Source organism: Solanum pennellii, chromosome 2, assembly GCF_001406875.1.
Source record: "Solanum pennellii chromosome 2, SPENNV200".
Lineage (NCBI taxonomy): Eukaryota > Viridiplantae > Streptophyta > Magnoliopsida > Solanales > Solanaceae > Solanum > Solanum pennellii.
The window spans coordinates 51,886,742-51,958,286 of NC_028638.1; the positions used below are offsets into that span (position 1 = coordinate 51,886,742).

At 30.4% G+C, this 71,545-nt stretch overlaps 9 protein-coding genes and 1 non-coding gene across 11 annotated transcripts; 3 read left to right on the forward strand and 7 right to left on the reverse strand.

The window, feature by feature from the left end:
* Nucleotides 1-497: 497 nt before the first annotated feature.
* On the reverse strand, nt 498-569 carry TRNAH-GUG. The gene has a single exon. It is a non-coding gene; the product is annotated as a tRNA-His (tRNA).
* Nucleotides 570-2,928: 2,359 nt separating this feature from the next.
* On the forward strand, nt 2,929-5,886 carry LOC107009583 (transcription factor bHLH110-like). The gene is made up of 7 exons (XM_015208925.2): nt 2,929-3,317; nt 3,614-4,145; nt 4,252-4,389; nt 4,551-4,616; nt 4,753-4,818; nt 4,910-4,969; nt 5,484-5,886. Exons 1-7 carry the CDS (start codon nt 3,208-3,210, stop codon nt 5,577-5,579), a joined length of 1,068 nt encoding a protein of 355 aa, XP_015064411.1. The 5' UTR covers nt 2,929-3,207; the 3' UTR covers nt 5,580-5,886.
* Nucleotides 5,887-6,023: 137 nt separating this feature from the next.
* On the reverse strand, nt 6,024-9,861 carry LOC107008972 (disease resistance RPP13-like protein 4). The gene is made up of 2 exons (XM_015208202.2): nt 9,674-9,861; nt 6,024-8,880 (listed from the first exon to the last, which is right to left on the reverse strand). The coding sequence occupies exon 2, from the start codon at nt 8,830-8,832 to the stop codon at nt 6,280-6,282; it is 2,553 nt and encodes an 850-aa protein (XP_015063688.1). The 5' UTR covers nt 8,833-8,880; nt 9,674-9,861; the 3' UTR covers nt 6,024-6,279.
* Nucleotides 9,862-11,641: 1,780 nt separating this feature from the next.
* On the reverse strand, nt 11,642-13,781 carry LOC107009406 (AAA-ATPase At2g18193-like). The gene is made up of 2 exons (XM_015208740.2): nt 12,535-13,781; nt 11,642-12,434 (listed from the first exon to the last, which is right to left on the reverse strand). The coding sequence occupies exons 1-2, from the start codon at nt 13,522-13,524 to the stop codon at nt 11,880-11,882; spliced, it is 1,545 nt and encodes a 514-aa protein (XP_015064226.1). The 5' UTR covers nt 13,525-13,781; the 3' UTR covers nt 11,642-11,879.
* Nucleotides 13,782-25,380: 11,599 nt separating this feature from the next.
* LOC107010140 (AAA-ATPase At5g17760-like) lies at nt 25,381-27,158 on the reverse strand. Its single transcript, XM_015209391.2, has 2 exons — nt 26,033-27,158; nt 25,381-25,953 (listed from the first exon to the last, which is right to left on the reverse strand). Exons 1-2 carry the CDS (start codon nt 27,020-27,022, stop codon nt 25,483-25,485), a joined length of 1,461 nt encoding a protein of 486 aa, XP_015064877.1. The 5' UTR covers nt 27,023-27,158; the 3' UTR covers nt 25,381-25,482.
* A 3,206-nt stretch (nt 27,159-30,364) lies between these two features.
* LOC107011679 (proteasome subunit beta type-1) lies at nt 30,365-36,847 on the reverse strand. 2 transcript variants are annotated; one of them, XM_015211263.2, is made up of 7 exons: nt 36,692-36,847; nt 36,493-36,600; nt 33,310-33,391; nt 31,706-31,835; nt 31,475-31,617; nt 31,270-31,356; nt 30,365-30,723 (listed from the first exon to the last, which is right to left on the reverse strand). In XM_015211263.2, exons 1-7 carry the CDS (start codon nt 36,736-36,738, stop codon nt 30,649-30,651), a joined length of 672 nt encoding a protein of 223 aa, XP_015066749.1. In that variant the 5' UTR covers nt 36,739-36,847; the 3' UTR covers nt 30,365-30,648. The 2 variants fall into 2 exon arrangements, with proteins under 2 accessions (XP_015066749.1, XP_027770550.1); XM_027914749.1 differs by having other exon boundaries at nt 30,387-30,723; nt 31,436-31,617.
* Nucleotides 36,848-40,866: 4,019 nt separating this feature from the next.
* Nucleotides 40,867-44,078, forward strand: LOC107009612 (abscisic acid 8'-hydroxylase 3-like). The gene is made up of 9 exons (XM_015208960.2): nt 40,867-41,250; nt 41,558-41,882; nt 42,132-42,281; nt 42,479-42,730; nt 43,020-43,106; nt 43,229-43,307; nt 43,433-43,539; nt 43,631-43,749; nt 43,822-44,078. Exons 1-9 carry the CDS (start codon nt 41,012-41,014, stop codon nt 43,922-43,924), a joined length of 1,461 nt encoding a protein of 486 aa, XP_015064446.1. The 5' UTR covers nt 40,867-41,011; the 3' UTR covers nt 43,925-44,078.
* Nucleotides 44,079-44,201: 123 nt separating this feature from the next.
* On the reverse strand, nt 44,202-46,228 carry LOC107010849 (heavy metal-associated isoprenylated plant protein 43-like). Its single transcript, XM_015210116.2, has 2 exons — nt 45,926-46,228; nt 44,202-44,585 (listed from the first exon to the last, which is right to left on the reverse strand). The coding sequence occupies exons 1-2, from the start codon at nt 46,008-46,010 to the stop codon at nt 44,263-44,265; spliced, it is 408 nt and encodes a 135-aa protein (XP_015065602.1). The 5' UTR covers nt 46,011-46,228; the 3' UTR covers nt 44,202-44,262.
* A 3,889-nt stretch (nt 46,229-50,117) lies between these two features.
* LOC107009204 (salicylate carboxymethyltransferase) lies at nt 50,118-52,664 on the forward strand. The gene is made up of 4 exons (XM_015208496.2): nt 50,118-50,303; nt 50,476-50,907; nt 51,251-51,523; nt 52,224-52,664. The coding sequence occupies exons 1-4, from the start codon at nt 50,229-50,231 to the stop codon at nt 52,554-52,556; spliced, it is 1,113 nt and encodes a 370-aa protein (XP_015063982.1). The 5' UTR covers nt 50,118-50,228; the 3' UTR covers nt 52,557-52,664.
* Nucleotides 52,665-57,812: 5,148 nt separating this feature from the next.
* On the reverse strand, nt 57,813-59,109 carry LOC107010416. The gene has a single exon (XM_015209699.2). The coding sequence runs from the start codon at nt 58,937-58,939 to the stop codon at nt 58,190-58,192; it is 750 nt and encodes a 249-aa protein (XP_015065185.1). The 5' UTR covers nt 58,940-59,109; the 3' UTR covers nt 57,813-58,189.
* Between the last annotated feature and the right edge of the window lie 12,436 nt (nt 59,110-71,545).

Below are 71,545 nucleotides of genomic sequence, written 5' to 3' on the forward strand. Positions count from 1 at the left end.
TTACTATCATATAAAGGAGGAATTAAGTAGGTCTACATTTATTTTTTCTTTGTAGGTCTACTGAAAAGTATGTCTAACGTAACTCTACTCAATTGTGTATTTATACCTTACAATTAGATGTAGAAAAGTGGGACAATTAATTCTTCATTCAATTTTGGTAAAATGCTTTATATGACTTTCCCACGGAAAATGTAGTTCAACTGACACTAAGTTAATTTCTTATCAATTAGATGCCGACCTTTTACTCTTTATTATTGAGATTGAGATTGCATAGAGACCAGCCAACCACTGCTTAATGGATATCTACACTAATCTGATATAGAAATAAACTTCCAGCCTAACTCAATCCAAAAATTAGTTTAGAGGAAGGATTTACTCTGTCAAGTAATTCATACTCATAATGGTCTGATCAAGAAATCCTTTTAAAAAAGTAAAAATGGTAATATTGTTACCATGAAACTTGACTTACAAAAATAATTTTTTTTTAAAAAAGTTTGTGTGGCTGCTGGGATTCGAGCCCAGGTCTCCACGGCCACAACGTGGAATTCTTACCACTAAACTACAGCCACTTGGTGATCCAGAGTCTGAATTTATTCCAATTATAATATAATACTCACTAAAAAATGTATGACCTAATAAATAATGAATGTCGTTATAAACCATTTATAAAGTAAGAAAATATTAGTTAAATAAAAGATTTAAGACAAGTTTAAAGTAAGTTAGAATTTGTGGACATTATTATATTATATTATGTTTGATGAGAAGAAAGTGAAATGAAAAATTAAAAAGATGTAGCTATAGCTCTGAAACATTTGGTAGTACTAGACGTGGGTGACAAAAGTGAATGGATAATGATTGTAATAGCTACAGTATTTGCATTATTCAAGCACTCCAATGATTGTTGAATATATTAACTCCTTTTTGTATTTAAATATAATCATAGTGCGTCCAACTAGGATTCCATTTCTTCTCTACAACCCCCAGCAAATTTAATATACAACACACTTTATTACTGGGATTTCATTCGTTTTCTTATTTAGCAAAGCATAAACTTTTCAGATTCTTGGTCATTTCCAATGCCTCATATGATTGGATGCTTAACCGTATATAGTATATAATATTTTCTTTGGATTCAATAATTTATATAGGAATTAATTAGGAGCATGTACATTATTATGTATTTCCGCTAGAAAGTTGTGGAGCTAATAATATATTATGAACTTCATCATATAACTCATGAACATGTTTCTTGATTCTATTTATTTTAATCTACGCTAGAATTTTTCAGCACAATATTCGGGATATTTGAATCAATAATTTTATCCACTTTATTGTGTTTGATTTAATTTGTACTTTTTTCTTCATTTGAATATACACCGATTATTATCTCCTAAAATACTTTTAAAAAGTAGAGGGGGTTGTTCAACAATGAGGCCAATTAAGAAGAAGCCAAAATATAGAGGACAAAAAATGGGCCATAATTTCATATTTAGTAAATTGATTATTCGTTATACCTTTTTATCTGACGTTGGGTACTTGATTTTGGACTCTGGCCCTTTATGTTAACACGCCTTCAATAATACCCTACTTTTTCCCCCTAAAATAATCCTATCATTTTCCTTGCTATGCATATACATATATATTATTTATGGAATTCTGAAATCAATTCTTATTTCAAAAATATATTCTATCTAAAATACAATAGGGACATCCATTTATTCTTAATGTTTGTTTCATGTATTAAAGGAAAAAAATGGGAAATTGCCAAATCAATTAAATAGTTATGATATTGCCTTCTTTCTCAGCTTAGCTTGGGCGATATGCACCTTTTGTTGGTCTCAGTCATTTCCGACTTTAATGAATGGACCTTATATGTCATTATAAATGGTCCATCAAACTATTGAAGAGTTTGTTTCAGTTCACTAACGTGTTATCAATAAAACATGTATTTACACAAGTAATCATTCCATCAAATGTTTGGTACATATGTTCGTGTAACATGAAACAAACTTTTAGTTTAGCAGAATATTTCACCGATAAATTTTTCTTTCATTAAGTTAAAACATGTGTTACCTTCTTCACATTTAGAATTACAATTTACAAGCCCTACATGCGAAAAACAAGCTCGAATAAAACAGTAATAATGATATCAGTTGAATCACGAGGAATTTTACATACAGTCTTCAAAAATTCTTCTTGCATTTTTACTGAACTTCATCAAACCTATCAGTTATTGAGTAAAAAATATGTCAGGCAATTAAGATTATAGAGATTGGATAGGAAAAAGGATACATCTACTTCGAATAAAGACATTTGCCATCTGTATGAAATGTTGACAATACGACTTGATCCAGTACTGGTATAACTAGGCACACGATGATAAACAAAGTATATACTACGTATTTTGTAAACAATTACAACAAAAGAAAAAAAACTAAGCAATTAGTATAAACTAGTACTGCTAATTAATATTGGTAGCTGTAATAATTTTTCTAGTGGAATAATTATAATTAGGACGACTACATATTAATACATGCCTCGTTCGAACATAATTCATTAAATGGAGTACTTAGTTTAGGAAGTAGGTTTCATCTACTTAATTATATTGGACAATCATCACTTTATTTGAATTGAGATAGACCCATAAATTTATTTGCTTAACATTGTATCCGATCCTCATGAGCTTTATAAATTTTGAAAAAGTAAAAAGAAAAGAGGAACATATGTTTAGTTAATCAAAGACATTATATTTTTGTTCAATTCCGTATAATTTAAGGACATTTTAAACCTCTTTTTGTTATATTTTTGGACAAGGTATATGCAAATTATAGAGTCTAACATCGATATAAATGGACATCATATTTACATCACTTTCCACCATATATATAAAGGTTAGTTTGCTTAGCTTCTAAACTTAAAATTGCACATGTTTTCTGAGATCGCCATCATTGAATAGCCTGCTAGCAAAATGAATAGGGACACACTTATCTCAGTGCACATTAATTTTCTTCTATTCCTTTGTCTCTCTTGTCTAATTCCCCTCAATCTCTCTCTTCCTTACTAAACCGACCATGCGTGCAAATATACGTTCTACAAAGTATAACTACCCTTGAGAAAGAATTAAATTTAACCTAGCTAGCCATTCAACAACTTCCTCTTCTTTTTTTTCTTCTTTTGATATAATTGAATCATATTCTAGATTTGTCCATGGATTCTACGAATCTTTATAATCATCATCAACTTCAACAGCTTTCTGGATATCCCTTTTTCAGTACTGGAGTTTCAACTCTACATGATTGGAACTCAGGCATCACCTCGTAAGTTGTTAAATTAATTAATATATGTCTTTCCATCTCCATATATTTCTTCATTCATCTTATTTATATCCATCTAAGTTTTACTTGAACTTCTTTAATGGTAGTCTTCACTCTTTTTGTTGCCTTACACGGGGAAGAAGTGGACCTACTAAGTTAAATTAGACACGAACTGTATTATTGATCAATTGCTTTTTAGATCGTTCTAATTATTAGTTTTCGTTATGTCATAATAAATACTCGTATGAATTTTAGGGTTTATTGGTCTCATCTATATATCAATATGTAATACACTACAGGGAAGAAGAATATTACTACAAGCTGGGACACATGAAAAGGATCTCATCAGAAGAGCTCATGTGGAAAAGAGGCATCGACACATTTCCATTAATGAACACCTCAATGTTCCACGATGGACATCATGAATCATCCAACGATCAGCTGGATGACAAAAATAACAAGGCCGGCTACATAATATCCAATGATTATTTCCTCAAAATGAAAGATATGAATAGTTTGAGTAACAACATGTTCAAAGAAAGTTACTTTGAAAACGAACAACAACATGCTTTTGATCTGAATGAGAATCTTCTGTCCGAAGATTCTTACATGAACAATGCTAATAATTCGAGTTATGTCCCAAGTCATGATATGGAATATTCAGATTTCCAGGGGTTGAAGTTAGCATTTAATGGAGTAACTTTCAAGAACAGCCATGATAGTAATAGTAATAGTAATAGTAATTGCTTTGGCCATTTCACTACAGAAAGGATGTCTTCGGGTTTTGCTGATGGACTACAAGAATTAACCCATAGTCCATCATCCAAAAAAGTAAGGACCTTCTTGCTTAATTCTTTTTTTGTTACTTGTTCTTTCAATTTCTGTCTGCTAATTATTTACCTTCACTGATGCGTCTTAATTAAATTGCTTTCACCAGATCACATCAAATGTTAGGAAGAACATTGGAGTTTCTTCAAAAGCAAAAAGATCTGCTGAAGATGAAGCTAATCCATGTCAAGAAGCATCAAAGAAGTCTCGAGTTACATCGCAATCTCCAAGCACATTAATGCTTAAGGTGAAAAAGGAATTAAGAGAAAAGAAATTGAAGTTTGTATATAATTAAAATTCCCACATAACAATCAAAAAAGATATGTAACTGTCTCATTTAAAAAACTTAAAGTTATTAGATAGAACACATTTTAGTTACGTGATCTCGAGATAAATTTTTTGAAGCAGGTTAGAAAGGAAAAACTAGGAGACAGGATTTCAGCTCTACACAGATTAGTGGCACCTTTTGGCAAGGTAGATATACTCTACTCCATTAAATAGTACATATCATCAGAATCCACTAAAACGCAAAAACTGGCTGAAGGAGAGTAACAGTTGTAATATTTTAATTTTTATACCATGCTGATTTTTCTTTCTTTTCTCCCACAAGACTGATACTGCATCAGTATTAACAGAAGCCATTGGCTATATTCAGTTCCTTCAGGACCAAATACTGGTAATAACATACTCATTCTGCTTTATTAATTTCCTCTTGAATTCATCTTGATGTTCATTTATAAAAAAAAAAATCCCTTATAATTATGCAGACATTGAGTATGCCTTATACGAAATCAACTGAAAGGAAGCTCCATCACATAAATCTAAAGGTAAGTGAGAAATTAATACTGTTAAAATATACTGGGATAATTTTAGAGACCGGAACTCACGTTTTTGAGCTTTATATATTTGCATACTTCCCTTGCATTAAATATATTAGGTATAGTTACCAATATATACTATTCCGGACATCTAGTTTACTAAACATGACTGAAGTATACTTGGTTATATATGGTGCGTATAAGTATATATGTTGATTATATGTGTGTATATATATATTTATTATTATGTCCATGTATGAATAAATATATGTATATTAGTACGAAGTATACACTATGAATATATATTTTGTAAACTAAGTGATCCAAAGCTGTAATTTTCTCTGGACCTTCTTTTCATTACTAACAAAACTGTGTAATTATAACTTTAAGTAGCCTTTATATGACGAAACCTGACATGTATTTTGGGATAGAGGGAGTAGCGTTATAACTGAGTGACTTAATTGTATAAATAATTTTACAATTGAATAATATTCTGAAAGCAAATTTTCATTTGGTGTAACAGGATTCGAGCATAGAGGCAGTGCTAGATCTAGAGAGTAGAGGATTATGTTTGGTGCCAACATCATTTTCTTCTTACATCTCTCAGTCCTGTGATTGAGAAATCGTTGGACAACTATTACTTTCGTGGAAGCATATGGCGGGTAGGATAAATTGTACAGTTACTGTGACTCTTCATGCCCAAAATCATGCACATAATGTTTATCGTGACATACTATATGTTTAATTTGCTATTTATAATCACTTAAAAAGATTAGTACCGTTTGTCCTAAACTGGGCGTTGTCCATAGTGCTCTTTATGTAAATTAAGATTTGGAGGAGGTACTAACCACTCTACTCTCTGTTTCAATTTATGTAACGCTCTCTGTTTAAGTCTTTCCAAATAATAACGTCTATCATTTTATAAATAGAAGTAATTTAACTTTAAAATTTCATTTCTATTCCTAATAAAATGATTTATAGTCACACGAATAGCCAAGGTGACCCAGCATCACAGAAATTGGGACAAGAGGGAATAACTGAAATGTAGAAAAATTTGGATACGGAGAAATAAACAGTGTTGTATTATTGTACTTTCCAAAACTTATGGACGGGAAAAATGTTATTACTTGTATGAGATTATACAATAATGATCTGTCATTGCATTGACAGGAAAAAATCCAAGAAACTTATGTTTCAATCTCTGGATATATAATTAAACTTTTACAGCTGGAGGGAAAAAAAATCATGAACTCAACTTATTTATACAAAGTATTGGGATTCACAAAAGAAAAGTAAGATATAAAAGAGGATGTCTCTTGTCAGCACCTATGGCTATGTTCTTCCTTCTTCCATAAGCCCCCTCTGAATCCTGCATCTTCAATTGGAAATGCCTCCACCTCGGGGCACCAGCTAGCCTTGAGTATTCTTAAGGAAGGCATCACTCGATTTATTGCTGACCACTCCAATCTCAAATCAGTTAAAGCTTCCAACATTAACCCCTCAATTTTCCAAAAAGTACTGTGATCACCCCAGAAGTTGTCGTGCATTTCCTTCATATCACCTGAAACGATTGACATATATCGCAACATGGGGAGAGATGTGGGGTTAAGCCATTCAGGACTTATTTTACCTGGATAGAATTTGAGAATCAGCTCGTGGAGTTGTCGAGGAGGATAAAGTTTACCAAGTTTTGTGACTAGTCCATCATCTTGACTGTCAAAGCAACTTATTGTCAAGAATTGAAGTTCTTGGAGACCTATCAGTGCATTCCCCTCATCATCGCCAATCTCCTCATCCTGAGTTAGTCTTAAACTGAGCCTTCTCAGTCTAGTAAGGCTTCTGAGTTCAGAAATACGACAACCTCCACGCTGGCTTAATTTTGCAGGCTTGAATCCAAGCAGTACTTGAAGATTGGAAAGCTTACTCAATCCTTTTGGCAGGTACTCAAGTGACCCACAGTGGTTCAAATCTAAAATTGCTAGTTCCACAAATGTTAAAACACAAGAGGGGAGCATTTTCATATTCTGGCAATAGCTGAAGTCCAAAATCTGTAATTTTTCAAGATTGGATATGGAATCTGGAACACCAATCAACGGGTGTGTATTGCTTAAACTGAGATAAGCAAGCTGTCTGGCAGATCCAATGCCTTCCAGCAAACTTGAAAGAGGCACATCGAAAATTGATTTGGACAGATCCAGTACCTGGAGGTGTCGACTATTGCAGAACTTCTTAGCAATATCAGAAGGGATTTTGTTTACTTCACCACTCTTGGTGGTTGTCAGCAGTGCTCGTAATTTTCGATTGCTCAGTAGTTGCTTCCCATTCATCGCACTATTAATACCCAAATGCCGACAATTTGCATCAGATGGGGTGGAAAATGAATCATCATCTGCAATTTTGATCACCAAATCACGAACCATATCATGCATTTTGCAAGTATGGATCACACCATTGTAAGCCTTATCAACAACTTCAATCAAACATCGATTGGATAGTTGAGAGAAACAATCTTCTCCAACTTCAGTTGATAACCTACCACTTCTCAGAGGGATGAAACTTTCTCCGATCCACCAACGGATCAGCTGGTCTTTAAGTATGACACAATCCTCAGGAAAGAGTGAAAAACAAAGGAAGCAGGATTTTAAGTATGGAGGTAGTTCATCATAGCTCAACTGTAATGAAGCCATCACTGAGTTATCATTTTCTTTCAATTCATCGCGGAAATGATCTGCAATACGCCTCCATTCATGATAGTAAGGTGGTTTACAAAGCATCACTCCTCCTACTGCTTTGATTGCTAATGGAAGACCCTTACATTTTTCCACAATCTCCTTTCCCACATCCTCCAATTCAGGAAAATCGCATTCACCTGCAGTTGCTGCAAATGCAATCTTCCGGAACAGTAACCAACTGTAGTGCTCATTCAGGAATTTTGGCCAGTGTGTCCTTGCTTCTGTGACTCCCATCTTGCGAGCAACTAACTCATTTCTTGTAGTTACAATAACACTGCTCCCATTACCTTTGGGTAGTCCAGAATAGATTTTCTGCCACCAAGCATTGTCCAAGCTCCAAACGTCATCCATAACAATCAAAAACCTCTTTCCTAAAAGGTACTGGTTAATTTTTCTTAACAATTCCCCCTGGTCGTCACCAATGCATGCATCTCCCAAAGTCTTCAATATGCTTCTCATGACTTGTTCCTCAGTAAATGTTTGAGAAACAGATACCCAAATTCTCCTCTCAAAGTGATTCTCCATGCTTCTCTCATTGAAGACTTTCTGAGCAAGAGTGGTTTTACCGAGCCCTCCCATACCCACAAATGCAACGGCAAGTAAACCATCACTTGCTTCAAATAGCCAATCCTTTATCTTCTCTGTGTCACCTTCCAAACCAACTACCTGAGTGTGGTCGTAAAGGGAAGAAGTCCATCTTGTCATTAGATTATCGTGTGCCTCCATACTTCCTTCTTTCATAAGTGGCACTCCAAGGTATGTCGAAATGTTTTGCTTTATTTCCGTGATCTTGTCATTGATTTCAGAAAGTCGCTTGCCAGTTTGATGGCGATGAGATAACCTTTTGGGATGTAAGCGCGTAGAGAATCTAGTAGACCCATCACTATCTGCTGACTGATTCTGGCAGTCCTCCAGTATCTCTTCAGCTTCAAAGATTAAGTCTCTCAAACAAGCCATGACCGTTTTAAGAGTGGTGTGTTTCCTCTTGAGCCTCTCTGCATCCTTGAGAAAGCTTTGCATGAATAACAATTCATTCTTTAATTTTTCAAACTGTTGTCTGTGTTGACTTAGAAATCTGCTTTCCTCAGTGAGAACATTTAGAAGTTTCTCTAAGAATACAGTTACCACTGCATCCACCATTTCTTCTGCTTCTGATTTCTGAAATGCGGCCCAAGGAAATTGGCTCGCCTGATAAAACCAAAGAATCAAATTATTGCTACAGACTCAAGGATATACAGTTGACTTCGCATTGCCATTTTCATAAACAGCAAACAGCCTCTCTACCCCACAAATGTGGTGATAACATCCGCCTACATCCTAACCTCCCCAAACACCACTTGTGGGATTACATTGGATATGTTGTATTTGTTGTAAACATGAAAATTGTTTTGCAATTAAGAGGTACCTCCAACAAAAACTAAAATGATAGTATCTTCTTCACACACTTAAGCCAGTTTGGCTTACCTGGTAAGAATAATATAATGCAAGATCAAACTAGTAATACAATGTACGGTTCAATTTATTTTCCATATTAACAATATATAACGCGGATCTAGTCTAGTTTTAAATCGGATACACTACAAAGAAAAGATACATGTACTACTAGCAATACCTGAATAAGACCCTAAATTGGTGCTAAAAATTAGCCCTTTAAAGTAAGCTCCTTGTTTGTTTGTTTTAGTAATGAAATAGTAATGAAGGAGACACAAATTTAATACAACTAATTCTTAGGCTTGGAAAATCTAATCCCCAAACTTTTAAGTGGTAATTATGAGTCATCACATAACAAGTAACAACCATATGGAGTATTATAATTCTGCATAACCAGTTCATTTTTTATGGTTCCTGTTCTATACTAAAACCCCAACTGAGTAATTTAGAGTCAAATTTTCCGTGATAGTTAACAAAATAGAAGACCAGATTAATTGTTCATAAAAGAAAGGATGGCTAACAAAATTGAATAGATATATGTAACACTTACTTGTGAAAGAAAAAGATGCTGCCACAGTTATCACCAAATGGATTTGGGGAAATCAAGTTATCAAAAGTTGCAGTGATAAAGAAGAGGAAAAACAAAGAAAAAAAGAAGAAGTGGAAATTAACAGAGAATGAGTAAAGGAAGAAGATGAGAAATTGAGTGAAACGGGGCCAACATGGTTGAAGAATTATTCCAAGTCAACGATAAGTATAATAAGATATTGAATTTTCTTGATATTTTTAAAATAATATATCATTATTTTGTCAAATTATTTCAGTATTAATATATTTAAGTTCGTTAATTTGCAGCGGTGAATGAGTAGTCATAATTTATCGGATACCATACTGATATATAATTTCAATTTTCCAAAAAAACATCTCAATTAAGTCATATATTAAGACACTTGTGCCAATTATAGAGTAGTCAATATTCTATTATTTAAACATGGACAATTAAGTTGTAATACCACTTTATATATTATTAGTACTATAATGATTATACATATGAATCATATATGTAATAATAATAGAAATTGATCTTAGTGGCTAAACACCTACATTAACTTATGGTAAGCACTTCGATTTATTTATGTACTTACTATAAAATACTAAAAATTCTCATGGGTTCAAAATCAAATATTTCCATCTTATAAGCTCTTTTAGTTTGACAAGATCTTTTATTAGTATTTTGTTTCTCGTATCTATTTTAATTTTCTAATTACTCATTCATCACCATATTTAGACAAGTACATAATTTTTAAAAAGGTAAAATTATCATTTGTCTCTTATAAGTTTATAATTACAGAAATCTGTTAAACTGATACAATAATATAAGTGCTGATACATTAATATGATGTTAAAGGGAGAAGAGAGGCGGCGATACTGGGAGAGACAGGAGAGAAGCGAGACTGGGAGAGAGAGAAGAGAGGCGAGCGAGAGAGGGCAAAAAGTGGGAGAGAAGTGAATTGTATATGTTTATCGGTTAGATAATTATATATTATACATATGCATTTGTATATATGGCAAGTGAGATAGGGAGATGGAGGAGAGAGGTGAGCGAGAGAGTGGGAGAGAGGTGAATTGTATATGTATATCACTTAGATAATTGAATATTATACATATGTATTTGTATATTCTAGCAAATTATACGTATACAAACGTGACTAATTATATAAACTCGAAGTCAACCCACGTAATTAATGTATAATGTTAGTCGTAGTGGTAGTTATAATAAACTATAGCTATGATGAATAATGAAATAGTATAAATTTACTTAACCGAGTAATTTTTTCATTATTTGTGGTATTTCAACAATAGAATTTCAAGAATTAACTATAATAAAATTAAATATAATTAATAAAAAATGATAAATATAAAATATAAATGAAGCCCAAAAATTATTTTCATGACTCCATCTTCTGAAGGATCTTAAGAAGGTAAGTTTACAATTGAAATCTTAGATTAATTTTCACATTTTATTCATTGGATGAAGAAGACAATTTTTTTTTTCCATTTTCATTGGATGAAGAAGAGGCCGCATGTAACGACGTGCTGACGGTCTGCTATTCCTTTATTAGATAGTAATTTTAATAAAGAGCATATAGCAGTTAACTAAATGATGAAGAAGGGAATAAGCACGCAGCACAAGCAGACGTGTTTGACGGTCTGATGCATGCTATTTCCTTTTATTAGATATAGTAAGTATAAATATAAATGTATATATATATATATTTATTCCTTAGTCCAATACTCCAATGTGAAAAGAGAAAGAAAGCAGCTGAATTTTGGTAGTTGGAGGACTGAAATGTAGTCTTGGTTGAGAGTTACTGGATTACTACATTTCTCAACAGTAGTAAATTGAACGTGTTTCGCATGGATCCGATTTATGAAACGAGTGAAATAACGTTAAAAATAGTGGTGTCACTTTCACCTTTCGTCTGAGACTCGTTACTGCAATGGCTACTACAATTGATTCAAAAAATGCTAGTAATACTGTACTAAGATAACATAAGAAGCATGAAAAGTTGCTGAGAACTTGTTACAATAACATCTGCATTGCAATTGCCCTGATCTCGAAAGTTAAGAAATTTCTTTACTCATTACCATGCACTTCTATATTTGATCAAAAAACAAGTGAAAAGTGCATAAGTTTACACATTAAGCATCGAGAAATTGCACTAGTATAATACCTACTACATCTTCCGTTTCCCTTACCAACGCCCCCCTCGTCCTCTATTCGGTCTTCCTATTCTCATTCTTCCTCTCCTTTGGTTTCTCAAAGTATGAACCAACACTTCAGTTCTCAGTCTTTTAGCTTCTTGAATCTCACCTCCATCAACCTTTTTGTCCTCAATCTCTTCCTTCTCATCGTCTTCTGGGGTGCTAGGACTCTTCTCCTCCTTGATTTCATTGGCTTCATCAGCTTTTCGCTTGAGCAAATTAAGCACTCCCTCAAGGACAACCTCAGCATCCTCACTTCTCATCAGTTCCTCTGCAACTTCTGCAGGGGTCACCTCTACATTCTTGATTAGGCCTTCAATCTCCCCGAATAGTCTATGATCAGATACACCCAAGTAGTTAAAAGCCAGAATCTTGAAACTCTGATTAGTACAATAGGACATATGAATGTGCATATCCATTCGACCAGGTCTCAACAAAGCAGGATCCAACTTCTCCTTATGGTTAGTTGTAAATACAATAATTCTTTCATCCCCGCAGTTGGACCACAATCCATCAATGAAGTTCAACAAACCCGATAACGTTATCTGCACAAGAAACACAATAATAACAATCAGATTTTGACTCAATACTAAAGCACTATACATTAAAAAAGAAAATACTAACAGAAGAGGAAATAAGTCAAACCTTAGTGTCACTGGGTTGATGTCCAAGATTTCGATCATGCATTTCCACACTACAATCAATATCTTCAATCACAATAATGGATCGATTTGAAGTGGAGATCAAAATCCTTCTCAATTCCGAATTAGAATACAAACTGGTGAGTTCCAAATCATAAATATCGAACTTTAAGTAATTGGCCATGGCAGCTATCAAGCTAGATTTCCCTGTTCCTGGAGGTCCATACAAAAGATATCCTCTTTTCCATGCCTTACCAACTTTCTTGTAAAAATCCCTCCTTTTCACAAATCTATCAAGATCCTCAATTATCATCTTCTTCATTTCAGGTTCCATAGCCAAAGTATCAAAAGTTGCAGGATGATCCAAATTTATGGAACCCCAAACCCCACCACCCCCACCTCCATACCCATACCCATCATCATCACTACCACAAGGACAATCCCTTGTATACAATTTCACAGCCCTATCGTTATCTTGAATTTCTTTAGCCTTTGTCAACACAAAGGGTAAATACTCATTCAAAACACTTTCTTTAAACTTTTTATTAAAACTCAGCTCAAAGAATCTTTTCTCTGGGGTATACCCATGTCTATCCTGAGGCTCGACAGAGACCAATCTCCATTTCATCTGTACGACGCCGTATACATCAGTGATCTCTTCATCCTTCTCTATGCTCACGTTGATGTTTTTCTGTTTAGGGGTTTTGTGGGCCCGGACTTTGTCGGCGTTTGGACCGATCTTTGTACGGAGGTAAATTTCGGCGGCCTCGTAAACTTGATTCCGGGTCATTCCACACTGTTCATCGACGATGATGGTGAGTTGGGTAGAAAGTGGAGTGAAGAGATAACTGATAGCTGATTGGATATATGTGAGGAGTGATTTTGGGATGAGATCGTTAGCCATGGTGCGAACAAGCATCATCGACGCCGCAAGAGAAGCATACGCCGAGAATAAAGTCGACGCCGTGTTCTGCACTTTTGAGATGTCGTACATTTTCGATAATTGGGTTGCCGGGACACAGTGAATCCGGCTGGCGATGGTTTAGGGACACGATGATTTTGAGAGACAGGGATAGATTGAGACTATTTATACGCGGAGGCTTGAGGATTTCAACAACTAAATTGGGCTATAAACGAGCAAACTTGGTCGCCACGAATATATGGGTACATAGATCTTAGCTGGAATACTACTTATTAAATTTCATCTTTTGGGTTTTCACGTATCCACTAATCTTTTGAGTATTTGGTATCCATATTCGGAGAATTGTTGCATAGGAATCATTTAGAACAGCGTTTTTTACAAAATATAAAATGACGATTCGAAATTAAAATTATTGATTAAGGAAAAAAAATTAAATTAAAACATCACATTCTTTAGTGATAGCTGGGATAAGTGATTATCTTTTACTAAATCAAGTACTTTGAATCTTAAAACCTTATGACATTGTTTAATATTTGAAAAAATCTAACTTTGAATGTTTATTTGATTGTTTTCGACGTAAAAATGTTATGAAGTTTTCAAACTACAAGTGCTGCTAAGAGCGTATGATATTGTGTTTAATCTATTTTCTTTCTTTTTTATTATTTGTGACTAATTAAATTTTGATATTTAAAACAAAAAGAAAGTTATATTTATATTTAAAAATAGAGAATATACAATTTTTCTTTTTTGATTTATTTTTAATTAATGTATTTTTGCTTGAACTATTTTTATACCTTTAAAAAAGTTCTAAAATAAAGCATAATTTTGTAGGAAAAGAAAATTCTCTATAAAGAGCTTGTTCCACAAAGCCTTAATAAGTTGCGTTGGTCAAATTGGTGCAGATGTTGTGTACTTCTCATAAGTTGTGCTAACTTATGACGTGTCATATTATGAGTGGTTGGAATGAAGAGTTGTAGGATAAGAAAGGTGCACATCTATATTGGAATGTAGCTCTACTTGGGCATCACAACGAGGGAATCCTTCACGTGGTGTATTTTGATTAATTATTCCATTAAGACATTAATTTCAATAGTTCCATTACTTCGATTATGAGTATTGAATAGTATTTAGTCCGACTCAATTTTTATACGAGTTAAGTTGATTTGATACGAAATTTATTTTATTTTTGTAAAAAAATTGACCTAAATAAAACAATAAATAATTATGTATGTATATGTTATTTTTAATGAAATTGATATTTTAAAATTATATTATTATTTAATATAAAAATATATCTTTTTTGAAAAATTAATTTTTAAAAAAATAAGTCATATAAATTGCATACGGATGGATATACTCCACGTGTTGTTCGATACACTTTATTTTATCATATTTTAAAATATTATCAAAATATTAGTAATTAAAATATAATTTAAAACAAAATAGGTTTAGTTTCAAATTAGTGCTATTTTACTTTTCACCACATTTATTGAACAAGAATTAAAAAGTAAAAATAATCGATTGTATGAATTTTTTAAAATGATAATTATTTATTTTATTTTACTTGATCCAAGTCAACTTAACATAATTCTTAAGCAAGTTCTTATCATGGGTGTATCATACAAAACGATCTATTTAATGATGTTTTATAACTCTAAGTTAAATTTTATTATTATCATCATTTCATGCATCAATTTAATTTTAAAATAGTATGATAAAAAATAATGAATTTCTCTAAATTTTCTAAATAAGCAAATGGAAAATATTATTTTTAGTGTAAAAAGTAAATAATGTGAAACGGGGAAAATATTTTGGAACCACAACCAAAATATCTAGACCACAAGAAATCAACTTTCCTTGTATGGGAATATATGTTAAAATTCTCGTCATAAGAAAATTTAAACAAAAATAAAAATTCCATATCCTCCATTTATTAAGAATCTCTCTTTATATTAATCTACAAAATACTTGTGACTATTGTAGTCTTAAATTTTCATTAGAAAACATCCAACATGAACATTTTGATATGTATTCAAATGATAAGCTAGAACAAATCATAATTAAAGTGAGTTAATAAAATATAATAGAGATTGTCGAAGTATTAAAAAATATATTAGTTAATGTATACAAACTTATTCAAAGGGCTGTACGGGGGTACTTAATATTCAGAGGTTTGTCAATTTGGTTCAAAATTTCAGAACTCACAAGTTCTGGTTAACTTACTGACATTGCATGTTTTCAGTGATTGAAGTTTCGAGTGTTGTACGATGAGAAAGTGGCAATGTACGTACCTCTAATTTGGGCACCACGCAGAGGGAATCCTTCACGTGGTGTATTTTGGTTTTGTTTTTTTTCCGGGCGGAGGGAGGTTATAACATAGCTCAAATTGAAATTTTAATTAAATTTGAATGGTAATTTATTTTGAATGGATTTTCTAATAAAATTTTATTTGTATTTATGTTTAAATTTGAGATATCTAGTTAAATGTAATGTGAGTAATTTAATTACTGCACAACAACGTATTTGTGTTTGTTGATTCTCAACTACCTCCTTATTTTTATTTCAACTACCTTCTTATTTTTTATTTTTTATTTTTTTTTGGTTGACTGGTTATTATTAGTTGATTATGACCTTTTTATTTCATGTATATCTAATCTGCCATTTGTTTCTCTCTGATCTACCGGTTCGGTTCGGTTATCGTTTCAGTTTGTTCTGATTTGATAGTATTCGGGACGAAAGGTGTTACACTGAATTGATATTTGAAACATGACGATATCATGATTTGGTATCAGTATATAAATACTGGTTTATTCCGATTTTGATCTAATCCAGTCTGGTCTTATTCGGTCTGTGAAACTAGATTGACTTTTTAAATTTTTGTTATTGTTTTATATTTTGATTAGCATTTTTTGAGTAACTTTCACATATAGTAAATATAAAAATTATATTTTGTATGATATAACTATAGTTTGCATAACTATGCTCAAATATGTATATTTCGCTATATATAGACAAAAAAAGAACAGTTGTATAATCTGTTTATGTTTCAATATACATATATAAATGATCAATTGTATGTGTTTGTATAAAGCGATAAAAAAGAAAGATAAAAGAAAATTGTGCAGTGAAAGATCATATTTGTATAATACCCAGTGTATAGGACAAAAACGTATGCATTGATATTTATATATACAATTAGCTCTCGCTTTATACAAACACAAACGCATTGTGTATATGTGTGTTTGTATAAAGTAAGAGAGGCATGTGAGAGTGGTGAGCGAAATCCGTAAGGTGGCGAGCGAGATCTAGGAGAGGGGAGAGAGGGCAACGAAAATATATGCATATATACAATTGTCTCTCACTTTATACAAACACAAACACATTTTATATATTTGTGTTTTTATAAAAGTGAGAGAGGCGAAGGAGAATATCAGCGAAAACGAGAATGACGAGCGAAATTCACTAGGAGAGAGGCGAAATAACATTAATTTTTTATGGGGTACAATTAAATCAAACTATGTTTATAACATTTAATTTAAATTGATAGTTCGTCACTATTATATGCAATTTTTCTTTTTTTAATCTAACTTTTTCAAATTACAAACCTAATTCATCAACTTCAAATAATATAAACCAAAAAAAACTTTAAAATTTATAAATTTAACAAATTACAAGTTATAAGTAGCTTTGAAAAATTTTAATGTGCTTATTCCAAACTTATGAGAAAACGAATTTCCTGCTATTTTACACGTTAGTTATTACTATGGATTGGAAAACAAAGCACATGAGCAGACGAAATAAAATAAGAACACATGTGAACTTTTCTGCAAAGCACAGATCACAATCTCCAAGTCTCCAAACACTTCTAGTACCTCTGTTTTAGAAAAACAGATTTTTTTTTAGTTTGCTTAGAAAATAATTTTCTTTTTAGTAATATTTTATTTTTAATTTTTTATATGGAATGTTTAACACCATAAAATTAAAGGATAATTTTATATATTTTAGATAATTTTATTTTAAGTTCATAAAATTTAATTAATTTTGTATCAAATCAAACTATGTTACTTATTTTAAAATGAAAGAGTAATAATTATTGTTCAATAGAGTATCTAATAAAGTTAAGAATTTTTTTTTTCACGAGACAAATATATGAAAATACGGTGATAACAGAGTTAAAATAACTATTTTTTTCCTCCAAAATGTGACAGGTTAGTCATGTTTAAGAAAATCAAAAGGAAAACCTAACCACAAAACGTTTCTTGATTTTAATTTTAACTGTCGTTAACTAAAATAAAATTTAGACAATCTCGCTGCCCGCCCCGCTGCATGTTGTCATATTTAAAACTTTTATAGAAAACTAATTTTCAAATGTTGTTTTTGGAAAAGTCCTGACAAAATATAACATGAATGAGAAAAAATATTTTATTACGTAAGAGATACAAGTATTATCTGTTGTATGAAGGTCTCGTTGGCTTTGTGGGCCCCATAATTTATCTATTTTTACTTTTTCTCCTTCAAGTTTAATCTTTCCTTTTACTTTTCTTTCTCACTTGTATTTTTTTCCTCCTTATAAACTTAGCGTAATATGTTTTTTTAAAAATCATAAACAAACTTTGGAAATTTCCCCAATATCTAATATGTTTAATTTATCTCTATTATCATTTATTTAAGGGAAAATTAAAGTAATGTGTTTGAAAATTTCAAATACTAAACTTTTTGAATTAATTTGAAGATAGTGAAATTTTAATTTTAATCACGCAATTTTTAATTGTCAAATATATTTTATTTGTTTTGTAATCACTTAATGTATCTGAATTATAAATATTTATAATAATATATATTAATGATACTAAGAACTCAATTATCTTTTTTTCAATAATCGTTAAATTCTCTACATGCTTGACATCCATCAAATAATTATTGCTAATATTAATTTTATGTTTTTGGTTCGACTTTTTTTAAAATTTTTTGTGTATGTTTAATGTTGAAATGAAACTTTATAGCACCATTTTTTTTGGAGGAGATATTAAAATTAATAAAAAAAATGAGTCAACTAAATAAATTTGTGAAAGCAAAAGATAATAATAGTATCAATATATTTTTTGCACGAAAAGATCGTAAGACTAAAAGTAAAAAAGCTATAGAAACATTAGTAAAAAAAATGGTGAGATATAATTAAAAAAAAAGTTTTGCATAGAAAAAGTGTAAAAGAAGAAATGATTAAAATTTGAGGAAAAAAAAGTGTGACAATTAGGAAAGAAACCCACAAATACACTTATCTAAAGATAATAATGTCCTTGTACCATTATTATTGTTTGTGAATCAATCACCATAAATTATTTTAATGCTCATCTCTTTAGAAAAAAAAGCACATGTGAAGTTTTCTGGAAAAAAAAAAAACAAACAAACAAACAGAGAAGTCACAATACTCGTACTTGTATCTATAGCACGGGTGCTGACACTGCTTTTAAGTAAAATTAAATTATATTAATTTAATATTTTAAATAAAATAATTAAATATTTAAAAGTATTATGAAAAATATTATAAATTGTAATATTTTGTATGTTAATATAATAAAAAAAATATTTCATAGAATATTAATCAAAATTCTTATAATTTAATTTTTTTTAAAAAAATTATAACAGTTAAAAATAGATGGAGAAATATTAACTAACAATTTTGTACCAAAAAAGTTACCGTATCAAAATAAAATAAAATAAAATACTGACATCAAATTTTGTAGCAAACAATAGAATTCGTCCATAATTCTATTATGCAATTGATTGCCAATGAACAATCTAGAATATGTTCAGTTACAAACAGTTTAACGACGAAATTATAGTTAATTTCAAGTTCTTTTTTAGGGGTCCATATCGCTATTTTTTTGAGTAACTTTCGCATATAAGAAACATAAAAATCATATTTGTAAGTTATAGCTATAGTTTATATAATTGCGCTCCATCAAATATAAATGTGTACATTTCGTTATACATATTCAAAAGAAAATCATTATATAATGTAATTTGATATATATATATATATATATATATATATATATAAAAGATCAATTGCATAATTTGTGTTTATATAAAGTGAGAAAAAGAGAAAGAAAAAAGAAAACTAAACACTGGAAGATTGTATTTATATAATCATAAGTGTATAAGACAAAAATATATGCGTTTATATTTATATATACTACTTTCTCTCACTTTATACAAATACAAACATAATGTATGCATTTGTATTTGTATAAAGTGAGAGAGACAAGTGGGTGAGCGAGATCTGGGAGAATGGCGAGCGGAATCTGGCAGAGGGGAGAGAGGGGAACGAAAATATATGTATATATACATTTTTCTTTTGCTTTATACAAACACAAACACATTTTATATATTTACATTTTTGTATAAAGTGAGAGAAGCGAGCGAGCAAGATATGGGAGAGGAGAGAGAGGGGAACAAAAATATATCCATATATACAATTTTCTCTCGCTTTACACAAACACACACACATTTTATACATTTACGTTTATATAAAAGCGAGAGGCGAGAGAGAGAACGAGAGTGGCGAGCGAGATTCACCAAAAGAGAGACGAAATAACAATAATTTACTATGAGGAACAATTAAATCAAACTATAATTATAACATTTAATTTGAATTAATAATTTGCTATTGTATTGTTTAATGGTTCATTTAGTAATCAATATTCTCCTTTTATTTTTGTGACTATTCTCTTATAATAAATATAATTTATTTATATTATATTTATTTTAACAATATTTCCTTATAAATATAAGGTACCTACAAACCTCAAATTTATTGGAAATTTGAAGTTACATTCTTTAGCCGTGAATGTGTGCGTTCGATGTTTAGCATGTATCATCAATAATACGGTATTTTATTATTAGAATAAAGTGTTTGTTTGAAAATTTTCGAAAACCCTTCAATGCAAATACTGGGATATTTATTTTTCATAAATTTTCCAATAATTTGTATATGTTCAATCAATTTTTGTACTTTTTAAAAACCATGCACTATAGTGAGGATCACCATTCGTGATTTATGGGGAATTCTTTCATCAACCTATAACAACCCGTCTATAAAGTTTAGTAATCTATCAAAGTGTAATCTGCACAAAACAGGGTAAAATATATTGACATAAAATTTCAAAAAGGCATATTGAAAAACTTTTTAATCAAAATGAAAAATCGCTCTTGATGTAGTGATTTATTTGGCCGGCATTAAGAAATATTGCTGCTCTAATAGAGATCTGTAAAATTCATTTTTTAAAAATTTTTTGTTATTTTTTTTTTAAATTCTTTTTAACAAATCACTGTCAAGGCAGCGATTTTTTTATGATTTTTTTTTTTTGAAAATTGTAAATCGTTACCTGTGCAGCGATTTTACTTTAAAAAATTTTAAATCTTCATTGTGCTTTATATTAAAACATTATAAATTATATATTTCAAACTTCACCGAATAAGAACTTCTTTTGCATGATTTTCTCAAATAAAAGATAAAAGAAATTACACAAAAATTATATATGAACGAATATCTATGTTAATTAAAGGATGGTTCAATAAAATTAATATCATTTAGCTAAATTTCAATAAAACCGTTTTAAACTACTCAAAAAAATTAATGTAGTCATCCTTGTTTTCCATACTCTTTTGTAATGTAGTATTGTAACAAAGTATAAAAGCTTTAACTTCCTATAATAGTAATATTATGATTTATAATGACAAAGGTTCAATTTAACCTAATAAAGTGTAAGTCATGTGGTCGCGATACATCATCCTCAATTTTATTATAAATAACTTTATTTTTTAGTTTGAGTTTTTGATTTTTTCAAATATTTGAATGGTTAAGATATGGATAATTTTTGCCTTGTTTATCTTTTTGAAAAGATTCTGTACTTCAATATATATATATATATATATATATATATATATAAAAGATAATTTGTTTGTTACAAATTTGTTAGAAAAAAATTCTCCTGCTATTTTAAAGGACAATTTATTTGGAAATCAGAAAACATGAAAGCACTATTTCTTATATTAATTATATATAGGAAAATGGTCTGATATACCCCTCAGCGATTCATTTATGATTTTTTTAAAAAATTATAAATCGTTGCTGTGCAGCGATTTTACTTAAACTTTTTTTTATTTTTTGAAGCAAATCGCTGCCTTAACAACGATTTTACTTTACTTTTTTAAAAAAAAAATTGTGTTGTAAATCGCTTTCAAAGCAATGAACTTAATTTTTTTTTAACTTTAATTTTTTTTAATTGTGTAGTAATACACTGCTTACTTTAATTTATTTTTTTAAATAGTAGTAAATCACTGCGATTTTGCCAATTTACTTATTTTTTTGTTTTACACCACAATTAAAAAAAATTAAAGTAAAATCGTTGTCAAGGTAGCGATTTACTTCAAAAAATAAAATAAAAGTTTTCAAGTAAAATCTCTGTACAGGCAACTATTCACAATTTGAAAAAAAAAAATCGCTGCCTTGGCAGCGATTTTGTTAAAGAAAAACTTTTTTAAAAAAACTAAAAAAACACTAACGAGATAGCGATTTCAAATTAAAAAAATAAATTGTACAAATCGCTGCTAGAGCAGCCATTTTCTTAACTATGGCCAAATAAATCGCTATATCAGTTGCAATTTTACCGTTTTGGTTAAAAAGTTTTTTGATATACCCTTTTTAAATTTTTAATCAATATTTTTTACCCTTTAGGCTCCGGACTCCAAAAACATAAGTAAGAGATTATATTAATCGAAGTAAATTGAGTATATAAATTTTATAATTTGGAGTTTAAAATTATATCAAGGTGCATTTATTTTTCAAAATTTATTTTTAGTAACTCTTTATATATAAATATAAATTTTGATTCTACGTGCTATAGTATCGTGTCAATTCATAAGTTATATATAAGAAAAAAAAAGAAGAAAAAATGCATAAGTATCTCTAACCTTTGCTCGAAATTTCAGAGACACTCTTATACTATACTAAGATCCTATTACCCTCTAAACTTATTTTATAAACAATTTTCTATCCTTTTCGACTTACGTGACATTATCTTGTGGATCCAACGTGCATTGACATTTTTTAAGCTAGTGCCATATAGGTCGAAAAGGTATAAAATTATTTGTAAAATAATTTCAAAAGATAATAAAATTTTAGTATAGTATATATATTTCTAAAATTTTAGACATAGATTAAGGATAGTTATGCGTTTTCTCCGAGATAAAAAATAAAAAGTAAAGATATTGGGGAAGAGGAGGGCACATCCTTGAATAACTATTTGCAGAATGATTGGTTGATTTTCATTTTTTTCAGGAATTGTCATCTTGCAATTAATGTATTATATTTGATCTATTCTCGGTGCTTACAAATGACCTCTTTAAACCCTCGTTGCACATTCTTAAATCTTCATTGGGCTTTATATTAAAACATTATAAATTATATATATGTCAAACTTCACCTAATAAGAACTTCTTTTCATGATTTTCTCAAATAAAAGATAACAAAAATTACACAAAAATTATATATGAATGAATATCTATGTTAATAAAAGGGCGGTTCAATAAAATTAATATCATTTAGCCGAATTTCAATAAAAGCTTTTTAAACTACTCAAAAAAATTAATGTAGTCATCCTTGTTTTCCATTCTCTTTTGTAATGTAGTATTGTAACAAAGTGTAAAATCTTTAACTTCCTATAATAGTAATATTATGATCTATAATGACAAAAGTTTAATTTTAACCTAAGAAAGTGTAAGTCATATGGTCGCGATACATCATCCTCAATTTATTATAAATAACTTTATTTACTAGTTTGAGTTTTTGATTTTTTCAAATATTTGAATGTCTAAGTTAAGTATAAGTACATATAGTATATTTATAAAATTAATAACATTTAATAAAAAGTTTGCGTGTATACCTTTCTTCTCTTCTGTCGATGAATAGTCTTTATCACTACCGTAGTAGTTCTCCCTTTAGGCCATGAACAGTGTTTCACCCTAACGACCTCAGTCTTTGGCTACTCTGGTACTGTTCCTCCCTGAGGCTGAAGATCGCAACCTTCACTTACGACTATTAATGGAGTTTTAAGAAGAAGGATATAATGGAAAAGTAAATGACTGGTTTTCAGGATTAACTGAAGATGCAGAAAATATAATCAAAAATGATACCTTAGAAGGATTAAAAAATTCTGTACAAGAAGGTATAACAAATCTAAAGCAATACATTGCAAACGAATTCTTTGGAGGACAAGGAAATATAAAAGAAAGTAAAGAAATGATAAGAACAATTGCTAAAGAGAAATTAGAAAAATTACAAATTTGTAAAATGAGTTATATTCAAGAATACACTTGTGAATTCGAAGAATATTATTATAAAATATTTGATAGCGATAAGAAAATGATGCCTTATCTAGAAAAATACTATCAAAAATTACCAGGTTTCTGGGCTAAATACTTTAGAGAAGAATACGAAAAAGAATATATATATATATATATATATATATATATATATATATAAAAGATAATTTGTTTGTTCCAAATTTGTTAGAAAAAAATTCTCCTGCTATTTTAAAGTACAATTTATTTGGAAACCAGAAAACATGAAAGCACTATTTCTTATATTAATTATATATAGGAAAATGGTTTGATATACCCTTCAACTTTGTCATTTAGAGCTGATATACCCCTTGTTATGAAAGTGGCTCATATATATTCCTACTTGTAAGCAAATAACTCACATATACCTTTTTCCTCTAACGGAAATGAAAAAAAAAATTAATCTAAGTTTTTATTATTTTTTTAAAAAAATATAATCCCATATTAGTAAATTTAATCCTCGTCAAACACATTTTTTTTTTGATTTTTTTTTTGTTTCAATGACTAATTTATAATTAGTATTTTGATAATCAAATTTATTTATGTTTCACTAATATTCTTGTAAAACTTATTGTAAATGACCAAATTTTTTCTTCGAATACGAAATTAAATTACAATACACACAAAAAAATAGTTTAAATTGTTTTCTTTAAACTAAGGGATGAAAGAAGTAACAAAATAAGAATAAGGAATTCAAATAATTATAATAAAAGAAGTTAAAAAATAATTTATGTATGAAAAAAATTAAAATATATACCTTGAACTTTGATAGAAGAATCATATATACCCCTAAATATTTTTTTTTTACAAAATTAGAAGTAATAATTATAAATTTAAAACTAATTTTTTAACTTCCGTTAAATGAAGGGTATATGTGAGCCATTTTGTAACGGCAGGGTATATGTGAGCCGTTTGTATAATGGTAAGGACATATATAAGCTACTTTTATAACGAGGGGTATATCAGCTCCAAATGACAAAATTAAGAGATATATCAGACCCTTTTCCCATTATATATTAAAAAACATATGTAAAGTAATCTTAAAAAAAAAAAAAGCACATACACTGAAAAACCATATAAAGACAAATGTTTAATAGAGTCCAACTATTGTTGCATAAATTTTAATTGTTCATTCAAAGATTAATCGAGTGCACTTTTCTACCGAAAATTGTCCCTTGAGCTTTTGCCACTCAATTAATGGTCCGGACGTTACTTCAGTACTTTTAAGGAAATAATTTGAAGTTCATAACTATAATATTTTTAACTCAATTCATGTTTAAGTTAAAATTTGAAAATTTAAATTTTTAAATTTTGATAGATTTGAAAATTACATAAAAATATTAAATGATTAACTTAAAATATTTAAAAAGACATGTATGAACGAATTTTAATTTTTTAAAAAAATTTAATAAATGCTCAAAATTTCAATTATGTCACATAAATGGAGACGGCAATCAATCCCACTCTTGACACCCAAAATATTTTGAAGAAGGATTAATGCATCATAAAAAATAAAGCCAAAAATTTCAAAACAAACAACATGAAAATTGTTGAAGAATAATAATGAAACTAAAGTTGTCAGGAAGGAAAAAATAAGTTAAATTAATGTACAGATCTTTTCAACTTTTAGGACTGAAGTGAATTATCAGTAGTCAAAGTTTTGATCCTTTGAAGTTGTTTGTCATTATCAGTAGTATTTGCCTCCTCCTCCTCCTGCTGCTTCTTCTTCTCCATCTGCTCATTAATTTTTTTTTGCTTTAGAAATTTGACAAGACTTTGAAGGCAAACATGAGGATCTTCACTCTTCATAAATTGCTCAGCAACTTCTGCGGGAGTAACTTGTGCCCCTTCAATCAATTGTTTTGCTTCTTTAAAACTGTTGTAAAGAGGATCACTTATTTCCAGATAATTATTTGCCAACACTGTAAAGCTTTCACTAGTTAAGTAAGACATATGAATATGCATGTCCATTCTTCCAGGTCGCAATAGAGCTGGATCAATCTTCTCTTTGTGATTTGTCGTAAATATAACTATCCTTTCATCACCACAACTCGACCATAGCCCGTCTATGAAGTTTAATAACCCACCAAGTGTAATCTAAAAAAGTGAGAGATTGATATTAACAAAAACAAACTATAATTTAGGCATAGAAATTAAATACACAAGTTATACGTACCTCCTGATCCCGATCCCGGCGAATATTGTGATTTGTGCGAGCTACATTTCTTTCGGGCATGGTAACGCTGCAGTCAATATCTTCGATAACAAGTATCGATCTATTCTTTGTGCTGAGAAGGAGCCTTCTCAAATCAGCATCCCGCTTTATATTTGAAAATTCTAGATCATATATGTCAAACTTCAAATAATTAGCAATTGCAGCAACTAAGCTTGATTTCCCAGTCCCGGGTGGTCCGTACAATAAGTATCCCCGTTTCCATGCTTTTCCAACTCTCCTGTAAAACTCCTTCCTCTTTAAAAACCTATCAAGGTCCTGTATTATGGTTTTTTTAAGTGCTGGTTCTAAAGCTAATGTCTCAAAAGTTGAAGGGTGCTCAAGGTTCACAGAATCCCAATTTATAGAACTATAACAATTACCAGATAGAGAATGCAATTGAATAATTTTTTTCTCATTCCGCATCGTTTTGGCTGTGTTAAGCACAAAAGGAATGTAAGCATTCAGAATCCTTTCCTTGTGTTGTTTGCTAAAGCTCAGCTCAAAAGAACGTTTCTCAGAAAAATCACCTTCATCATCATCTTGAAATCTCGAAATCGACTTTTTTGCTTCATTAACAAACTTCCATACCAATTCAATCTCTTCAAAGGAATCAGTAATTTTCCCACAATTCCCAAATTTAACATTGACCCCTGTGTCTTTGGGTCGTTTGGTAATTTTGAAACGTTGAAATTCTGGGCTGATTCGTGCAGACAAATAGATTTCGGCAGAAGTGAAGACATCGTTGATGCCCATGCCATCTCTTTCTTCGATAACCAAAGTTACATCTGATGAATTTGGGCGAAAATATCTACGAATTTTGGTTTCAATATAGCACTGAACTTGCTGAGGGACTAACTGGTGGATCATTGTTTTAAACATTGTAATGGCAGTAGATATTGAGGCATACGCCTGGAACATTGTAGCCGCTGAAGGCATACTTGAGAGACTCATCAAATCTTTTAATTCAACAAACAATATATTAAGCAGATAACTTCTGCTATTAATATACTACTTCTTTTAATTCCGATTCCTACAGAAATAAGGAATCAAAATTCCTTTACCTACTTGGTGTGGCTTTTGACAAGAAAAAAAAATATATCATAAAATTTGAAAAACAAGACAAAAGACTAGTTTTAAATTAGAATTTAAATAATGCGAAAGCGAAGTTGTATAGGAAAAGGACAGTGAAACTTACATGAAAAAAACGAACTTTACATAAGCAATCTCAAAGGGTAAAAAAAAAAAAATTGAAAAAGATACCCCTTCATACCTTTTTATATTTCATCCTTTTTTATAAATATGGATTACCACGATATTTATTATTTTATAAAATTTATAAATAAATTACTCATCTGTTTTACAAAAATTGACCTAGTTTAATTTAAAACAGAATTTAAGAAAAGAAAAAAGCTTTTTGAATTTTGTGGTTTTAATTTAAAGTTATGTCAAATAAAATATCCTTTAATCTTATGATATTAAATATGTCACGTATAAAGTTAAAGTTAAAGTGTTGCAAAAAAAAGAAAAAGAATCATTCATTTTGAAACAGATTAAAAAGGAAATAGGGTTATTCTTTTTAAAACGAAAGGAGTATCATATTTTACCTATTATATTCTTCCTACGATGATTAATTAATTTTGAAAATATTTTCATAATTTATTATAAAATAGACTGACAGGCTGAAACTTGTCCTAGTGATCTCACCGTTGAATATATTTAATTGAAGTACTTTAAAGTGCACTAGGTCGACACTTGTCCTATTAAGTCTGTAGTACCATTCAAAAAGTTTTTTTATTTTAATAGTGGTGAATTAGTTAGATGATTAAAACTACTATAATTAATTGGATCTGTAGTTTTAAGCTACTTTACTATTGTCATTTATTCTATTTTTCTTTATTATCCAAAAATACTTGAATTATGTATAATAAATAATAATCTATAGTAGTGGAACTATAATTTACTTTAAAAGGACGTGAACTTCTAAAAAAAGAAGTTTATATCTTTATATAGATAAGTTGATTTGTATATAAAATTTAAATATAATTTTTCTGTTTATTATGCATATATTTACGTATTTTACCAACTTTCAAGAGTTATACTTATTTTTTAAAAAGAAAAATTCGATATTATTACCACGAAAATAATAAGTGAAGGGAATAAAACATACTTGTTAAAAAGAGAAAATTCAAAAAAACAGCTGAATTTTCAAGTTCCAATTCATCTTTTGACAAACTTAATTTTATTTTTTGTATACTTGTGACTTTAATTGAGAACATATAAAATTAACTAGTAAAACTTATTGTAAAATAACGTATTTACTTATTGTTACCGATATATTTATAACTTTTAACCGCAAACAACTAAACAACAACAACATGCTTACACTATCTTCTATCTACATATAGTAATAGTAATACAAGATAGAGGAATGAGAAAACATATTATCATAAAAACATAGAGAAAAACAATTAACATCAAATACTCTATAGTACCTGCTAAAATAATTCAAGAAACTTTATGAACATTAGAAGAAAACAAAGAACAGAGTAACATAAATTTAAAAAATCATATCAATTCATCAAAAATAATACATTAATAACTTACCAAACAAACTAGGGAAATTTACATCCACTTATAATTCCATTAGTCACCTATTTTCGATTTGCAAAAACTCACCAACATATATCACAAGTAACAATATAATATTACATAAATATTTCAAAAATAAAAGAAAATAAAAGTAAGGATTAAGAAGGGTTAATTACCTGACATCATAAGAAATGAAAAAAAAACATAATTGATAGTAAAGTAAAAAGTAAAAGAAAAAATTGGAGAGACGCTCTAAGTTTATACTGTTCTGATAGTTTGTAATGAATGTCTTAAAGTAAGTATTGATCATAGGTAATCAAAGCTAAAAATTGAAACTTTTATAAGAGCATGGTGAGAATCAAAATGAAGATCCACTTAATTGAATTAATCAATTAATCATTGAGAACAAAAAGGAAATGTCAAATTTATAAAAGTTTAACTCTTTAAGGGGAAAAGATATACTTTGTAAATTTCATTATTTATAAGCTTTTTTTTTTAGTAAATCCATTTACAACTTGAAATGTTAGGTGATCATAAAGGGATGAAAATGTGTGTTTAATTCATTTATTTGTTGCATGCAGTTCCGGAAAATAGAGGAAAGATTTAAAATAAATAAAAATGGAAAACAATTAAGGGAAAAATTTAAAATTCCAGAAAATAAAAACGTCGATCAGTAGCGTTACAAAAAGTCGCGTCACGTCATTATTATTTTATATTTATTTATAGATACAATATTTTAAGTAAATGACATCTAGGAGCAGTAGAATAGTATGAGGAAAAAGACGATGCCTGTTTATTCAAATACGCCACTTCTAATCCATTCATCAACTGAAAGGTTGATCAAGATGAGGTCAAACAACTACAACTTTTTCCCACCAACTATGTAGAATTACACTGCTTGATGCTTTAACGAATAATGAGGATAGGCATTGGCCTTACATAGTGCCTATTTTGTATGTGAGTCGCAATCAAAGCCTAATTCCATGTCACCTATCTTTTCTACTAGTGTAATTTTAACATCACCAAGATGCAATATGCCAAAACTATGCCATCAGTAGAAAGGTTACTTTTACAAGAAAACCTCCATTCTATGGATAACATCTGACTCAAATTGGAAAAAAAAAGTAGTATTAAAGTTAGAATAGTAGTAAATTATTCAAAAAAGTTAAAATATTCAATGGTGGTTGCATGACAAGTCTACACTTACTAACATCAAAGCGTATGAAATAGGGGAGAGAGAATGAAAAAACAACTTTAGTATAATAAGATTGACTATTTTTAAAACAGACTAAAAGGAAAAGAATATTATATAAAATAGAAAGCATTTTAAAGGAAACTCGGCTAAACCGATACTTGCAAATACTGAAATACTAGTATTATTCATGGCCAAACTATAGTTTTTCTCAGTGCTGCTGAGGCAACAAGTTCAGTGAATCTAAAGAAAGGTCATTAATTTAAAAGAAAAAAGGTGGTATGGAGTAGTAACTTTTTCTTCCAGCCAAGACGAGTGGACAGCGAAAGATTGTCCCACCCAATCAGCCCCTAAAAACATGTGATTTACATGTGCAAGCAACCAGTTCCGAACAAAAAGAGACGAATAAAAAAAAACTTCTACTCGTTTCAACACAGTACCATCATTTTGAAAGAGACATTGGCCAAATGTCAGAAGCTACTGGTTTGATTCAGAACATTACATACTAATTGAAAGAAAGGAAGAAAAGCACCGTTTTGATTCCAAAGCTGTCCACTAAAAGCACCAATTTGAGCCAAAAGGTTTCCTTTTTGATGAAAACTTAACAAATAGTACATAAAATCCACGCCCTACAGAAAGATTCTCAAGTACACTCACTCCAGTCTGGAGCTAACGATGAAACCCAATAACCCATCAAACTTACTTACCTTCTTTTTCAAACCAAATTAGTTCAAGTTTAAACTGTCAATCTTAATCTCATTACATTCATTCATAATCGGATAAGAAACACAAGAAATCAGTCTTTCCTCAGATCCATTTCTTCTCTACGAATGCCATCAGCATTTAATACAACTATCTCCAGTTTGTCACCCTGCAATAAGAAAGCAAAAAATTCAGAAATACGGGTTGATAGGGAAAGTGTTTATTTCTGTATGATGCCCAGACTCGGCTGTGGATCTAAAGGTCCAATTCTTCATCACATAAATTTTAGGATTCAGAGTTATGAATCCAACTACAAATACAGGTGGTCGATACAACCAATAAATGTATATTGCAACATATAAAGTATATATATTCAGATCTGTTGAAATTACTGAACTAACCTCGTCAAATTTTAATTGTTTATAAACACCAATATTTTATTCTTAACTCGTGTAAAATAGACATACAAGTGACAAACCCAAAAATGAAAAACAAATACCAATCAATCTATACTTCTCTATCATACAATGAGATCAAAGTAACCAATTAATTTGATCAAATCTGTTGAGGATCCCGCACCCATGTCGTGTCAACACGGGTGCAGCAGGGATTAAGAAGAGTCCGTACAAAAGTATATCATGAGAGAAAAGGGAAAGGAAATTGGAAATTTTCTGGCGCTTGATAAACTGAATATCATATCATACAAATGACTTACAGTGTATATATCCCTTTCTGTTGCTGAAGCAAAGCAAGTCTTGACTAAATCAATGGCTTCTGATTCAGAAAGTGGAGTAACAGCATCCTGCAGAGGTCATGGGAACTCCGTTAGCAAATGGCTATATTTTTCTCCTCATTTTTAGGTCAATTTCAAATGCTTCGACCATGTGAGAAAATTTGAACAGATAATATATGGAGCAAACCACAGCAGGAAGCAAAAGAGGGCTAGGAGACTTCAGTTGGTTGTCCAAGAAAGGCATGATCAGAGTTGAACCAGAACCTTGAGAGCTGTAGCCAACCCTCTCATATGATCCCACAGCATCATAGGTGAAGACACACCCCTTCCCTACAAATTTTATGGACTAAATTGTATAAGCTACTTTACCAGAAAAGACTACAAACAAATAACCTTTAGACCATAGCTAACCCATTACCTTCATTGTCAAGGCCACCTAGAACATTGAACGAATAGTAGGGGAAGAAACGTTTGTAGTATAGTGTGTTCGAAAGGAGCTGGCCCATAGCTGGACAGCTCATCTGCTTATTGTGCTGGTGCTGGTAGATCTATTGCAAAATAATAAACATCAAAAGATCATTATCCAGTATCACAGAAAAATGTAAATGCTAAACTCTAGACAGCACATGATACATGATAAAAGAACTACAGATTACCATTTCAGATATCGTCCTATATTTTAGTCCCATTAGGATTACTATAAACATACCATTTCATAAGTAGATAACATGTAAGGTGAAAATCAATATTTAGTTTCATAAGAAATGAAAATACAACTGAACTAGAAGAATGAAAATTAGATTTGGAAGCAACAGTTGTACCTTAATAGTTAATGCCTTATCCCAAGAATGTCAGGAGAAGTTCCTCTATTTGCAATTTTTATTGCAAGAAATGTTTCAAATAAATATGATGTACATTTAAGTGAAACAAGCTAATGATACATGCTTTACACTTTTCCCTGCGTTTAAAATTGTCAACATCTATTGAGCCCTAAAATATAGTATAGATGGGTGAGACCATTTCCACTGAGTTTTGAAACCAAAAAAACAACAGATTTCTCGATTATTGAAAAAAGAACCCAAGATTTCAAGTGTTAATGACAGTGTATCTATGTTGATTAACGTGACTAAGTGATACAAATGAGTGATCATGCTTTCTCGGGGGTGAAGAGGAGAAGCTGTTATGTTGTAGTAATATTCAACAATATGTGAATGACTCGGGAAGACATTTTTGTACCTTTTAGAGGAACAATTTCGTCCTTGATATTCAGTTTAGTTTGAATATCACTGATTTTTACTATTTTCAGGGGCTTGAATTGTTTTTCTTTAATTTTATTCACAACTCAAATACATTTTTTACTAGTATTTATGTGACTTTTTAGAAAACTTGTACTCATCAATAAGGGACACACACAATGCGCGTACCCAGAAACAAGGTTCTGATCATGTCATTGATAATTGGAAGAAAAGAAGAGGGCAGTCGGGGCCCAGTGCACTAAAGCTCCGTTATGCGTAGGATCTGGCGAAGAGCCTGACCACAAGGGCCTATTGTAGACAGCCTTACCTTGCATTTCTGCCGGAGGATGTTTCCAAGGCTCGAACCCGTGACTCCTGGTCACATTGCAGTAACTTTACCAGTTACTCCAAGCCACCCCTTCAATTGGAAGAAAAGAAAACGAGCCTAATTTATGTATTAATTATAACACCTAGAAACCCCCATCCCCACCCCACCCCACCCCAATCCTGCCCATAATCATATCCTCTGGCTAAATATTGTAAAGCTCATGGATAAGATCATGGTCACTGTTCTGTCTCTCTATCACATAATGCAAACTCACTTTTGTCCATAAAGTCACGCACATCATGCAAACTAACAATCAAAATTTTGGTTCACAATGAGTTAATAAGTTCATATTGCACAAACAGGTGAAGCACACTGAACGAAGATACAAAACATCCTACATGCTCCATACCAAACTGACTGAAGAGATAAAGGATTAACAAAAACTTCTAGCATTTTTACCAGATGCCTTGATGCCAAAACCTTTTGCAAAGCTCTCACGTCAGCCTGAAATCCTGACGATGCCATCACACATTTATCCGCTCTACATAATCAGACAGTTAACATGCAAAACTGATGTATTAGGAAAAGGTTTGGGTAAAGATAAAAGCAGAGAAACCAACTAGTATCATGACGGAAGGTGAAGATTACATGTATGCATACCCATCAAATTCATTCTCTCATGCTATGATGTATAGGAGGACTGGAGGAGATAATTATACATGAGTTTATTGTTAATCCTGAAAGTGCAAACCTTGCTATACTCTCATCCCCCAAGCAGAGGCAGTTAAAGGCAAGTTGGTTTTAAAACCGCTTCACAAAAAGAATTTCTATATTCATGGGAAAGTTATACTCCCTCTGTCCCTATTTACTTGTCCATATTTCCTTTTATATATGTCCCTATTTACTTGTCCATTTTAACAAATCAAGAAAGGACAACAATTTTTTTCCTAATATGCCCTTATTTAATTCTAGAAAATTTCTAGTACTACTAAGTTGTAATGCATGCTTTTTGAAACCAGAAAATACATTTATTATACTTGGTGAGTTGCATAATCTTTTAAGTTAAGGGTAAAATTGTAACTAACCTATGAGAATACTTGGTGCCTTAACATGTATGATGAAGATAGATCTACGGAAGGCATATCATATGGTAAGTTGGGACTTTATAGAGGAATCTTTAAAGGGTTATAATTTTCCACGAACCTTTGTGCAGTTGGTAATGACATGTGTGACCACTACGAGGTTCACAGTTAAAGTGAATGGAGAAGGCTATGGATATTATGAGGGCAAGAGGGGGCTTCGACAAGGGGACCTATTTCTCCTCTGTTATTTGTGTTAGTTATGGAGTATCTTACGAGAATTCTTAGGAGGATGAGTGATCTGGCTGATTTCAAATACCACCCAATGTGCAAAGCAGCGAAACTTACACACTTTAATATTTGCAGATGATTTAATGGTGTTCTGCAAAGGAGACACAAAATCTATTAGAAGGGTGATGGAGGCTTTGAAACATTTTAGTGTTGTGACTGGCGTGGAAGCAAATTTGCAGAAATCTAACATATTTCTTGCTGGAATGACTGAGGAAGCAAAGTTGAGAATATTGAGTAGTACAGGGTTCTCAATGGGTGTACTACCTATGCGGTATCTGGGATTGCCACTATCCTCAAAAAAATGGAACAAGGTGGATTGTTACCAATTGGTGGAGAAGATTACAAAGAGAATCACAATAGGTTATTCAAGGCAGTTGTCATATGCAGGGAGGCTACAGATAGTTAATGCTGTTTTGTTCTCGATATATAATTTTTGGGGGACAGTGTTTATCCTCCCACAAAGTGTGTTGCAGGAAGTAGATAAAAAATGCAGAGAATTCTTGTGGGGAAACTCAGAAGGGCACAAGAAAATAGCCTTGGTGGCATGGGATAAGGTATGTGTACCAAAAAAGTATGGAGGATTAAATATCAAGAGCTGCAAATTATGGAATATAGCTGCTGTCGGAAAGCTTTTATGGCAGTTGTCAAACAAGAAAGATGTATTATGAGTACATGGGATCTATATGAAGGATACCCATAACATTTGGGAACACATACCACCCCAAGATTGTAGTTGGTATTGGAAAAAACTGAATGTTTTGAAGACGGAAATGCTCCAATGGTATCAAGGGGGACATTATGTTTTGACATCAAATGGTGTCTACTCCATGACCAGTAGCTACCAAGCCATGCTAGGTGTGCTACATAAATGCCCAGAAGCAGACTTACTTTGGAGCTCTATTATGCAGCCTAGACAGAAATTTATCTTATGGCTTGCATACCAAGGAAGACTGATCACTAAAGATAGACTATAACATATGCATATACAAGTTGAAGATGTCGCATGTGGTTTGTGTCAGCAAGAGAGTGATGAAACACATCAACATTTGTTTACTGATTGTCATTGGGGGAATGCAGTGAGGAAGGATTTGGCTAACTGGATGGGTGTGGCAATGCTAAGAGGCACAATACAACAAATAAAGGCGTGGATTAAAAGAAGACGTTGGAAACAATTCAAGAAGGAAGCAGTAGCTGCGATGTATGGAGCAACAATTTATTATGCCTGGCAAGTGAGGAATTGGAGGCACTTTAGGCAGGAACATGTAAATACAAATTTTATCATCACACAAATAAAGAAGGAGTTATTAGTTAGATTAGAAAGAGTACAGGAGTCCAGAAAAGCAAGAAAGTGTCAAGATTCAATACATAGGATGTGTGGTAGATAGTTAATAGCTAGATGTTATTGTTGTGTTCACTTTCTGAAATTGTAATACTTTGTTTTTTTTTTGTATGGTAATATTCACAGTTTATTGCCAAAAAAATATGTGTGACACTTCTAAAGTGGACAACTTAATAGGGACAGAGGGAGTACTTAGCAAATACAGAGTCTATTTAGTAAAGGTCAAACACATTTATACAATTATGAGCCATGGAACTTGATTTTGCCTCTTGGCTAAATTTTCTTTTTAATTACTGACTGCGCCTCGTCAAGCAAACAACGAAAACAGCACTTAAATTAGTTCCATTCGAGATTCATCCAAACAGAGAAATGCAACCCAGGTTTGCATTCTGATCTTTGACTGCTCCCTCTTTTTCCTCTTCCAAACTTGCTACCCACTCCCAACCAGCACCCTCTCTTCACCCATAGGCCAAGCCTCTCTCTTTGATTTCCTGGCAGCAACTCAATGAGATTTAGTTCACTTCTTCTCCTTTTAATATGTTGAGTCAATAACTAATCTTGAACTGTGATAATTCTGTGGTAGTCTGTTTCTTTAAAATTAAAAGTACTAATAGTTCAGTTCATCCATTTGATATAAAAACAATAATTGAATAACAATATTCTTTTATGACCGAGAAATCCCGCAAGGCTAGTGGCGGTTTGAATAATTTTCTCCAATTCCATAGTACGAATCATTATGCATGGGATAAATTTTACGTTGATCAGTATAGAAGAGCAACTTTTACTTTCTACCAAAAAAGTGATTGCAAAGCATGGAGCTTTGTCTATCAAATATATAGATCTATGTACAAGATGTAATTAGCCTACTTCATATTATTAACCAGCTAAATGGCACAAAAAACATGTTATTTGAAATAAATAAAAGGAACATACAGTTTAATGATCTTGGAGTAATCGCGAGTAAGAATGTTGTAGCCAGTGGACATGCGAGTATCTGCTGCAATTACACAGTAATCTGCTCCAGCTACTGCCACGCAGGTTCTGCAAAGTCGAAACGGAAGGGGCATAAGCACCGATACAGAAAATGAAAGAAAGAAAGCAAAAACAAAAGTAAATATCTACGAAACATTACCCGCCATTGTTGTCATAAGGAGACCAGTTAGCTTGCTGCTTCGTCATGGTGATTCGATGCGTAGAGAGAAAGGGAGATTGATCTAGGGTTGCAGAAGAAGATTCAATTTGAAGGACTGATGATTCGTCTTCAGCAAGTCATCTGACTATGAGCGCTAGATGGGCTTAGTATTAAAAAGGCCCCCGGTTGCTTCCTCATTAGGCCCAATATTCTGTCCACTTAAAAAATGGGTTTTTTGGTCCTTGCCCAAGAACATAAAAAATGAACTAATGTAGAAAGAGATTTTTTTTGGGAATAATTGTATAGAATGACAAACTAATAATATAAAATAAATATAATAGCTACCATTTGATTAATTTGTGTTCCATAACAAATTGTTTGTCAGTCCCTCTCCCTCATATTCTCGTTCGCCACTCTTGCTTGCCACTCTCGCTCATTTCCTGTGCTTGCCTCTCTCGCTTTATACAATAGAATTGTATAAATTGTATATACACATGCAAAATACATATATTTTCGTCTTATACACTTATAATTATAGAATAAAAGTACTCCCCTGCCCAAGTCTCTTTTGTCTTTCTCTCTTTCTCGTTTTATACAAATTCAAATTGTATATAATTTCTCTTTTTCTCGTTTTATACAATTCGATTAAATTGTATATTTCCTGCCCAAGTCTCTTTTGCCTTTCTCTCTTTCTCATTTTATACAAATTCAAATTGTATATAATTTCTCTGTTTCTTGTTTTATACAATTCAATTCTGTTTTTCTCTCTTTCTCGTTTTATACAATTCAAATTGTATATAATTTCTCTCTTTCTCGTTTTATACAATTTGCTTCAATTGTATATGTATAGCGAATTATACATATATAAGTTTGCTATGGAGTGAAATTATACAAACTTTGTTATAGCATACAAATATGAATTTTATGTTTGCTATATGTGAAAGTTGTCTTTTTTTTTTTTTGTGTCTGTGAGTGTTTTGTTGTCATATTTCACTTGAAAAAGAAAAATTAAAATATTATTAGAAAATAATCATAATTTCAAATTAAATACTCCTTAAATAAGCTTTTTAACTTCAAATTCTCTATTTGGACTTGAGTTTTAGTTAAAATATTAATATATCTTACAAAGTAGAATAGGCAGGCCTTATGCCCTTACTACTATCTTTATGAGATGAAAATGTTTAATTTCAAAAAACCTCAATTGTCGTAACAAACTCTAAAAATATTATGTTGAAGTTGAGAAATTCTAAAAATATTTGGATAGTTGAAAATCCAGTTTAGACAAAACAAAAGAGAGTATGCCGATAACTGGATAGAATTTAGATCACAGCCGAAATGAGTGCACCATCTCATTTGTCACATGTCAAGAATTTGCCCTCCTTTTGGGCATGCCAAAGGATATCAATTGGAAAATGGAGAGGTCCAATTTTATCTACTAACTAGTGAACTTAGCCGCGCTTTGCGCGATAAAAAATTACTTGTTAAATTTACTAAATAATTAATTTTTTTGAATAGTTGATTACTAAATATATTTCTAAAGATTCTTTATAGTCTTTTATCTAAATATATCAAATTTTAAGTCTTAATTAAGTTTATTATTAGTACTTAAATTTTATATCTTTTGTAATTTGAAATCGCTTAAGATTTTCGAAATTATAAAAAAAAAATCCTAAATTTATTCTCTTTATTTTAATAAGAAAAGTAAATTTAATGTAATAAGTTGAACTCTTTATGAAATTTAAATTTAATTTAATAATATAATAAGCTTAATGTAAATATAGTTTTTTTCTAATATCTATTCTTTTCCTTCAAAAGTATTATACTTTCCTTTAGTAATGAATTTTTTTTTTCATCTTTCACTTATCTTAGATTATGAAATGTTTGTAAATCATTTTCTATCTTGACTAATTTTACTACAATTATCATATACTGCCTATTATTTATATAAAAATGAATAGATTGAAAGATAAATAGTCTCAATTACGCAAATAATATAAAGTATTCAAATAAATTAAACCCAAATTATATATATGTATTAACTAAAATACAACTTTAAACTTACCTATATTTTAGTTACAATTTCTAAATTATTCTAAAAGGTAAACATAAATAAAAATTGTGAAATTGCCTAATCCTCAAAATTGATTTCATTATTCAAAATAAAATATATACAATGTTGAAACCATTAAAAGAACCTTAAAAGATAATAAACAAAACGATTCAAGTCTTCAAAGTTAAAATTAATATACCTGAAATTTCAATAATATTATTTAGTGTAGGTATAAATTATAATTAGATAAATTAATCAAAGAATCCTTGTTGGAGTACCAAAGAAAATTAAAATAAATTAAAATTAAACAAATAAACAAAATAATCTTTGTAGGAATACCAAAGAAAATTATCCTAGCCTCTAATTATTCAATTTGTACACACTCTCAATGTTCACTACACCATTTGAAGATTAATGGACATAAACATTAATGTAGGGTTCCTTTTCCTTGTGAGTTTATGAAAGTTAAACTTAAATATTGTCATATGTTCATCTTGTCTTCCATTATAAATAATAAAGATTATTTTAAAAAAAATGTGCAAAATAATAAGTACACTAAAATCATCAATAATGAGGAAAAAAGAAAAAAAAAAAAGAACAAAAAAAATATTGTAAATAAAAGACATCAAACAAACTGAAATAAAAAGAGTAACATGATTGAAATATTGTACTCATCAAAATTGAATTTCCAAAATTGTCATATACTCGTCTACTCGTCCACACTGTTAAGTATTAACAATAGAAGTTAGTCACAAAGAATCTATATATATATATATATATATATAAAATTAGACATAATCAAAGTGATGTACCTTGGTAACTCAAATTAAATATTGTTCTCATTGAATTTGAATTCCCAAAATTGTCAAATGCTCATCTTATCTTCCACATTGTAAAAGTTAGTAACAAATAAACTATATATTATAAAATTAGAAATAACCAAATTGATGTACTTTATTTAGTATAAATATGATGAAGAAAGGAAAAATAAAATAAAAAATTCTTGCATTGGTGAAGATGACATGGTTTTAGTATTTATAGTAATCCATAAATTCTTAACTATTGAATAAATAAATTAAAAGAGTAATGGAGTAATCAATACCTACAATTGTAACTTATATTGGTCATTAGTGTCTTAATTATAATTTAGTAATACTTTCAAGAAGGAATAGGGAAAGGTTTAAATATTTAAAGGGATAAATTGTAACTTATATATACCTAAAATAATAAAGGTATTAATGGAGGAATTTAAAGAGAAATAATCAATAGAGGATATTTATTTAATTTAACTAACATATCAAGATAAAAAAAAGAGAAAAAAATCTTTAAAAAAAGATAAAATATATAAATTCTAATGCTGGCCTATGAGGGCTGCCACATCAGCACTTTCATATCCAGATTTATATATATATATAGATTTGTACCTACCAATTCATTTTTCCTATATCCCATCTAAGTTCTTTGAATAAAATGTCACAATCATACAAACATACCTAATCACTCTGGATACGAGGTGTTTTGACCATAAATTTTTTATATTATATTCAGAGCTAATAAATATCAATTTTCAAAAACTATTTTTAATACTTTTTTTATTTATAATAAAACATGGCCAAATGAGCAAAACTCATTTGAACACATAAAAAGCATCCAAGGCCAAGAGGTTTGCTTATGTTTTTAATTTCTTTCTTGAAGATTGTACTCACTAGTCACTACCTCGTATATGTTTGATTATTGTTCACAAATTTTCATGACTAGCTGTCAATATCATCTTTTAAGTGGTCACTCATTCATAATAATAGACCATGCCGGCTTACCAAGGTACTCACCACATTCGCTAAAAAAATCAATAAATACAACGTGTAGCTTACTAAACTATACTTATTTAATAATTAAATACGAGAGTATTAAGAAGACGAGAGTATAAGGATATAATTAAAAATTTTAAATGACACTTAATTTAAAACGGACTGAGGTGGGAGTATATAAGATTTGAATGAGCACAAAGAAAGTAATTGAAAGCAACTTACATATATTTGTCATCCTTATATTTTATTTTAAGTAGTATCTTAAAAGATAGATCCGTATCCATTGTGGAAAGCAAGTGAAGACAAAAGATCCAGGCTTATGGCATCTTGTCCTATACTTACATTTGAATTTTCTAATCTCTACCTAATGCATTTTTAATTATGTCTTAGAAAGTGAGTGCATTACTATATATTACTTATTAGTGATAGTTTGTCCTTTCAGGTTGACATTAAAATCACAATATGCTTACTATGTCAATGGAAGACATTCTTCTCCTACTTAGCAAATACTATGATATTCTTCTAGCTTCAATACTTGTCATAAGTATTACTGCACTTTACTTGTCAAAGGGAGCTAAAAATGCAAAAAATTGCATACCTGGGAGTTTGGGAATACCTTTCGTGGGTGAAACCTTTGCACTTCTATCAGCAACCAACAGTGTCAAAGGTTGTTATGAATTTGTTAGACTTCGACGCGAGCGGTAAGAAACTCTATCCATGAAGTTCTAATGCAATATCAAATCCAGCAATTTGCTTTTTTCCATATTGAGATCAAACATATATACTAGCTTTAATTTTATATTGAGATGACGGATACTAGGTCAACTGTTCCAATGATTAATAAAAAAAACAGAGAAAGTTCATAGGATTTTTATTCAATATTTTTCCCAAATGTTTATAAATAAGTTCCTATGTTATGATAAAAATCCTACCAAAGTTCCTCCAGCTTATCAGCTATAGCTTATATTGCAAATTCTGCTAGATTGATTATTGTTTTGTTTAATACAGGCATGGGAAATGGTTCAAAACCAGAATTTTCGGGAAAATACATGTGTTTGTTCCAAGTGTTGAGGGTGCGAAAGCAATTTTTACTAATGATTTTGCTCTATTCAACAAGGGCTACGTCAAATCGATGGCAGATGCTGTGGGAAAGAAAAGTTTGTTATGTGTTCCTCAAGAGAGTCACAAAAGGATTAGGCGCCTCCTATCTGATCCTTTCTCTATGAATTCACTGTCAAAATTTGTACAGAGATTTGATGAAATGCTATATGAAAGATTGAAGAAAGTACAAAAGGAAAGGAAGAGTTTCACTGTGCTCGACTTCAACATGAAGGTAACTTGTCTATAATCTATTACTCCACTAGTTTTAATTAAAAAAATTTAGTCCCTTTTTATTTGTTTGAAACAAGATTTAGTTTTGATACAACAATTTCAAGATAAACCAGGCAGAAAAAGATCGATGTGTAGATTCTAAGCATACTGTAGGGAGATAGCTATATGTTGAAGTATACAATTACCAAAAGAAATACTAGTGTTGTGTGCTGCAGTGAGTGTTCGCTGACCATGTGAAATTTGGCTGCAGATAACATTTGATGCGATGTGCGATATGCTGATGAGCATCAAAGATTCTTCTGTGCTAGCACAAATTGAAAAAGACTGCACTGCAATTTCTGATGCCATGCTGTCCTTTCCAGTCATGATTCCGGGCACCAGATATTTTAAAGGCATCAAGGTAGGGGTGACCGTTAATGCAGTGCACTTGATGGCTTGCAACATCTCTGGAAAAAATTACTCACCATGTGAACAAAATTGGACTTGAGGAAACAGATCATTAACTATTAAAAGGGACAAGATAAATAAGATTTTTCGTTTAATATAAGAGAAATTAATATGTACTATTAGATTATGCTCATCTCATTTTTCGTACAGGCACGTAGGAGGCTAATGGAGACCTTTAAGGGAATGATAGCAGCTCGGCGCAAAGGGAAGGAATATTATGAAGACTTCCTGCAGTCCATGTTGGAGAAGGATTCGTGTCCAGCCAATCAAAAGCTTGATGATGAAGAGATCATGGATAATTTGTTAACGCTGATAATTGCAGGGCAGACAACAACTGCTGCTGCAATGATGTGGAGTGTCAAGTTTTTGGATGAGCACAGAGAAGCCCAGAACAGGCTCAGAGTGAGTATCCATATATCACAAAGACATTCTGTTACTTTATGCACTTTTATGCTGACAAAATGATTAATTGTCCTACTTGTGACATTTCAAAAGCATTATTTTTCTATTAGACTTGGATGTAACTGATGACATTATGTTGAAAAACACATTTTTTCAATTAACTTTGGCTTACATGTGCGAGTATGGAAACTGAATAAAAGTAAAACTCTTTAACATATCCGGAAATTTTATTCATATAAAACACAAACATGTGGTCGGTATTATGACTTATAATACTATCAACTTACAGGAAGAACAACTCTCAATACTCAGAAGCAAGCCTACTGGAGCCTTACTAACCATGGATGACCTCAACAGCATGTCCTATGCGTCAAAGGTTTGTATAAACTACATCTTATAGTCAGTCGTTCTTCTTGATTTATCTAACTCTTACTATTAATAATTTTTAACTATATTATATCTGCACAAGAATCACATAAGATGCGACTCTATACTTAGGTTGTCAAAGAGACGTTGAGGATGTCGAATGTCTTGCTATGGTTCCCTCGAGTTGCACTTAATGACTGTAGTATTGAAGGCAAGTTAATTCTTAACACATTACTCCATATTTTCAAAAGTTTGTGACACAGAATTCTTCTGTTATTTGGTTGTAGTTCCAGAATCATCATACGACAACTAAATTTATGTGTATGGTCGTGACAGGTTTTGAAATAAAGAAAGGATGGCATGCGAACATAGATGCAACATGCATACACTACGATCCAACATTATACAAAGACCCTATGCAGTTCAATCCTTCAAGATTCGACGTACTAATTAAGTTTTTATTTATCTTGGAAAACTTATATATGTTATGAACACATAGTACTATTTACCCATGCATATTTTTCTCATATTCAGGAAATTCAAAAACCATATAGCTACATTCCTTTTGGATCAGGACCCCGAACTTGCTTGGGAATTAACATGGCAAAAGTCACCATGTTGGTGTTTTTGCACAGATTAACAACTGGATACAAGTAAGTAAATTCTTAATTGTAATTTATATGTCATTTTCCTATTAACTTACATTTACTATCATCATTGTATAGATGGACAGTTGACGATCCAGATCGCAGCTTGGAAAGAAAAGCCCATATTCCCAGATTAAGAAGTGGGTGTCCAATAACTTTGACAGCCTTGCCGGATGAATAGCAAACTACTCCAAATGGGCCAATTAAGAAGTTACAAAATTTTATAATGGGAAATTGATGTGAATGGATGATGTAATCCAACTTTTCCGTGCTTTTGCTAGCTGATAATTCAAAAGTATGAATATGAAGAAGAAAAGAAAAGGTCTTCGTACGTACTTCGGGACAAATACAACGAATTTAAATTTTTGAATAAAAAAGATTGTCGTACATACTTCAGGACAGATACAACGAATTGAAAAATTTTAAATAAATACAAAGAGTAATCATGAATTTTAATAAATCCGCCCCTATCAATATTCGAACTTATAACATTGATTGGTCCGTATCAAAATTGCGCACTTACAAAATTGAGCATTGTGGGGTGGGTTCTTCCCTGCGTGTCACGTGAACGACATGTGGATATCTCTGACAGCAAGGACAGATTAAGGGAAGGGGAGGCCCATACATATGGGCCATGGGCTGGGGTTCGGGTTGGGGCTTGGGCCCTTTCTGTTCGGGCTTCTTCGGTCCATCTGGTTTTGGAGGAGCTGGTGGAGGCCCAATACTGATCACTTCCGCAAATTTCCCAGCTTTCCTTGATCTTACAATGACCTCGTATGGGTCAGCGTTCCCCGTTACGCTCAAAGTCCCTTTTGCTCCATCAATTTCAATTTTCTCTATACCTTCCATTTCAAATTTGTAGAGTTTTAGTTTCATAAATTACTTCCTTTACAACCAACCAACTATAGGATGAGAATTGAAAAATGAAAAAATTGTGTGTAATGGCAAATTAATAAATTAAATTAAAAGTTATAATCATACTTTAATTTAATAGTACCCTATAGCAAACTGTTTATCAGTCACCTCTCTCCCTCAAACTCTCGTTCGCTCTCTCTCACTTTTATACAAGCACAAATGTATAAAATGTGTTTTTGTTCGTATAAAGCGAGAAAAAAATTTGTATATATGCATATATTTTTGTTCTCCTCTCTCAGATCACGCTCGTCACTCTCCTAGATCTCGCTCGCCACCCTCTCCTCTATCGCTTATACAAACAAAAACAAAATGTATAAATTGTGTTTCTGTTTGTATAAAGTGAGAGAAAATTGTATTTACACTTGCAAATCATATATTCTCGTCTTATAGACTTATAATTATACAATACAAATATTCTCCTGCCTCTTTTTCTCGTTTATACATATACAAATTATACAATTGATTTGTATACAACTGCTTTATTTTATATATGTATAGTGAATTATACAATTGGTTTCTTTGTATATGTATAACAAATTATATATATTTATGTTTTTCATGGAGCGCATTATACAAACTTTACTATAACATATAAATATGAATTTTGTTTGTTATATATGAAAGTTGCTCTTGATAAAATTTTGAATTAATCCGGCTATAAATACCTCTGTCCTAATTTTTTAGTTTACAAAGTTTTGTGAAAATTCTAATTAAAAAAACAAATTGTTCAATTCCCAAAATATAATAATAATGATATGTAAGATGAAATCAATAGGACACACAGAAAGAGTACTCGATACATGAAAATATTGAAAGAGTAAAAACTTTAATTAGAATAAAAGAATCTTGCCTATATGATCACATCTCCTTTAGGCATATTTACCACAAAAATTTTTTTAGTACGACGGGGTAATTTTTTTTTAAAAAATCATTAATAGTAAGTTTTTGAATTGAGCTTCGAAAAGAACTTGTCTCACGTTATTCGAAAATAAAATTTTCCAATACAAATCCAAACTAATCAGGTCCCAAAATATATGCCATGAACTAGATAAAACACCAAAAATATCATCATAACTTTCTTTGAAACAAAAAAGTGTGATGCCTAATAAGTTTTGTGTGCCAATTTACATTTTCAGACAACAGATGATGTTGTATCAATTTCTATTCCAGAACAAGAAAACATTCTACTCAGAACATATTTTAATTTAATTAGGTAGTAAAGATTTATTAATTTAGCAATCCAAATTACAAAACAAAGTTGCAGTACCTGGCAGACCCGAAACAGCTTTGAGGATCTTCTTCTTGCATTTTTCACAAGAAACATCAATCTTCAATACAGTCTTTTGCACCATTAGCAAGAAGCTCTATTTTTGGATCTATTTCAGAATATATCTCTAAATGTAAAAATAAAATTAAAATAATAATTGGACAATGAATTATGTTAATTGAAAGGAAGCACTAAAACTCAATTGTCTTCTCATTTATGATCTCCAATAAATGCTTTGGGTTGTTCACCGGCGAACCTCTTCTGATTTTGTTTCCAATAAATAAATGCAATTCCTTCCAAATTCCAATTGTCATTTTCAGTCTTAGAAAACAATGTCATATTTCTAATTATTTTCAACGTTTGGTTTTTTCTACTACGTACAATTTTTTCTGCCCCCTCCTTTGTATATTTGACTATATATTAATTTCTTCTCGAATGTTATATCATCTATGTAACAAACAATAAGGACTTGGCTTGGATCCAGTTAGTCAAGTGTCGTATGTTGAACTCAACAATCAAAACCTTTTTTTTTTAAAATTTTTGTGGGCGGAGGAAAATGAAAAGTGAGAAAAATTAAAGTACTGCGATGAATCAAGAAATTAACTAGCCGCCCACATACAATGCACATTGCATCTCATAAACCTCATTCTAATTGGTCCATACCCCAATATTTTCATACTGATCATAGCTATTCTACTTTAATAGCCATAAAATTATAGTCATTTTTATAAGTTAGACATTGTTATAATTTAATTAGTAATAGAATGGGTGGCACAGACGGCTCAAGCGCATTCTATGGCAAGAAGCAAACAACATGATTGCTCAAAGCATTATGTGGGGATAAGCAAAAGACTGAAAAGCAAGGGGGGCATTCCCTCCAACGCTTGATTTCATTAAAAAAAATAAGTAAACAAGATGAACACTGTCTTTTCGTAGCTCTTTGGTGGATCACTTCTATGTATTAGCTTATTTAATTTCATCTTTCTTGTGTTACTCCTTCCTCTTTGTGTGGTCTAAAAATTATTTTACTCCTATCACTTTATTTGTTTTATATACTAGAAATAGTTATTCATTTTTATCTACTTCTCTTTTCGACCTTCCAGCATCGGACAGGTGTCAGACTCTATACATCGTATTACTACTTAGCAGAATCTTGTGTTTTTAATAAACAGTCGCTACCCCCTGATATGTGTTTAACTAAGAAAAATAAGAGATAAATTTATTTTCCCCCAAACATTAGATTTATTTATAATGAAAGGGTTATATAAAATTTATCATTTTATTTAGGGAAAATTGTATATAATAGCAAACTAATAACCTAAATTAAATGGAATAGCTAGGGTTTGATTTAATTGTGCTCAACGTTGGCAAAAATTTGCCAGGCGTCTCTCTCCCAGAAGTCTCGCTCGCCACTCTCCCATTCTCGCCTCTCTCGTTTTATACACAGAAGTGTATAATTTCTGTTTCTGTTTTGTATAAAGCGAGAGAAAATTGTATATACACATGCAAAAATGTATATCTTCGTGTTATACACTTAATTATATAATTTACAAACATTTTACTTCAAATATTGCAGAAAAAAAGGCCAAAGAATTATACAATTGTGAATTACACAATTGCAGTGAAATACAATTTTTTCTAGCTTTATACAACAGAAGTGTATATATTGTGTTTCTATTTTTGTATAAAGCGAGAAAAACATATATCTTCTTGCTATACACTTATAATTATGTAATATACATACATTTTAATTCGATTCAACTGTATGCAAAACTAATTATACAATTGCAGCGAAATAGGCCAGCGAATTATACAATTTAGGCCGAATTATACAATTTAGGCCAGCGAATTATACACTTGTATATGTATAGCGAATTATACAGTTTTTATGTTTGCTATGGAGCGCAATTATGCAAAATTTGCTATAACATATAGATATGAATTTTTTGTTTGCTACATGTGAAAGTTTCCCTTTTATTTATTACTTTTTAAAAAGGGTGTCAAATAAAAAAGGTTTGTCAATAACTCAAAACTCAAATGGGAGTAACAATTTCTCAAACTTCACTTATTTTGTCCTTCCATTCACATCAATTGCTACAGAAAGTACATAGTACTCTGCACCAGAATTAGGACTAATCATGGCCACCGCATTATCAAGTGCGTGCTTGTAGGTAGCCCAAAAAAAATGATATCTCTAATTACGATTTATCTTTTTATCAAGGTAGTAATTAATTAATGAGATTTTACATTATTTAGAGCAAATAAGGCACAAACAATATTAGAATCTCTATCACCCCCGCCCCCACCTCAATTCAAAGATGCAATTTTTTATCCTATTTATAATCCCTCATATGACACGTGTAGACACGGCAGGGATTGGAGAAGTATTGTTGAGAAGCATAATAAGAGTTGAGTGTCTAATCAAATGTCCAGTGCAGAAAACACTATAAACCCACTTGATAGCCACAACAATAGGCTTTATTGCCCATTTAGTTTGCACAAATAAGGCAAGGGACGGGCCACATGAATGATGATTTATTGGTTGCCTAATTAAGAGATGTTTACCGGATAATAAGTTATATCATTTTTGGGGTTAACAAGTGAGAGTCCTCTTCTGCTCGCTCAGTTAATTCACATTTATTTGTTCGCTATATTATAATTTTATTTTTCAAGATCAATATGAATATTATACTGAAATACTCATATTATTCATGATTATTATTTAGAGAAAAATATGATAAAATCTAAAGTAAACAAATAAAAATGAACAGAAAGAATATTATTTTTCTTTTTTCTCACAAAGTAGTACTATTTTCTTTGGTCGCAATCATTAGATGAGTAGTGAACTGGCCAAAAAGCAAATGTAGTGATTGAACTTGAAACTAAGTTCGTTGTTGCAATAGGAGCCAAAAGAGTACTTAGTGGAACTGGAACCTAAAGATAGGGGGAAAAAGAGAGTATATATGGCAAAGTGGTTGACAGTTTGATTATAATCTGTATTTGGTTACTTCACGCAAAAAAACATAAAAAAGCTTGAGCACTTAAAAAGGAGAATTTTAATACCGTCGTTGATAGTTATTTAGATTTTTTTTCATTGATGAAGATTTTATTTTCTAATTACGTTCTCCATTTTTTTTTACCTTAGCCTATTTTCATTATTATTATTATTATTTTTTGATAAAAAACATACGATTCGTTTGGCCTGCGCCAATGATGTAATTCGTGGTCCTCAATTCATCCATATGAAAAGTGAAGTGCGACAAAAAAGGCTTTAATCCTGATTGGTCCTTCATTGAGTACTTGGAATTTTAATTTGTAACCCCTTCTTACACCTGTTTTGGATATGATGTAATATAGGAAAAAGTTATACTACAAATTTAAAATTTAAAATATTTAAAAATATATAAAAAATTTATAATGAAAGATAAATTTTGTTTAAATTTTAAAATTCGAATTGTGTTGTATAAATTGAATAGAGAAAGTATTTTCTTTTTTAATTTTCCATTCGTTGTCAGGTATTTATATTGAAATTTTGACTATTTTGAATTCGCACCGCGCGTGAGGTTTAGTCAGGGAAAAATGCTTCTTACCTAGTATTTTTTTATTTTTATAACTCAAACCCGAAATCTATAGTGAAGTAAATAATAGTTTCATCGACTTTATTGTATCACATTCTTTAATTTGATGGTGGTAAGAAAAATGACATAACAACGGCAACAAAACAGTCTAGAGAGAACAGAAAAGCACTTCAAATTTAAGGGTTTCGGTGAGCTTTCGCTGAACTCTGTTGTTAAAAATTAAAGTCTTATCAAATGTCATCGAATATTACTAAAATTTCAATTGTTTAAATGTATTTAGAATTTATCTGGCTTCAACTGATTAAAAGTAATTAAAAAATGTCTTAGTGTTAGTCTCTTCGATTCAATATAATGAAAATATCAACTCATATAATATAACGAAAAAGATTGACTATGGTTGAATGGGATAGGAAGAGAGTCAAGACTGAAAAATTTCTTACTATTTCTACGTATTTCGTCCATCTTAATTTTTTTCAAAAATTATGTAATTCGACAAAAAAAAAAAAGCTTTTAAAATTTATGATATAGGAAAAAGTGATCGATAGGAGTAGTTTTTTTCTCCACTCATGATAATTATTTTGACAACTACTTTTGAATTTTGATAAGACTTGAGATGACACCAAAATAAAAGAAAACCCCTTTATTCTCCTTTAAAAGGAGATGGAAAACACACAATTGAGTGTAAAGCTTGAAGAAATTAAACTGTCATACTCATCATCACTACCATGGATGTTGAGAAAGTCTTCCACATGACAGGAGGAGTTGGAGAAACTAGCTATTCCAGAAATTCTTCACTTCAGGTCTCTCACTCTTTTTCTTTTACAATACATCAAATTTCCCCTCACATAATAATATATACTTACTCACCCTGGTTCAAAATAAGTGAATTGTTACACGCCTCTAACTAAAATTGTAAATTAAATTCTTTTCCATCCTTGGACTAATTATCACATGAAGTATTTGTTTATGCAGAAGAAGGCATCTGAAATGGTGAAGCATATAACTCTAGAGACAGTGGAAGAAGTATATGTAGCAACAAAGCCTAAAAGCATAGGCATAGCTGACTTAGGTTGTTCCTCAGGACCTAATACTTTGTCAAACATTAAAGACATCCTGGATAAAATCGAAGGTATCAGCCACAATAAGCTGAAGCAATCAGCACCGGAGTTTCGAGTATTTCTAAACGACCTTCCAACAAACGATTTCAACGCAATATTCCAGGCCTTACCTGAATTTCATCAATGGTTAAAGCAGAAAGATGGAAGTGATGATGATGAAAATAGAGTAACTAATTCATCAAATATATATGTAGCTGCTTATCCAGGCTCATTTTATGGAAGACTTTTTCCAGATCATTGCTTGCACTTTATCTATTCCTCTTATAGTTTGCACTGGCTTTCTAAGGTTAGTCTCTTCAATTCAATATTATAAACTCATCATCTTTTAGTTACACTATTTGTGGCGTCAAAATGACTTTCCTAAAATAAATGTTGTCCGTTTATTATTTGGAGACTTACGGACAAGATCATTCAGCATATATATGTATATATCCACTTTATGTAAAGAAGTTGAGAATACACTTATTAAAAGAATCATTCTTTTTCACGAACAAATATGTCTATTCGAAGTAACTTGAAACTTCAAAACAATTATTAGAAAGTAAGACTCAACATACTATTATTCTAGGTTAGCAATCACAGTAAATAAAATGGATATATAACTATTTCTTTAAAAATTTTTGTGTTAGGTTCCACGAGGACTGTACGATGAACAGGGGAATTCCTTGAACAAAAATAGCATATACATATCTGAAAATAGTCCTTGTGAGGTTTCGAAAGTTTACTTTGATCAGTTTAAGGAAGACTTCTCATTGTTTCTTCAATCACGGTCGGATGAGCTGGTTAGTAGAGGAAAGATGGTGCTAATTTTATTAGGAAGAGAAGGTTTTCATCATGTTGACAGAGGAAATGCTTTCTTCTGGAAAATCCTCTATCAAGCATTAACAAATTTAATTAGCAAGGTAATCCTCAGTCATTAGTAATTAATTTATAGTTTTCTGTTGTATAAAGTTTTCATAAATGAAGAATTTACCGGATATGCAATTAAATTTAAATGCACATACTTAACCATTATGCGTTACTCACTTTAATGTCTAGCACTTATAGTGTAACTGTTCAGGAATGGAAAAAGTTTCGTGTTAATGAGACAGGTGATCGCCTCATAAGCTTTGAACAATACTCCTCTTTTTCATCTATTTTTGATGTGTCAAGGCCTAATTTTATATGATATCAGAGCAAAATCCATCTCATGTATAGTTTGGGCCGTAAAACATTAAAGTTGTCCACTCAGCAAATGTTCAGCCCTATGTGAAATCATTCTTAAGCACCCAACCTTACGCCCGGTGCTTAGCATCTGGTGCATGGACAGTTTTGATTTTGGGAGTCCCAACATCAGGTGAGACGGGCCCTGCTCTGATATCATGTGAAACTAGGTCTTATGCATTACTCACACCCCAAAAGCTAGCTCACCCATTTCATTAACCACCGATGTGGAACTTTTGTCATTCTTTAATATGTGTGAGGTGAGGTGAGGTGTTAGTAGTAGTATTTAATGATAGAATCGAAGACCTCTTTAGAAACCGATCAGTTAGAAATTTCATAAGCAATACTAGGTTTTTTGGAAGACTGTATGTAATTATTAGTTTGTGATTATTGTTACAGGGTGAAGTGGAAAAGGAAAAGCTTGATTCTTACGAAGTACACTTTTATGCACCTTGCAAGGAAGAAATAGAAAAGGTAGCAAGAGAAAACGGGTTTTTTGAAGTGGAGAGGCTTGAAATGTTTGAAATAGAGAAATCAATTGGAAAAGGCATGAGCTATGGGACAATGGTGGCTATGACAGTTAGATCAATCCAAGAATCAATGCTGGCTCACCATTTTGGAGAAGCAATTATAGAAGGGTTGTTTAAAGAATATGGTAGATTGGTGGATGAAGAAATGGAGAAAGAGGAAATTAGGCCTATCACTTTCCTTCTCGTTCTTCGAAAACCATAGTAAAATCCGTGTATATAATATCTAAATTGTTGTGATAATTGTTTAATTTGTACATCTAGCTACTATATCTCTGCAATTAATTGATGATTTGATTTACCCTCCAGTCAAGTGCACAAAGAAAGTTTAGCCGTATTTGCCCTTTACTATTAGTAGTAAATGTTTAAAAGATCGGTAATCTAAAAAGGTATTTTAAGAGGACCTTCAGCTGGGCTATCAGTTTCTCTTTGTCATTGAGGGGATTCAAAATATATCTATCCGCATAAATATAGAAAATTATCATATATATACAGTGTAAATTTTTACCGGGTGAATTTCTCCATGAACCAATTATATCTTTTAAGGTTTTGTGATCACAATATTAATCATTTATGATAGTAGTATGCATTTGATACACACATTCCTATAGTTAAGAGACCAAGTTATTAGGGTACGTAATTCACATAGTCGCTAGTTATATGAGGGGTTCACATCTAAGGAATTGAAATTGGGTTTCACTAAGACTCTCTATCAGTTGTTAATTGTACTTAGAATCAAAATTCACAGGTACTAATTAGCTGCTCTATTATCCAGAGTTACGACAATGGATCATCCTCCCATACACCACATCTATCATAAGGCCAATTCCGTAGCGCGTGGGCTAGCTATAGAATTTTGTAAGTTCGAGTTCCAAAATTGTCCATAAAAAATGAAGCGAAATATGGGTAGTGGGTGTTTTTGTTGTAGGAACTCTTTCTTCTGTATCGAGGATCATCGAAATAAGCAAGAACACTATTTCGATGGAAAATACCGTTTATAGGAATTTCAATGGAGATACCTGAACAGGGCATTAGTTCATTCTCGAGTTCTCAACATAACAGCAGTAGCACAACTTTTCGGTTAATCTGATAACTGAATTTTTAAAAAATAGCCCAATTGTCAACACAGGCTAAAGCCCAAACAAGTGGCCCAAGAAAAGTATAGTGTTTTTATTGTGAAGTACTACTTAGAAATTTTTGAGATGAATAAAGTTGGCTGTTGTATTATTTAGTGGGTTATAATTGGTGGTCTTTGGTTTATTGTGAAGCACCATAATCATGAAAAATTGTGAACACTACGATAAAATTAACTATTAGTGGCATTTAATTTTTAATTATCGTTAAATATGTATTTTTAGCGGCAATTGTCATTCTCTGTATATGTCCCTAAAGCCTTTAGCGATATTGGTTCTAATGGCACTTAACTAATGTCGATAATGACTTTAGAACTCTTTATTAGTGTCAATATTTAATACCGCTAAAAAATGTTTTTGTTAAAGTGGAAGTCAGCCCACATATTATGAACCCAACCAAATGCAAACTGTTCGGATCTAAATATTCAGTTTGTTTTCAATTAAACTTGTAAAAAATGAAAATTTGAAAAAACCAAAAATGAAATAATTCACTTGGACAATATAATTATAGTAATTAACACGTACCACATTAATATGATGATTTAACATGTTTAATGTATATAACTTGAATTCACGCTGTGTCTCCACTCATGTCCAAATTATTCAGAAAGATTATTTTATGAGGTTAGAATCTGTTTTTCTTTTATATAGACTGTCCTTTAATTAAAAAGAAAAAAAAAACAGAATCCAGTAAGAATAATTTCAAAAGTAGAAATTCCCAAAAAGTAGGTTAAAAGAAATTGTTCTATAGTATCGAGAAGGTAGAAAAGTGAAAAGTGTTGATCTTATACAAATTTGGCCGGATGGTGCGAACTGCGAATTAGTTACTCTATGAATTTATTAAATAAAAAATTATGAATGTACTAACATTCATACTTTTTAAGTTAAAAAATAATTGATTATCTTGAGTCAAATATTCTATACAAATAATATTTGAAATTTAGAATTTTATAATTGAAGTTTCGAAACACATGCATCTCGTGATTCCTAGAAAGTCTAGAAATATTTACCTATTATATCAATATTTCAAACTTTAAATATTTTCAATCTTTTAAAACCAGATTTTTGAGACTTTTTTTTCACAAAACTTCAAAAAAAAAAAGAGGTAAAAATCAAGTAAATATATATCCAAACTTAACTTCAAATTCTAAAGATCACAATTGAATAGACAACTCAATCTTCAAGTAAAAAACAGCTAGTGGCAATATCTCTTTGCACCCTTTTGGCCATTATTAATATATTTCTATATACACTTAATACTTTCCCTACAAATTAAAGAAGATAGATATAAGTATGTATACTTTTTCTTTTCCCTCCAAAGCACATGGAATTTAAAAAGAAGGAAAAGAGAAAAATGGGGCAAACTTGAAAGAATAGGACTTCAATGTGTTTGGCATACGACCACGAAAACAGTATCATTATATTACCTATTTGCACATTAACAAATATATATAATATCACTCTTTCTGTTAACCAACGAGATATCCATCTTATAACTACTACAAAAGAAATTCCACACATGCAATTTTTGGTGGAAATTGTAATCATGTTGTCTCCCAAAACAATTAGGAAAACGCAAATTTAATCCTCATATTTTATAGCAAAGTTTGAGCAGAAGAAATCCAAATGTGTCGGTAATTAAAGATTCTTTAATCACTAATTGTACAAAAAAAAGTGTAAAAGTGGCTCTTTTGGAACAGAGATTACGGAGATAATTAAAGTGAAAAAGATTATATTAACGCGTGGATCACTAAATACTGCTTTGTCCCTTTTTTCACACTAGAATAATCTAAAAGCTTCTTCTTCTTCATTTCCTTTATTTTTTTTAAATTTTAATTAATCCATTGGAAATTCTCTTTACCAAAAAGTTCAAAGCACAGCCATCTTAAAGTGGGGGTAGTCTATGCCCTATGGGCTGAAAATTCGGTATTAGTAGCCAAATTTTAGTAATAAATTATTCGTGAAACTAATTTAGCAATGATGAATCTTTATAGGTAAAATTATTTCTTTTTTTTTTTACTCGTCATAGTTATTTAGAAATACTTATCATTTAATCAAAACAAAAAGAATGGAGAATGGATTCTTTATATTTTCATGTTACTCAGACTTAACAAATGTGAAAGAGATTAATTAATATCGCAAGAACAAGACATAATTAAGAAAGAAGTAAATTAATGAAAATACTGTTTATTTAGAATTTTTGTCTGAAAGGGAATGCAAAAGAAAAATTGACAAGTAAAATAAATCGGAGAGAATCGAATTAGGATCAATTAGGCATGAAATTGATATTATAATCTTTCTTCTTAGAACATATTAATTCAATCGATTGTTTTTTTATTTTATTTTTAAAAAAAATTTATAACTCAGTTTCATAGTAAATAGAAATTGTAAATTGCATGTCATATATTACTAGATCTTCGTCATGTTTTTTTTGGGGGAATGGATATTAATGATGGCGGTGAAAAGGGACTCCTAATTAGTAGTACAATAAATATTTGCTAACCTAATGATAGTTAAGTCCCTTGCCTATGATTTAGTGTCTGGGCTTTTTGTTTCATATATGATCCATAATTAGTCTTTCCAGAGTTTCAAAATGAACCCACACTATTTCTAGTCAAAGTCTTTTTAATCCCTTATTTATCTTAAACAGTAATACTGATAATTATTCAGAGTTCAGACCAGTTTGAAGACAGATCAACTTGCATTGTTCCTCTCCAAATATTTTGGCATGCCCAACTTTTCACGTGAATGATCATTCACTTCTTGGTCTCATGATATTATTATTTCATGTTAATACCTGTTCCATAGAGGCTTTATAGCAGCTTATATAATTGATTAATCAAGAGATTAAGGGACATTATTTACCCCTCTTGATGAGTTACTATTTTTTGCTCTTCAAATTCGTTTATATGCCTAATCTATGTAGCGTTGGGTCCTTTATTCATATCCCTACATAACTAGTTTAAGGATCACAATCTTAAAATTGAAGGTGTAGAGTGTTTTCCACTTGATCGACGCTTCTACTGTGTTTTGCTTAAATTTTCTAAATTGTTATATATTTATGTTGACCATCATATGTAAACTATAGAATATAAGTGAAAAGGGACATTTTTATTTTATCTTTCATAAATGAGAAAAGACATAAAGACACCATCAAAGTTGTTCCGTATTTGCATAAAGACACTTTAACTTTTAAAATGTCCTATCACCCCACAGAACTATTTAATTTCTTTGTAAATGGACCATTTTGACCCATTCTCAAGTCTGGGTTGTTACCACGTACATGAGGCGCGTCATGCAGTATTTTTACTGCCATGTACCAGTTTAAAGGTGCCATGTGTTATTATTTTTCTTTATTATTAATTACTTAATCAATTTATGTCATCTTCCCCAAATTTAAACCCAAAATAATCATTGTTTGTCCTCATTTTTTGATTTCATGGTTTTGTTTTGAGCTTGCACAAATGTGTGGAATATTCGAAATGAACTTCAACCCGAATCCTGATAAACTCAATTTCATGATGCCAGGACAAAGCTGCAGCCGATATCGAAGAAGCTTGATCTCCTGGTTGTTATCTTGCTAGACAATAATGGCTCTCTTTATGGTGACCTGAAACGAGTTTATCACTGAAAATTAATGTGAAGGTGGGAGGAAGAAACTCTGTGTTAGTTGATGCAATATCTAGGCAAATCCCCCTTGGGGCGCTACTTAGATCTGGGAATAATTAGTGCAGATATGAGTTTTGCTACCAAAAGGGTTGCAACTAAAAGCAATTTCACATACAAAATTTTCTTGTCACCTAACTCCATAGTTGAATAAAAAAAACCAAATGAAGAAAAATTAATGAAGGTTTTTTTGAAGGAGCATGCCAAACTGAGAAGAAAAGGAAAGGAGAAGATGACTTTTCTTCAAAGAATAGGGTCGGGTCAGGTTGAATTATATCATAGGAAGTTGAGCAACACGCTCTATTACATAGACTAGGGAATGGGTCAAAATGGTCCATTTACAAAGAAATTAAATAGTTCTGTGAGGTGATAGGACACTTTAAAAGTTAAAGTGTCTTTATGCAAATACGGAACAACTTTGATGGTATCTTTATGTCTTTTCTCTTCATAAATCTGCAACTTAACTAAACATGCCTGCTTAGTTAATTAGTTTGTCTTTTTAGAACAAGTATGTTCAAGTATCTTTTCTGATATCGAACATAAGACTACCGATTGTTTATTGCACATAGGTTTAGATTAAAATAGTTCCACGAGAAACTATTTTTTTTCCTTAAGGAATATTATCTGAAAAGAAAAAATTTAAAATATAATACACGAAAGAATAACATAAGTGGGAATTTGAGAATACATTCCCTCCCTTTTTCCATCTTGATTAATTAATTTTAATACAAAAGATAGAAAACTAAACCAAACCACACTTTTTTTAATTTTCTGAGCCTAACAACCATAGCCCACTCTTGTAAAACAGCGAGCGCAACCGCATTCACGGAATTTTACTGAATCTTCTTTATCCGCTGCAAAGATCAACGGCTCAGATTAACTACAAGCTCTCCCCCTATTTTCCACATCAGATTTACGCCTCCTTCCTATTATTCATTAACTCTGTACATTAACCCCTAATTTTATGTTATCTAATTTTTTATTTTTTTACTTTTAATGGGCAATACAGTAAATATTAAGAAATACACTTTTGTTAAGTTTAGCTATGAAGAACAATAGCCAACTTCTCTTCCTGATGAAATTTGATTTGCCTAGCAATGAAATCCTCAATGGCTTTCTGAAACTCTTCATTGCTTAATTCATCCACTGGATAAACCGTTTCCGACGGATCAACGGAATTATCGATTTTTCGGCACATCTCTGTCTCCGATCTACGGAGCTTACCGTATATTTCCTTGTTGCTTCCCCTATTAAACTTGGCCGATTTAGTTCTCCGTGGAATTTGAGAACAAAAATCCTTTTCAGTTTCCGTCTCTGTTTCTTCGGAACCGTCTGATTCCGAAATCGTCTGAGCATTCACTTCAAGTATAGTCTGTTTGTCTTGGTAGACAGTTTGCTCACGTGCCGGTGCCGGTGAGGAGTTTTCGGCGGTGAAATTCCCGGAGCATGTTTCCTTTTCGATGAATGAATCGTAGAGTTCAGTTTCGGTGTTATTTGAGATCGTTGATGAATCGACGGAGAATCGGCCAGATTTGAAGAAGAGAGTGAGAACGATGACGTTGCTAATAAGGAAAATGAAGAGAGGGCTAAGTATTATGGAGATGAGTTGACGGAAATACTCGCCGGAAATTTTGACGACAAAAGGTAACCGAGTAGAACTCCATAAGACCACAAAAACTCCAACGCAAAGCTCAACAATTCGGAAAAGCTTGGCAACGCTTTTGAAACTGTGGAATATCAGAATTACTCTGTTTTCCATTTTTTCAGTACCGAAATCGAAAGCATCCATTTGAAGAGCAATCAAAACAAGCTGTGCTGATCGATAGAAAAAGTTGTTTATTCACAGAACGGTTTTGCTTACTGAGAGGGAAGAGAAAAAGAGTGAGATTTATTGGATGGAAGTAATAGAACCGTTTTAAATGAATAGGTCGTGCCATTTTATAGAGTAGTAATATTGTTGCGTGGAATAAACAATACGATTTTGCAAAAGCTATTTATGTTTTAATCAGATGGCGAATAATTGAAAAACAAAAATCTTCTCTTTGTGTTTGGTCAATAATAAATAAAATACGTATTTGACACAAGTTGATATTCAGAGAGTTCTACAATAGGTTCCAATAAAGATTTGATTTTGTAGTTTTAAATCTATTTTAATTTAGGTTCCAATAAAGATTTGATTCGGTAGTTTTGTATAAATCTATTTTAATTGTATATCTTCCATCTTTTATGTCATGAATTTTTATTTTTTTTTAAGAAATCATTTTTGAGATTGTATTGGAAATTTTTTTATGTAATCACTTATTCATGATTTCTTCCTTAACAATGATAAAAAAAAATATAGTTTCAATTTCACTTATGTGTTGTTTCGAAAATATTGATATATTTCTATATTTAGTAAAAAAATAAATTTTAAAGTATTTATTTTATTCTAAAATAATATAAAATTATATAAATATTTATGATTATTTTTTCACAATAAACTTAAAAATACTTTTTTTTCATAATATATATATATATAACCTTCATACAATTAAACTAGTTTAATTTCACGAAAATTGGAAAGAGGAAGTAATGGATTTGATTTTTAACTACTATAATCACAACTTCAGTTTAACAGCATAGGTTCCTGCTTTTTGCTATACTTGGAAAAATATGATAATTTACTTGCAACACCCTTATAATATTAAGTCTATTATGCACCCCTTCTAAAATATCAAATCCTATATATTGTGAAAATTCTTCAAAAATATAGTACAATTGTAACATATATTATGAAATTAAATATTTAGATCCTATAATGGCTACCTTCCACATGGAATTATATCAAATAATAAGTATTCTTTAAATTTTAATATGTCATTTAGTCAATTTTGTCTATATCAAATATGTCGTTGTATGTTATTGTTATTTTACATAATATTTGGTCAAATAATTTTAACTTATATTAAGAGAAAATATATTTCAAATAAAACTTAATTTCAATGATAAAATATTGTCATAGAAGATGAATATTATAGAGAGATCAAATTATATATAAATCAATAGATATGCACCATTAAAATAAAAACGATATCTTTGAAATACTAGAAGTACCTTTGAGTTTTACTCTGAATCTAATAGAAATAGGTTCATCTTTTTGTTTCATCTTAGTCAATTATGTATTGATTTCTAGACTGCAAAATTGAAGAAAACAATCACTGATTCTTCAGACGCTTCCAGCTCGTTTAATTTGTTGATTTCTTAGTACTTACTTCTGTTATTTTTATTAATATTATTTTGTTCTAATAGCAAAAGGATTTCTAGAAGTTGTGTTTAAAGATGATAAAATGATTAAAATGGTCTTTAATGTATGAGTAACGTTTTATTTTGATCTTTAATATATTTCATATGATTGAAATGATCCTTAATGTATGATAATCGAGATTGTAATGGTCCTTAATATATATCACTTGATTAAAATGATCCTTAATCCAAAACAAGAAGTGTTCATTTTGTCTTTTGCTATTTTTTGTGGATGATAAAATTCACAATTGTTGTTTTCTTTATTAACTCCAAAGAAAAAATTTCATAAAATCTAACATCATTTTCTCTACTTTCTTCAACAAATTACTATTTTTTCTTTTCTAAAACATTATTTCCATCGACCTAATACCAATTTCTATTTTGAGCAAGAGAAAATAGTAAATTCTACTCTAGAAAGTAGAGACAATAATGTTAGATTCCATTGAATTTTTCTTTGGAGTTAATGAAGAAGATAATAATGATGAATTTTATTAGTCATATGAATCCACAGTTAAATAAAAACACTTTTATTTTAAAAAAATCTGTCATAATTAAAATAAAGGATCAAATTAAACATTTTTTGTTATATATTAAGGATCAATTCAATCAAATGAAATATATTATAGAAGAAAATAAACACTTTTATTATATACTAAAAAGCTTTTCAATCAAGTAAAATATATCACTATAAAAACTAAATCAAAGCATTCCCATGCATAAAAGATTATTTACCGTTTAAAGATGGTCATAAAAAATTAGACAATTTGCTAGTGTATTCTCTACAAGTTGTGGCTTACTGAAGTTCATTTGGTCAACGTTTCATAGATAAAAAAGAGAATCTAAAGTAGAACTTTTAATTTCTTTGACTAGACTAGATACAAGTTTCTATTATCCCCGTGCTGATGGTCATAAATTAATTAGGCCTCCTTATGTTTTTATTAAAATTAAAATATTTTATACATATTTGATGAATAATTGATGATCGTATCATATATAGAAATATAGTTCAAAAATATCATAGTAAATAGCTCATCCTTCTTACTTCATGTGTTTTAAAATTCACCTCGTCTTTTTTTAACTAGTTAAATTTATATCTGACAGTAAATAGCTAAAATTTAACTTTTTTTTTTTCGAATCCCCTTGTTATTGCATTATTGCAATTCTTGTACTCTATTTTCCAGTTTAAAACTGCAATAATTTATTTTATTTTATCGAAAATTGTTTTTGGCAATTGTTCCCTAACCTCCACTTTCCTATTTTGGGGTGTATAGGGAAGGACGATATGGAAGAAAGCAATAAAACTTTGCCACGATTTGAACTCATATGGGATTAAGTCTCATGGCTACATCAACTGAGTGGAGCAAATCTTGTTTCACCTAATCTTACTACAATTCAATGCTTTTTTACTATTTTTATAAGTTAGGTACATCATTTTTTTTTAATTATTTTTTTTTACAGAGGTTAGATACTGAAGAAAGAAACCTAACCAGATTCTGATAGGAGCCTCGGGAGGGTACATGTAACAGTGACATTTTATTAATTAAAAGAAAAGTCTATATTTATGACACATATCGCCATCTTTGAATTATATTATTGCGCTATTCTCTTTATTTTATTATTACTTCAAATAAACAAATACTTTGTAATTTAGTTTAAAATCAATCCAGTCCATTGGATTTTTTACGAGGTAAAGTATATGAAATTAAACCCAATTTAGAGATTGATTACATGAGGGGAATCTCTTCAGTATATTAAACTCTCTTAGTCTTCGAAAAGGGAAAAAAATTACTCTATGAAAGAATCAAATGATTAATAAAAAACTAATCTACTCACTATAAGTTGTTCCTGTTAAACTAGATAAAATAAGGTCAAAAAGGGTAATTTTAGGATAATCCACAATCGCTGTAACTTTTGCCTTTCAATAAACACTTTGTGTGCACTAGGAAAATCTTTCTTTGTGTAATAAACTACAAACTACATGAAAATTATAAACCTCATTAAATACGTTTTATATGATAGGCTCGATTTGAAAAACATTGAAAAAGTTTGATCATGAGATTAACCACAGTCTAAACTAGGGTTTAATTACTTTTATGTCACATGAAAGAGGCTAAATGTAGGAGTTGGGAAAATGGGACCACCATTAAGTGCAAGTGCAAGGCGAAGACTGAAGAGACTAGAGAGGCGTACGGCAAAATGGCAGCACCATTTACGCGATAACTGGTGCACCCTAACTCTGAATCCCATGGTACGTCCATCACTTTCCCATCCATGAATCTAATTCTCAATTTTATAGCCCATTTGACCAGTCCACCTCTCATCGTCTTATTTTTTTCAGTTTTAATTCATACGTGAAAATTAAATAAATAAATAATTTGACTTTCAAAAAACGAATTATTTCATAAAAATTTGAATAGAGATTTTTTCCCCCCTGTCCTGTTTACTGCACTACCATCCCCTGTTAAGTGACTCTATCCATGTTTACAAAAGCAATAATGGAATGGGACTTGTTTCGAATCTAATTCCACACCAGGGAATGCTTCTTATTTCTAAACACTAAACCTTTTAGGCCAAGCCTCGTAGGTGCGATTTGATTTGCCCCATTCACAGGTCTAAAAGGATATATTCTATTTATTCCAATTTATATGACTTTCTTTTTTGTAGTTAGTGAAAAATATATTTAAATTTTTTATTTATTTTTAATAGAATAATTTATAGCTACTCAAATATATTGTAACTTGATTTAAAGTTTCTTCTCTCTTACTGATAATATAATTAGCCAAAATGAAAGAAAGGAGAATATTTAGTATGTCTCATGCACGCTTTTACAACTTTGATAGAGATATTATATCTTAAATTGCATGTCGTCTCGTACAACATTGTGCTTTTATATTTTTCAACTTATTCTTCTTACTTTTTTCGCTTATGGTTAAAACTAATTAATGTCTGATTAACACATGGTATTGAAGTTTCATCACAAATTTCATTATCGTAAGTTTACACCAGTATCACTAATTCGATTAATTCCATGAAATACTTGTAACCTCTCATCAATAACATATATGAACACTAGGTAATTCTGTCTATCAAAAAAATAGTTTTTTCTTTTAACCTATCATTTTCGTCCTGCACTTGGAATCAATTTCTTTGTATTTTTAGTTGGTCTAATCCCAAGTAGCTTTCTATCACGGGAGTAGCAAAGAAGGTGGAACAACATGGTTGGTACATGCTACTCCTACTTATTTTGTAAAAATAAATAAATATAGTAAAACAAAGTACGAAAATCGAACGTGGAATTTTTTTTACAATGGAGGGCATATGTTGTTTGAGCGTGAATTATATTGTTTGTATTCTTATTTTTAGACCTGCAATGAAGGTAAATATATTTTCCCCTTCACCTTATTTTCATGTAAAAGGAAAAGAAATGAAAACATTTTTGTTGATTGTTTAATTTCTCCCATATTCTACTCTCTTCTTTCCCCCCTTTCACCAACAATGCGCTAAAGAAGTCAAATATAATTATTCTCATCATGTGCTTGTTTCACTCATTTCGTCTTTCAAAGATATTTATGCAACTATTCATATACCTTCTTTTTTTTTTTAACTATGAACTCTTTCAGGCAAAGCTAGAATAAATTACTTGACAAATATATGAGACCACACATTAAGAGTCTGATTATATAATCAGTGGGCTAAACCTTTATACCGCGCTTAAAGAATTCAATATCTATTTATATATACTAAACATAAAAAAAAACATATTACGTTATATGTAGTATAACTTTTATTGAAAGGTTTGAGTCAATACTCGTCGATCCACCCTAGGATCCCCATTAATATAATTGTTGTAGTAGTAATAGCAGGCACTAAATATGATATAATAGTAGACAAATGTAATTATCTTGCAAATTCTTTACCAAATAAATTAATTATCCCAAACTGCCAAACACACAATTACTTAATTACTCATAAATTGCATTAGTAGTATTGTAAACGAACCTTGTGTATCAGTGACTCAAGTCACTATCACAAATTCACAACCATCCTAATCAAAGGATAATATAATAGTATAGAATAAATACATACTACTTATAATTCTCTATTCATTTTAGCATATAAATCCAAATGATTTCCTAAAAAAAAACTATTGAAACCATAACTAAATTACTAAAATTACTGACACAATCTAAAAAATTTTCTTCAACGACACTATTTATATACACCCTCGTTTTTTCTATCGCGTAGCTGTATCGGATACATGACAAAACAAAAATGAACTAAAACAACAAAGGCTGTTTTGAATCTCTGGCTTCTGTATGTTATTATTACTTGCAAAATTTTCTGCAATAACTCTGTTTATACCTTGTTTTTTCTTCCATGAATCAAAAGGGCAATAATGCGTACTGTTCAACGAAAAGCTTTGTTTGCAGCAACTAGCTACCTAGCTGCTACGTGATATTGTTTGTGATATTGTTTAACATAACGTAACTTCTTTTGTACGAATATAAAGTGAATTTCATGTTAAGGGTGAAATATAAAAAAAGTATGTAAAGTGAGTTTTATTCAAATTTAAAAATGTATTCTAAAAATAAATAGACTAAAAAATTAAAAATCATGTCACACAACCTGAAATACTTTTTCACGTGACCATTAATTATAAGTAATTTTCACTTAAGCAACTTGATAACGAGTGTCGAGTGACTGTTTTGATTTGGATCTAGTACTATATATGCAATACATTTTTTAGTTTTTGACTCTGGTATTGGGAATGGGTTTTAAAGTTCAACTGATTTAAAAACTATTTAAATCAAAGGAGAAGCGCCCCAGCCCTATCATATTTTTAAGGTTATCTAAGATTTAAATTCAAAATCTTTTTGACTGTTATTTTTTTAATATACTTACAATTAAATGGCTCAAAATACAAGCAATCTTCCTCAAATGCATTAATTAAGGGTCGTTTGGTTTACATATTAATTAGTGACCGCCAACAGAGAAAGAATTGGGATGTGTTCTATTTTGGACCTGAAGAATGTTCCAATCCAAAACACCAAATTTTGTATTAATTTAGTGTTAGCACTGTTTTTTGGTGATATCAACTTCAACTCATCGTATCAAAGTTTACATAAAAAAAGATAATTTTTCTTCTTCTTATTATTATATTATTATTTCATTTATATTTTACTATTTCATAAAATGATTTTTTATAAAAACATTTTCCATATAGAATTCATATTGTTTCTTTTATATCCAATGATAATATATATTATACTTTATAGTAAAATTAACATAATTTTTTTTTAAAAAAAAGTCATATATAGAAACAATAATTTATAAAAAAAAATAAATTTCATATTTTATAAAAATTGGCGTGGGGTAAAACTCAAAAACACCAAATTTTATATCAAATTCTTTTACATCAAATTTAGAATTACTAACGATTGTGTAACTGAGTGCATACACGAACTAGCTTAAAAAACATGGATGGTCCAAATCGTAAAACGAAAAGCTATATCTATATTAACCGTTGTGGGACTGTTCAACTACATAACTTGTTAATATGATTAATTTATATACTTGTAATTTTGACCATGAGAAATTCGCTTTGCGACTTGAGAGACTTAATATTGCTTAAAATATCCAACTTAATTATAGTCATGTCACAAAAAAGATAGGTTGGAACAAAAAAATTAAAAAAATTAAAGAGGATCGGATATGTTGAAAATTATGGGCTCCATGTCCTTAACAAGATTATCCTAAAAAGTGGCTGTTACCCTCGTGGCGGAGAATCTGCTGCCAGTGAAAGCTTATGGTTCTGATGAAAATTGACAAAAGGCAACTGATTTTCAAACATATTATTTCCCAAGAGAATTTGAATTTGTATTTCAGATAATTATATATAGTAGAAGAATATATTATAAGAACCCACAATAGAAGCAGCTTGCGTGTAAAGAGGTTGAAGAATATTTGTAAAGGTCATTTAGGCTACTCATCTTTTAGATAAACCCTTAATACTATATCTTATTTTGCTTCTTTTATGAGACAACTTATGCGGTCGAACTCATCCCTTCAAAAAGATTAAATATATATATGCGACAACTTCCCCTTTGCTTTCTTTCTTTAATTCGAAATGACTTATATCCAACTTTATTTATGCATGGATTTTATCTTATATCCATTAAATTATTTTCGTGTAATAATGGTGTAGCTAGGAGTATCATGTTTACGTTCATAACTAATATTTGTCACTAAAAAAAAATTATTAGTGATTTTGACTTCATAAATATATTTAGTGGTTATCGATTATAATGCATATTAACTTAAACTTGGAGTCGCGATGCTCATGATGATGTTGAGACAATTGTTTTATGCTTTTGAATTTTGACATTGCATGCATGCATGCATCTGTGGTGTTTTGGAGTTTTCTAACTAATTATAAAATAAAAGGAGAATATGGAACTGATTTGCGTGTGTGTCACCATTTATTTTAAATTGTTATATTTGTCTATTCGAAATTTTGTTCCATCAACTCAAAGAGAATCAAGCATCAAAACTTGTTCTATGGTGATTGTATATGTAGTAGATTAAGATATTTGGTATGCGAATATGCCGTCGTTTCCGCGTCGAACTCGTGTATGTCACTACTCAATACCTGAGTTATTTGTATTACATATTTTCTTGATTAATCTATTTAAAGTTTTTATTTTGGTTGGTCATTTTTAACTTCAAATCATCGCTTGACATGTATAAAATTGAAATAAAAAAGTACTAAAGTATTTTATATCTGTGACGAAACAAAATATAATAGTAGCTATTTCTATTTTTCTTAGTCTAGAAATATAGTGTTTTGGGAATAAAATCATTCATTGTACTAAACATCCTAAACTATTTCAAGTAGCAAAAAAAAAAATATTGAAAGAGTCGTTCAATTATTTTTCGTATTAAAAATTTACCGAATGAAAACAAATGAGATACTTTTTAGTATACTTGTGTAAAGTTGGACGAGCTTTTCGTTATGAAAAAATAATAATTTATTAACTTTGGTGCAATAAAACTTTTACGCGTCACGCCTTGCCCCATATAGCATAATTTACTGTTTCCAACCCTCGTTGCTTCGCCCTGCCCCGCATTTTGTCAGATATAATTAGGGAAAAATTATCTAATACACATCATATTTTATCATAATTTATGAAATTCTCTATCATTTAAAAATTTTGAAAACCTCCTTTCTAATAGATCATTTCCATTCCCTACTTTTGCTAATATATTTATATCCCTATCTATCATTTAAAAATTTTGAAAATCTCCTCTCGAATAGATCATTTCTATTCTCTACTTTTGCTAATATATTTATATCCCCATCTTGGATACACCTCTCCCCCTCTTATACATCTCTCACCTATGTGTTCGGATGTCTTACTCCTTCTCTGATACATTTCTCACTATCTGTTACATCCTTTACTGATATATCTGAATGTTCAATGATATATTCAGAAGTCCACGAAATTCATAAATTTTAACGGATTTTGTAATTTGATAAAGAGTTGAAAAATAGTATAATTGGCTCTTAACACTGTGAGATTTATGTAAATTATACCATAATTAATTTTTTTTTGTTTTGGAACTTTTCTTTCCTTTAGGCCCAATATACACATCTTTCTTTCAATAATTTTCATTATTCCCTACTAGTTTTAAAATTTTCCAAAATCCAATATTTTACTCTTTAACCCCCAAGGATACATAATTCATATCTCTGAAAATCAATGTTTATTCCTTTCTTATTTCACTCCACAAATCTTTCTCTATTTTAAGTTACACATTCTTAAAAGTTATTTTCTCATTCAAGTTTAAAATCTGATATTTTGCTATTTGAAATATACTATTGTGTTACCGAATTAAAAAATGAAAATCTAGTGTATGATGAAATTTAATTTAACCTCAAAAAGATGAATTATCACTATTTTTTTTAAAGATATAACAAAAAAAGTATATGTTACCAAAAAATATAGATACAAACTTGCTAAGATATATCTTACGTTAGAAACATATCTACGTAAAACAAATAATTATGTGATGGATAGCCTTTTACAATGTAAAAAGTAATAGTAGTAGTTTTTATTTAATAGTAATTAATTAGTATAATATTTGTAAATTTTTCATAGTTAGTTAATTATATTGTTGTTGAAATTTTTTCTTGAAAAATATATATTTTTTAATGTTCCTACTATTGAAAAACGTTCAAAAAAAAGAAGAATAAAAATTGAACCTGCCATAGCATGATCATCACTATCAAAGATCCAAATTTTGTATCCCGTTTATTGTGAATCTTAAATTACTCTTTGTTAGTGTTATTATCAATCTGATACATTACTGCTACAATAACTTTTGTTTTATGCAATGTATAATGTTCATATTTAAGTTACTGATACATAACTCTAATGTTATTGAATCTTGGATTGTTCATCACACACACCAAAAAGAGGCTATTTTAGAACAATTACATGTATATTGTATTCTTTTTTTAATTTTAAAATATAGTATTTATCAAGTAAAATAAGATTCATAAATATAATGTATCGTACACTATTTTTTAGTTATGATACGTAAATTTAAATTTGTACTAAATGTATCTGATACATAACAATTACCAAACAATAATGTATCATTCTCAATCAATTACTATAATGTATTTTTAAAAAAATTTAAAAATGTAGCATTTCTCGAACAAAATAAGAGACATAAATAATAATGTATCATACACTATTTTTTTAGTTATGATACGTAAATTCAAATTTATACTAAATGTGTCTGAAACATAACAATTACCAAACAATAATGTATCGATCTCAAACTTACAATCTTATGGGCAACACTTATTTAATATATCTAGTAGAAATTCAACATTTGTCAATTTAAATTGAAAGGACTTTCATGGTCTCAAATAAAATAAGATACATAAATAAATAAATAATAATGTATCATGCACTTATTTTTTAGTTATGATACGTAAATTTAAATCTATACTAAATGTATCTGATACATAACAATTACTATATAATAATGTATCGATCACAAACCTAAAATCTTATGGGCAACATTTTCTTATTTAGTGTAGCTAGTAGAAATACAAAACTTATCAATTTAAATTGAAATGATGTTCATGATGTATCTTCTCAAAAAAATTGATATTTTGATCAAAATTGAAAGAATCTTCAATGAACTAGGAGAATAATTTTGAAATTAAAAATTTTCAACAATTTTGAATCAAAACGTAAAGGATCTTCACTAAACTGGAGAAGAATTTTGAATCTCAAAATTTCCGACAATCTTGAATCAAAATCGAAATGATATTCGATGAACTTGAAGATTCACAAAAGAAATCGTTTATCCAACAACAATTCCATACAATCCTTCATAACTCACCCCGCTTTCCAAAATTTCGACACATTTTTTTTGTGAAATAGAGAGAACGATGAACAACCTCTTATTGAAATGACTTTAGTAAGTGCCTAACAAGAAGAAGAAATTTAATTTTTTATTTTTTTGGTTTGTTACACTATAGGATTTTGAATTCTTGACAATATTTTTGAATGAAATAACGTAATTTATGGGATCTTAATTTAATTTTCAGTTTTCCCCCTTAATTAATGCAACAAATGGATACAATGAGATTTTAAATTAATTTTACAGCTTTTTTTCCCATAATAAGTGCAACAGATTGATACATAATGTATCAACAATAATGTATCCGAATCTTTAATTATGTATCTGAAATGCCTAAAAAAAATAGAATTTATGTAATTATAAAAGGAAAAATAACTTAAATACACAACTATAATTTTTATATTCTCTAATTTTCCCTACTTGTTTTAAATATTACATAATTCCCTTTTTTTTTATTTTAGGGTAAGTTTTTAGATACATTACATTCTCTCTCCTATAATACACATTTACCCATTTTAATGCCTATTTTTTCTCCATTAAAACACTCAACCTCTTAAATCAGTTTTTGAATTTTAAATGTTATCCATTTAAACACTCAACCTTTTAATCAGCTTTTTGATTTTGAATTATTAAATTTAATTAATTTTAAATAAAAGACCAAATTTTGAAATTTTGAATTTCAAAATTCAAAAATTTTGAAATTTAAAAAAGTAAAAATTTCAGGAAGCAGGACAACTTCCATTAACTTCTACCGTTTTCTTCTTGCTCCACAAAGTTTCAGTCCTTTTTTTTTCCTTAATCATCTTCATTCATCTTAACCCAGCATATTTTTTTCTTTTCTTCTTTTATTCTTAATCCATCATCGTCTATTTCTTCCTAATCTGTAATCGTTTGAACCCAGCATCCATCATCAATTCGTATATTCTTCTCTTTTTTGTTTTTGTTAATTGTTCTATTACATCATAGTAATGGATCCGTTAATTAATAGAAGGATATATGATTCCGACGATGAAAATTGGAAAGAAAATAGGAAAAAGTCTTTGCATGATCCTATGAATCTTCAGAAGGATTCAAACAAAGACTATGGCGAAACATCAAAATCAAAGGTTGTCAAAATACAACAAAAAAGGAAAAAAGAAGCAGCAAACATTGTTGTTAGGCCTACATTGTCTCGGGTTAGTATTTTGGTACTTAAAAATATTGTTCAAATTAGTAAAAATTTTTAAGGAATCAAGTGTGCTTGCTGATACATTTGAATAAGTGTGTAAAGTGTTTTAGATAGTGAATTGATACATGAGTTTGTTGTGTATCATAATATTTTATATGTATCATGTAGTTTTTGAAAATTATTATAATGTATCATTCAATAAGTTTAGTAAATGCGTCATCAACTGTGCTTGATGATACATATAGAATCTGTGTGTACAGTGTTTAGTCAATGCACTGATACATGTAGTAGATATGTATCACATGTTTTGCATGTAGTATGAATTCCTGAAAACTGATATCATGTATCAGTAAGGTATTAGTTGTTTAGTTTTGAAAATTGTTATAATGTATCATTCACTAAGTTTAATAAATGCTTCATAAGTTGTACTTGATGATACATATAGAATCAGTGTGTATGTTGTTTAGTCGATGTTTCTGATACATGTATTACATATGTATTTCA

Bases quoted from the DNA above. Each gene is read 5' to 3' on its own strand.
- LOC107009583 (XM_015208925.2), top strand. From the start codon at position 3,208: ATGGATTCTACGAATCTTTATAATCATCATCAACTTCAACAGCTTTCT. The intron at 4,617-4,752 runs GTAGATATACTC...TTCTCCCACAAG, and splicing joins TAGTGGCACCTTTTGGCAAG to ACTGATACTGCATCAGTATT. The intron at 4,819-4,909 runs GTAATAACATAC...ATAATTATGCAG, and splicing joins TCCTTCAGGACCAAATACTG to ACATTGAGTATGCCTTATAC.
- LOC107008972 (XM_015208202.2), bottom strand. From the start codon at position 8,832: ATGGTGGATGCAGTGGTAACTGTATTCTTAGAGAAACTTCTAAATGTT.
- LOC107009406 (XM_015208740.2), bottom strand. From the start codon at position 13,524: ATGTACGACATCTCAAAAGTGCAGAACACGGCGTCGACTTTATTCTCG. The intron at 12,435-12,534 runs GTTTGACTTATT...TTTCTTGTGCAG, and splicing joins ATCAACCCAGTGACACTAAG to ATAACGTTATCGGGTTTGTT.
- LOC107010140 (XM_015209391.2), bottom strand. From the start codon at position 27,022: ATGAGTCTCTCAAGTATGCCTTCAGCGGCTACAATGTTCCAGGCGTAT. The intron at 25,954-26,032 runs GTACGTATAACT...TCACTTTTTTAG, and splicing joins GCCGGGATCGGGATCAGGAG to ATTACACTTGGTGGGTTATT.
- LOC107011679 (XM_027914749.1), bottom strand. From the start codon at position 36,738: ATGACGAAGCAGCAAGCTAACTGGTCTCCTTATGACAACAATGGCGG. The intron at 31,618-31,705 runs GTAATGGGTTAG...TAAAATTTGTAG, and splicing joins AGGTGGCCTTGACAATGAAG to GGAAGGGGTGTGTCTTCACC. The intron at 30,724-31,269 runs GTAAGTCATTTG...TTCTTATTGCAG, and splicing joins CAGAAAGGGATATATACACT to GGTGACAAACTGGAGATAGT.
- LOC107009612 (XM_015208960.2), top strand. From the start codon at position 41,012: ATGCTTACTATGTCAATGGAAGACATTCTTCTCCTACTTAGCAAATAC. The intron at 41,883-42,131 runs GTAACTTGTCTA...ATTTGGCTGCAG, and splicing joins TGCTCGACTTCAACATGAAG to ATAACATTTGATGCGATGTG. The intron at 43,750-43,821 runs GTAAGTAAATTC...ATCATTGTATAG, and splicing joins AGATTAACAACTGGATACAA to ATGGACAGTTGACGATCCAG.
- LOC107010849 (XM_015210116.2), bottom strand. From the start codon at position 46,010: ATGGTGCAAAAGACTGTATTGAAGATTGATGTTTCTTGTGAAAAATGC. The intron at 44,586-45,925 runs GTACTGCAACTT...TTGAAATGGAAG, and splicing joins AGCTGTTTCGGGTCTGCCAG to GTATAGAGAAAATTGAAATT.
- LOC107009204 (XM_015208496.2), top strand. From the start codon at position 50,229: ATGGATGTTGAGAAAGTCTTCCACATGACAGGAGGAGTTGGAGAAACT. The intron at 50,908-51,250 runs GTTAGTCTCTTC...TTTTTGTGTTAG, and splicing joins GTTTGCACTGGCTTTCTAAG to GTTCCACGAGGACTGTACGA. The intron at 51,524-52,223 runs GTAATCCTCAGT...TTATTGTTACAG, and splicing joins TAACAAATTTAATTAGCAAG to GGTGAAGTGGAAAAGGAAAA.
- LOC107010416 (XM_015209699.2), bottom strand. From the start codon at position 58,939: ATGGATGCTTTCGATTTCGGTACTGAAAAAATGGAAAACAGAGTAATT.